This window comes from Oncorhynchus mykiss, chromosome 7, assembly GCF_057628025.1.
Source record: "Oncorhynchus mykiss isolate SJ-2025 chromosome 7, ASM5762802v1, whole genome shotgun sequence".
NCBI classification, from domain to species: Eukaryota; Metazoa; Chordata; class Actinopteri; order Salmoniformes; family Salmonidae; genus Oncorhynchus; species Oncorhynchus mykiss.
The window spans coordinates 64,428,660-64,500,748 of NC_143028.1; the positions used below are offsets into that span (position 1 = coordinate 64,428,660).

The window sequence follows — 72,089 nt, forward strand, 5'->3', positions numbered from 1 at the left end:
GATTGTAGATCAAACAAAGCCTGTGAAAATATTTGTACTCATGTTATCTTTTTAACAAGTCTACAATATGTCTCAATGGAATGATTGCTATTGACTGGAGGTACAAAAAGCACTTACTTCTAATAGCAGTCGGAGTATGTGCAAATTCGTTACACTGAGTTGTAGGCACAAAAGATAACCTTTTATTAAGCAAGGAGACATAGGCTACTGGACAACAACAATTCAGAGCTATATAATATTACTCAAAGGGTTGTCTTTAATGGAAGCTTCTCTAATGCCAAACATGTAAAGTGTGATGTACCGCAGGGCAGCTTTCTAGGCCCTCTACTCTTTTCTATTTTTACCAATGACCTGCTTTTGTTACATTACAGCCTTATTCTAAAATGGATTTAAAAAATCCTCATAAATCTACACACAATACCCCATAATGACAAAGCAAAAACAGTTTTTTTTAAAAACATTTTTGCACATTTAAAAAAACACAAACTGAAATAACTTATTTTCATAAGTATTCAGACCCTTTGCTATGAGACTCGAAATTAAACTTCATTGACCATCCTTGAGATGTTTCTACAACTTGTTTGGAGTCCACCTGTGTTAAATTCAAATGATTGGACATGATTTGGAAAGGCACACACCTGTCTATATAAGGTCCCACATTTGACAGTGCATGTAAAACAAAAACCAAGCCATTTAAAACAAAAACAAAAACCAAGTACAGTATATACTATACTCTATACCATCTACTGCATCTTGCATATGCCGTTCGGCCATCGCTCATTCATATATTTGTATGTACATATTCTTATTAATTCCTTTACACTTGTGTGTATAAGGTAGTTGTTGTGAAATTGTTAGGTTAGATTACTTGTTAGATATTACTGCATGGTCGGAACTAGAAGCACAAGCATTTTGCTACACTCGCATTAACATCTGCTAACCATGTGTATGTGACAAATAACATTTGATTTGATTTGAACTAAAATAATTTTGTTAAACTAAGTTCAATCACAAAGCCTGGTTGGATTTCATCTCCTCAGTCTCATTCAGTACAGCACAATTAACGTTACATTTTATCATGGGCATAGTGGGAATTCATGATGTTTAAATATCTTTCGACCAGAGTGAGAGAGTACATCACTTCCAGCAGATCTCCCTGGTTAGGGAAGCGTTGATCCTGCACTGCTTAATGTTACGCATTTACGCCTCATGTCTAAAACATAGAAAAAGGGGGCATAAAGTCAAAATGTCAATGCATCTACAAATTCAATGTTTTACACAATATTGTGTCATATTTGATCTGAACAGTCTGTCCGCAGGCTCGATTTACTGTAGTCTCCACAACTAGACATTCGGATCACACTGGCACAGGATGTCCATGCACCGGATGGTCTGAGGGATGTACTTCTGTTGGAAAACAAAGAGACATTTGGTCAGAGGTAGGTCTGTTTCAATGCTGTATCACCATCTTCATCTGGACTGAAAACGAATTGTTTTTCATAACACAAACCCACCTTAGACAATGTGACAAGTGGTCCCTCAACAATTAACGTAAACTCACATAAACTCGTACATCGCCTTGGTCCGTACAATTGCCCTTATTTTAGCGCCCCCAAAAAGTACTACTTCCAGATCAACTGTAACGTCAATACTATTGTAAAGCACAATTTCTCCCCTTTCCAACAGAATCAATTACATGACCTAAACGCTGCCCGTTTCTGCATAATTCAAGCAGGCAATGAGCCTGATTGAGCAATGAGGTCTTTTTAAAAATGACGGGTGGGGAAGCGAAACTAATGCGTGATAGTGAGAAGGAGAGATGTTGTGTAGGAATTTTTTTTTTTTTCACTCGATCTGTCCAACTTATCACCTTATCACCTCTAAAATTTTAATAAAACACTGTAAAGAGTTTATATAATGTATCATTACATACCTATTTGAAGGTTTGTGTCGAATTTGAATCGGGTTTTTGGGGCGGTGCTAAAGTGATCTTAGAAGTAAACAGCGGCTTTGAGAATGATGAATGAATGCAATGATGATGAAAAAAATGACTAGGTATCCCCCTTACCCCCGTCACTGTCCATTTCTTGTTTTTAAAGGATGATAGAAGTGCTACACCTGGTGGAGAGAGATTGTAAGACTGAAATAGTTGCTTTATGTGTGCTGTACGTTACGACATGACACGTCAAGATGTAACGGAGGGTCAGTTTTTTCAACTTTTCTCCAATACTATAGAGACATTATCATGTCGATCAACGCTTGAATAGAAACCTAGTTCACACCCCCGATTTTGACGTCAACACAGTCGCTACAGTCCCATTAGTTTTCTTTGTAGCCTCGTTTGAATGTTGTGCGTGTGCGCATTTGTACAGAATGGGGTGAGTTAGTTAGTCATGTACAACATATGCACTTATGGAACAAAGCTGTAATTGTATGGGGAAAACATTGAAGCCACAAGTTGTGAGCTAGCTAGCCAACTTCAGATAATTTAGTTAACTAGCCAAGCATGGTGCCTAAATAGCTAGCCCATAAGCCAATATTTAGATAGATAGCTAGTTAGTTAACATTAGCTCACCATTCGTGTATCCAGACTTTTCTAAGTGGTGACATGCTAGCTAACCAACTTTCCTTGCCATGGTGCCAGCCTAACGTTAGCTGGCAAATCTAACTACACGAATGGTGAGTTAATATTAACTAGCTAGGTAAATATCCCTTCCCTGGTGGGTTAATGCAAGCTAGCATGTCACCACGTGAAAAAGTACGAATGCACAACACGTAAGCTAATGTTAACTAGCTGGCTAGCTCACTAAAAACGTGTCAATAAGAAGGTCAAAACAGTCATTAAGCTAGCCTATGCTGGTTTTCTTTTTACTTGTAAGAAATGTATCATGCATTGTACACTTAACTAGAGTCATTGGTTATCTAGCTAATTTTCATAAGCCCCTAGCTTACCATACATCTTTGACTTAACCAAAATAGCTTGTTAGCAGCTAGCAAACAACGCTTACCCATCCAACTTGAAGGAGCTGGAGCCGTTTTGCCTGGAAGAATGGGCAAAATTCCCAGTGGCGAGATGTACCAAACTTATAGAGACTTACATCAAGAGACTTGAAGCTTTATTTGCTGCAAAGTATTGACTTTGGGAGTGGGGGGGGGGGGGGGGGGGGGATAGTTATGCACACTCAAGTTTTCTGTTTGTTTGGTCTTATTTCTTATTTGTTTTACAAGAAAAAATATTTTGCATCTTCAAAGTGGTAGTAGGCATGTTGTGTAAATCAAATGATACAAACCCCCCACAAATCTATTTTAATTCCAGGTTGAAAATAGGAAAAATGTCAAGGGTGTGAATACTTTTGCAAGCCACTGTATCACAAGCCACAATTGGCCCAAAATTGGCATGCGATAATGAGTACAGAATAGTATGCTGTGCTCGGCCCACTTTTGGCCCACATATCACTGGCCATAGCCGAGGCTGGGCCAGCAGTGCCAAATAGTTGTCATAAGTGGCTCAGAATCACCTGCAATATGGGTATAGTGTAGCGAACCATTTTGCCATCTAAACCACTGTGAAATATATTTTCAATAATCCAAAATATTGTGCTTTCAGCTGTTGGAAGCTGGTGTACAAAACCGAAAGTACAACACTCAAAAATTAAACTTAAGGAGGAGACGCACACACCACCCACTGCTTCCGAGTATATTACTCACTAATGTTCAGTCTTTAGATAACAAAGTTGATGAGCTTAGAGCAAGGATATCTTTCCAGAGAGACATCGGGGCCTGTAACATACTTTGTTTCACGGAAACATGGCTCTCTTGGGATACTTTATTGGAGTCGGTAAAGCCAGCAGAAATCTAAGTATATTGCGCTGACAGGAATACATATCTCTCCGGGAAGCAGAAGTGCGGAGGGTTGTGTTTCATGATTAACTGCTCATGGTGTAATTCTAGGAACATACAGGAATTCAAGTCCTTTTATTCACCTGATCTAGAATACCTCACAATTAAATGCCGACCATATTATCTCCTAAAATAATTTTCCTCCGCCATTGCCATGGCCATTTACATCCCACCTCAAGCCGATACCTCAACGGCCCTCAAAGAACTTCATTGGACTTTGTGCAAACTGGAAACCACATTTCCTGAGGCTGCATTTATTGTAGCTGGGGAGTTTTACAAAACAAATCTGAGGACTAGGCTGCCGAAGTTCTATCAACATATTGACTGTACTACTCGCGCTGCGAAGACTCTCGACCATTGCTATTCAAACTTCCGGAATGCTTACAAGGCCCTCCCCCGCCCTCCTTTCGGCAAATCTGACCATGACTCTATCTTGTTCCTCCCGTCCTATAGGCAGAAACTCAAACAGGAAGTACCCGTGCTTCAAACTATTCAATGCTGGTCTGACCAATTGGAATCCACGCTTCAGGAATGTTTTGTTAATGTTAACTGGGATATGTTTCAGGTAGCTTGCAAAAATAATCTAGACGCATACACAGATAAGGTGACTGAGTTTATAAGGAAGTGTATAGGAGATGTAGTACACACTGTGACTATAAAACCTACCCTAACCAGAAACCGTGGATAGATGGTGGCATTTGCGCAAAACTGGAAGCGCGAACCACTGCATTTAACCATGGCAGGGTGACTGGTAATATGGCAGAATATAAATAGTGTAGTTATTCACTCCACAAGGCAATCAAACAAGCTAAACGTCAGTTTAGAGATAAAGTGGAGTCGCAATTCAACAGCTCAGACACGAGACGTATGTGGCAGGGACTACAGACACTCACAGACTACAAAAGGAAAACCAGCCACATCGCCGCGACCGACGTCTTGCTTCCGGACACTCTAAATACATTCTTTGCATGCTTTTGAGGATAACACAGTGCCACCAACGTAGCCTGGACTTCCTGACAGGCCGCTCCCAGGTGGTGATCCTCAACACTGGGGGCCCCACAAGGGTGCGTGCTCAGCCCCCTCCTGTACTCCCTGTTCACCCATGACTGTGTGGCCAAGCATGCCTCCAACTCAATCATCAAGTTTGCAGACGACACAACAGTAGTAGACTTGATTACCAACGATGACAAGACCACCTACAGGGAGGAGGTGAGGGCTCTGGAAGTGTGGTGCCTGGAAAACAACCTCTCACTCAACGTCAACAAAACAAAGGAGATGATTTGTGGACTTAAGGAAACAGCAGAGGGTGCAGACCCTATCTACATCGACGAGAACGCAGTTGAGAAGGTGGAAAGCTTTAAGTTCCTTGGCATACACATCACTGACAAACTGAAATAGACAGTGTGGTGAAAACAGACAGTGTGGTCAAGAAGGCACAACAGAGCCTCTTCAACCTCAGGAGGATAAAGAAATGTAACTTGTCACCTAAAATCCTCACAAACGTTTGCAGATGCACAATTGAAGGCATCCTGTAAGGCTGTATCACAGCCTGGTACGGCAACTGCACCACCCGCAACCGCAAGGCTCTCCAGAGGGTGGTGCGGTCTGCCCAACGCATTTTCCATCAGCAAACTACCCACCCTCCAGGACACCTACAGTACCCAATGTCACAGGAAGGCCAAAAAGATTATCAAGGACATCAACCACCCAAGCTACTGCCTGTTCATCCCGCTATCATCCAGAAGGCGAGGTCAGTACAGGTGCATCAAAGCTGGGACTGAGGGACTGAAAAACAGCTTCTATCTCAAGGCCGTCAGACTGTTAAACAGCCATCACTCGAATATTAGAGGCTGCTATAGGCATAGACTAGAAATCACTGGCCACTTTAAGGAATCACTTTAATAATGTTTACATTTCTGGTACTACTCATCTCATATGTATATACTGAATTCTATACTATTCTATGATATCATAGTCACTTAATGTTAACAAATTTGGAATTACTCATCTCATTTGTATATACTGTTTTCTATACTATTCCACGGTATCTCATTCACTTAATAATGTTTACAAATCTTGCATTACTCATCTCATATGTATATACTGTATTCTATACTATTCTACTGTATCTTAGTCCATTCCTCTCTAACCATCTATCCATATGTATATAGTCTTAATTCATTCCTAGTTAGATTTCTGTGTATTCTGTATATGTTTTGTAATTTGTTAGATATTACTTGTTAGATATTACTGCACTGTCAGAGCTTCACTACAAGTGCAATAACATCTGCTAATCATGTGTATGTGACCCAAAAAATTGGATTTCAATAAAACAATGAATTTGTCCAATGTTTGCGGATTTGTGAACCATGCATTCACTGACAATGGAGCAGAGTGAGGCTTGCATCAAGCAGGCTGTCCCAGTTCTGCACTCCAAAGACAGAGATAGAATGAACTACAAGACTACAGGACCACAAATACAAATACAAATTCCATCTAGACACCGCTGACATAGAGCACACAAAAAAACAATGTATACCTTGGCCTAAATCATCACAAATGGTCCTTTTGTTCGATCATTTCCTTCGTTATATCCCCAAAATGTCCATTTATTTGGTGCTTTTGATTCCGAAAAACACCGGTTCCAACTCGCCCAATATGACTGCAAATGATCTAATAAGTTACCTGTAAACTTGGTCCAAACATTTCAAACTTTCCTAATCCAACTTTAGGTATCCTAAAACGTAAATAATCGATCAAATTTAAGACGGAATATACTGTGTTCAATAGCGGATAAAATCAAGGTGGAGCGAGCTCCAGGTCGCATGCCCCAAACAAATGAGTCCACTTGGCTCGAAAAAACTTGGAACTCAGAAAGGAAAGGGCTACTTCTTCATGACTCAAAAGAAAAACATCAACCAATTTCTAAAGACTTGTTAGCATCTAGTGGAAGCAATAGGAACTGCAACCAGGTGCCTCAGAAATCTAGATTCCCAGAAAACCAATTGAAAACACAGTGAACTCAAAAAAAAATAATTCCTCGATGGTTTGTCCTCGGGGTTTCACCTGCCAAATAAGTTCTGCCATACTCATAGACATTATTTTAACAGTTTTAGAAACGTTAGAGTGTTTCCTATCTAAATCAACTTATATGCATATCCTAGCTCTGGGCCTGAGTAGCAGGCAGTTTACTTTGGGCACGCTTTTCATCCGGATGTGAAAATACTGCCCCCTACCCATCACCTACAGAGAGATGAACCTGGAGAAGAGTCACCTAAGCAAGCTGGTCCTTTGACTATGTACAGATTCAGTGAGCATAGCCTTGCTATTGAGAAAGGCTGCTGTAGGCAGACTTGGCTCTCAAGAGAAGACAGGCTATGTGCACACTGCGCAGAAAATGAGGTGGAAACTGAGCTGCACTTCCTAACCTCCTGCCAAATGTATGACCATATTAGAGACACATATTTCCCTCAGATTACACAGATACACAAAGAATCCGAAAACAAACACAATTTTGAGAATCTCTCATATAATTTGATGAAATACCACAGTTGGCCATCACAGCAGCAATATTTGTGACCAGTTGCCACAAGAAAAGGGCAATCAAACAACATAGTAAATACAAACCATATTTATGTTTATGTCTTTTCCCTTTTGTAATTATTTGCACATAATATGACATTTGTAATGTCTTAATTATTTTGGAAATTTTGTGGGTACTGTAATTATTATTATTTATTTCACTTTTGTTTTATCTAGTTCACTTGTTTTTACAATGTTAACATATGTTTCCCATGCCAATAAAGCCCTTGAATTGAATTGAATTGAGAGCGAGAGGAGGAAGTGGAAGAGGAAGAGAGAAGAGAAAGAAAGAGGAGGGCAGAGGGTAAACTCCACAGAACTAGTTTCAATGTATTGAATCATTTGGGAGTCTCTGGATTTTGGGTTAACTTTTACTTTAAAGCCCCTATGCTGTCATTTTAATTTTATGTCATCGCTGTGCAGTATGTCTAATAAATTACTATGTGTTTATTTTATGAAAATAACTTCAAACATATTTGTAATAATTTATTTACCTGAGCCTCCTTTTGCCAATTAAATGGTCAGTCTGATCGTGTGTGTCACACCCTGATCTGTTTCACCTGTCTTTGTGATTGTCTCCACCCCCTCCAGTTGTTGCACATCTTCCCCATTATCCCCTGTGTATTTATACCTGTGTTCTCTGTTTGTCTGTTGCCAGTTAATTTTGTTCGGTCATACCTACCAGCGGGTTTCCCCTTGCTCCTGTCCTGTCGATAGTGCCTGTTTTCCCGGTTTTGACCTTTCTGCCTGCCCTGGCCCTGAGTCTGCCTATCGTCCCGTACCTTTGCCCCACTACTCTGGATTACTGACCTCTGCCCGCCCTGAGCCTGTCTGCCGTCCTGTACCTTTGCCCCGCTACTCTGGATTACCGACCTCTGCTTAACCTAACTCTGAACCTGCCTACCATCTTGTACCTTTGACTGCCTGTGTTCGATTTAATCAACTTTTGTTACTTCAACATTGTCTGCACCTGGGTCTTACCTTGAAACTTGATAGAGTGGGCGTATTGATACATATTTACATCCACAGCCCTGGTTGGCGGATAGGATCGTCTAGACTCAAGAGACTACCCTGCTTTCCCCTTCAAAGTATGCAAATCAATTATGATTTTTCCAATCAGATCAGTTCAGGATGTCATGATCTGGGCCAGAAACTCCATCCCACCTGAACAGGCTGTAATTCCAAGGCATTTTTTTTCAGACAGCGCACACAAAAAAAGTGCATTATCATAATTGTTATTATTTCAGAGTGTTATTTCAACCACATAGAGTGGATATATCAGTAAAACATTTTGACGACACTGCCCCTTTAAGTCAAGTTCCTCTGAGTTTGTGGTGGTTGGGTTGGTAAGGGATTAGTCAGGGGTGTTTTAGGAGTGTTGGAGCGTTTTAGGGGCTGATCGTGGAGAGAAGAACTGCTGTGCACAGTAGGTCCTACCCTGTCAGATATGGAGAGATTATTTGGCTCTTCTGTACATCAGCTACAAGGGCAGTCTTAATCTTAATTATCTACTGTCACTCTGCACCAAACACCTCAAACTGACATCCTCATTGCCAAATAACACCAGTGAAACATACCCCAGGACAATATCATGGTCAATTTAATGTGATGTGAAGTCAAATACTGTTATAGTTAAACCATCGATTATCATGTAAAAGAGGAGTCTGAATCACAGTGATCTTTGTTTCATGAATCTGGTAGAATATTTGGTTTCAAGTATGTGTTGGATGAAATACTTTTTGAAGAAGTCGTTGTATTGGCTTGTTTATTTGAAAATACTCAAATACAATGAAAAGACGATTTTCAAATACAAATACCTAAATACACATCTATTTCAGCCAACGTCTGCTCCAAAAAGGGTTCTTGATGTATTTGCTTTTTTAAATTTTTTTTTTTACTGAAGTCATCTTATACCTTGTTGACATTTTCATACGTCCAAGACATCAAAGCAATAACGAACTGAACAGAATCATCACAATAACAGGCAAAACCAGGGATTCATTCCAGTCCAATTTTATTGAGGATTCCTTTAATATATTGTTCTTTCTGCATTTAGACACTAAGGCTTCAAGCCGTTCACACGTACGGATATAGGATCTTAATATGAGCTAGTTTGCTACAGCAACAGGACATGTCAATTATAATGTGGATTAATATGTATGGACATTTTTGTAGGGGTTGATACATTTTTAAGGAAAAATCAAGTCTGACATTTCAAAGTGGAAATTACAAACTTCAGAAACCTTTTTAAACATCAAAACACCACACGTTTTAAATTATTCTACAACAGGGTGATCAAATTAAGTTCCTAAATCTAAAGACAATGCAGCTTTTAAGGCAATGTCCACACTTTTGCTGAGATTGCATTGACGGTAAACGCTGCATATGTCAGCTCAATCGGTTATTTCCTTTATGTCAAACGCACTATAACATGACTCTAACACCTTTTTGGATTGAATCGTGGCCTAAGCAAAGACCAATATGAACAGACAACACCTCAACTTCTATTTACTGCAATTGTACATAAGAGTCTAAATATTTAACAGTTCCATGTCAATCTTCATTATTATTTGTATTATTATTATTGTATACAGTATTAAAATAATACATACATGATCCTGGGGCTTAACATGATCTAATACATTGCATTGAATCAACACAATTGATCCAAAATACAGCATCATCCAAGGGTGACTCATATGAGTTAGCACTGTCAAGATGTTCATTTGCACTTATTACAGGGCACAAGTCATATTGAAACATTTCATAATTTAGGTAACAAACTGAAAATGGAATTGCAGTTTCTATTTAATTGTGTAGTGCTTGTTGAAGGTTCTAGGCACAGTCATCAATTAGCAGCACTTCAATTGCATTCTCTTACTTCCCAATTAAGCAATTGAAAGGGACAAAGGACCAACAACATGTTCAACTCACGCCACTTGACTATAACACAATCCTTTGTATATGGATATGATTCACTGTATGGGAATGGAGCGCTCTAATAGGTTTACACACTGCTGGAGATTGTCATACATTCTCATTGGTATCAGCACAACATGGCATGAGAAACAGGTCATAATTTGAAAGGGACAAAACAGAGTAATGTTAAAATGCTAATTAATCCAGTATGATGCATCATTGCATTTATGGAGTTCACTAAAAATGTTTTTTTTCTATTTAATTTATTTATCCCCAAAGATACATCCCTCTGTCAGCTTGAGGTAATGGCACCTGGTTTTACTTTGGCTCAAGAACCCAACTCCATTCAACAATGTCATGGGAGTGCTTCAGTCACACAGACTTTCTTAATTTTGATGTTGACTTAGGAGACACATCCAAACACAGATGCCGATGTAATAAAAAATGAGGTTCTTCCCCTCTTGAACTGTGCATTTCACTGTGAGGATCTATCAGTCACGATTGGAGATGTTTGATGGCAGGGCATTGAAAAAAGCATCAGAGTTAGGTGAAGTCGCTAACTCCTGCCGTGATGAAGAGTCTTTGGAGGATGGATTGGTCCACACTATTTCTGTTGTACATGACACCGTCCAAATAGTCTATGAGCGACAAATTCACTCAAACCTTTTAAACAAAAAAATAATGGAAGCAGGCCAATATTGTATAACTTTGATACCATAAGATTCTCTGTAAAAAAAAAATCCAGCAATATTTCAAGCAATAATAAACTTAATTTGTATAAAAATAGATTACTTTAGATATTCTTAGATATTTATATACAAAAGTGACACGAGTAAAATAGTTCAGCCAAATGTCCATGTCTTCCACTTATTCGACAAATTAGGTGGTTATTGGTCTCTTACTGGCAGTTGAAACCAATCCTAAAGAGAGAGAGAGAGAGAGAGACTAACTTCTTAGTCATTGTGTGAATGATATACTGAGAGAGAGAAAGAGAGAGACTAACTTCTTAGTCATTGTGTGAATGATATACTGAGAGAGAGAGAGAGAGAGAGAGAGAGAGAGACTAACTTCTTAGTCATTGTGTGAATGATATACTGAGAGAGAGAGAGAGAGAGAGAGAGACTAATTCTTAGTCATCCGTGAATGATATACTGAGAAAGAGAAAGAGAGGGAGACAGACTATCTTCTTAGTCATTTGTGAATGATATACTGAGAGAGAGAGAGAGAGAGAGAGAGAGGGAGCGAGAGAGACAGACTAACTTCTTAGTCATTGTGTGAATGATATACTGAGAGAGAGAGAGAGAGAGAGTGAGAGAGAGACTAACTTCCTAGTCATTGTGTGAATGATATATTGAGAGAGAGAGAGAGAGAGAGAGAGAGAGAGAGAGGGAGAGAGAGAGAGCGAGAGAGAGAGAGAGAGAGAGAGGGAGAGCGAAAGAGAGAGAGAGGGAGAGAACTGTTTCCCTCATATCTCAATAGGGGTGCATTAGTCCCAGCCAATTCCACATGTGGGGCATTGTAAAGAACATACCATTTGAGAAATGCTCAAAGCGAAACCAAACCCTGGCCATCTGAAGTGCTTGGATAGGAATGAAGGATGTTTTCTAATGACTCAATAAATCATTTAGCGTTCATTCTTGCTGAAGACGTGGAAAGGAATGTTAGTGGCTCTTACCAGATCTCTCAATCCTTGACTTTATAATACTGCAGCTCAATGTCCTTAATGTTGCGGCATGCCCTGTGGAACATGTTACAGTCCCTTCAGATATTATTCACACCCCTTTACTTTTTCAACATTTTGTTGTGTTACAGCCTGAATTTAAATGGATTACATTGAGATTTTGTGTCACTGGTCTACACAAAATACCCCATAATGTCAAAGTGAAATGATGTCTTTTACAAATGAATAAAAAATAAAAAGCTAAAATGTCTTTAGTCTATAAGTATGAAAGCCCTGTCACGCCCTGACCGTAGAGCGCTTTTTATGTCTCTATTTTTGGTTTGGTCAGGGTGTGATTTGGGTGGGCATTCTATTGTTCATGTTTCTATGTTTTCTATTTCTTTGTGTTTGGTCAGGTATGGTTCTCAATCAGGAACAGCTGTCTATCGTTGTCTCTGATTGGAAATCATGCTTAGGTAGCTTAGGTAGAGAAAACCGAGGATGGATCAACAACATTGTACTTACTCCACAAAACTAACCTAAATTACAAAGTGAAAAGAAGGAAACCTGTACAGAATATTGCCTTAATGCAAACAAGATGCATGTTTTTGAATATTTTAAGTACAACTGTAAAAACCGTGGCAAAGAAATAAACTTTATGTTCTGAATACAAAGTGATGTCCTGGAGTGAACAATTAAGGAATAGTGCTAAGCACAGGCAAAATCCTAGAAGAAAACCTGGTTCAGTCTGCTTTCCAACAGACACTGGGAGACAAATTCACCTTTCAGTAGAACATTAACCTAAAGCACAAAGCCAAATACACACTGGAGTTTATGTTAACAAGACTAGCAAGTCTTGTTAGCAAGACTTGAAACAACCAACTTGACAGAGCTTGAAGAATTTTTTCAAGAATAATGTGCAAATATTGTACAATCCAGGTGTGCAAAGCTCTTAGAGTCTTACCCAGAAAGACTCACAGCTGTAAGGGGATTCTAACTGTATTGACTACTTATGTAAATTTGATATTTTCTGTATTTCATTTTCCCAACATGTTCACTTTGTCTTTATGGGGTATTGTGACAAGATGGGTGAGAAAACAAATCTATTTAATCCATTTTTAATTCAGGCTGTAACACAACACAATGGGTTAGGTTTTAGTGAAAACTAGTCAATGGAATTGTGAGGGTGAGGTAGCATGTGATCATTGTGTAAATATAGGCTACTTAAGTTAAAACAGAACAGACAGTTGCTGCAGTTTTATATTAATAAATTAATCAACAATACATTTATTTAAATGAATGAATTCATCTGAACATGTGGAAAGACATCACATCACTAGGACTGAACGTACCAATAAACGTTAGCCAATTTATAGATTTTGATTTCCAGAGAACGTTTGAGTAAAAATCAATATGACACTGAGTTGGAGTTGAGTATAAGTTGCAGATGATCATCTTGAGCCAAAACCATAAGTTCATTGCCTGACGATTCATGTCACTGTTGACTGCACCATCGCCATGTCTGAATGTTTGTGTTGTGGTTGTTGCCTAGCAATAGTGCCACACTGATTAATGTAAAAAGCCTTCAAAGGACTACACTATCTTTTCAGTTTTCTGTTTTACCACCATGACATTTAAGGATCATATTAAATATCATTTTTTACCTCTGGTTTTCAATTATGTTGGCACTGTGGAGAAGGGCTCGGAGTCTCTGAGAAACGAAAAAAATATTCAATTAGACTTCTATGTAGGAATTAGAGTGGGATTGGTTAGCAGGGTTAATCCCCACATGTGGAGGCAGATGTAAACTAGTTGTCTCTGACAGCTTAGTTGGGCACTACAATTGTTTGTTCAGTGTGTGTTCCCTCTGACCTTCTTCTCGCTGAATAGTGTTGTGATGAGGAGAAATCCACCGCACATGGCTGCAATGATAAAGGCTGTCTGGTAGTAGGTGCTGGAATCGTAATGACCAGTTTTCCTATTCTGGAATTTCTTCTCTGCGCCTTCACTGGGCATTTCTGAAATAGGAGTGTCATCCACATCTGTCTTCTCTGACAGGATATCTGAGGGATGATGGCATGGTATTTAAGATTATTCTACATGGTGAAATGGTATTACACAGCAACATGCGTTACTTTATTGTTTCCTTAAAATTCATTAAAACATGCATCATTTGGTAGTACCACATACTTACGAATACTTTCTTTAAAGTATCAGGTAAATATCAGGTACATACCAGAGAAAACAGCCAAATCTCCATACAAGTGAATGTGTGTATTTTGAATCAGGAGGAGGACACATAAAGTAGTTCAAACAGGGTGTTATGCTACAGTATTTACCTGTGCTCAAGCCTTCCTCATAGTATGTCCTAGTATGTTTTGACTCAGTCTTCCTGATTTGGCCCAGGACCTTTGTAGTGGTGTGTAGTTTGTCTGGCTCCTCTTCTGTCATCTTCAAATGTGGAGATGCTTCAGTCGTAGTGCTCCCAATCGGATGGTTCCAGTCATGTGAATATCTCTCTGTGCTTGGGTATGTTTTTGTAGTCTCCTGTAGTTGAGGGGTCTCTGTTGAAACTCCATCCTGATATATTCCATAGTTCCTGGCGTCCAGTGACCTCTTGGCCAACACATAGGCAGTGCTCTCATCACTACTGAGGGTGATGAGAGCCTTGTACAAGAAAGGGACAGGTGTGACCAGCTTGACCCTAGGGACAGCAAAGAGATTGTGGGGTGAACCTGCTGCTCCTCTCCCTGCTGGTTTGTCTGCAGAAGCCTCCATCGCCCTTTCAGTCTGGGGGTAGTAAAAAGCCTTGTACTTGGAGCCAACAGTCTCCAGGAGAACTAGGCTGGGAGGGGAAGACACTAAAGGGTGGTCTGTAGCAGAAGGGGGGTTAGAGCCTGTTTTATAGAGTGCAGAGTCTGACTCAGTTCCAGTGGGTGGAGGAGGACGAGAGTCCCAGTGTAACTCCCCCTCCCTGCCCTCTCCAAGTGAATGTCCATCAGGGACAGTCACCTGCAGCTCCCTAAGGGAGGGGGGTCCTACGGTACCAGGACTCCCTAGGAACACCCCAGGGTCACCGCTGTGGGTACCCAAGGTTGGGTGAGGAGGCCTGGGTTGCATGGCTGAGGTGGGTTGGGAGAGGGTGGGCTGTGGGAGATTGCTCCATACACTGTGGGAGACCAGGGAGACATCAGGGGCCACCGGACCCACTGTTGGACATGCACACTGATGTTCCGGTTCAGGTTCAGCTAGGGGCAGATGAGAGGAAGATTTAAGGGGTTTGGTTTACATTCATTCTTTTGCAGGTTTTACTACATCATGTCTTCCATCCTAGCCAAATGTCCTGATGTGCTTGCATGCTCCTCCCCTATATCAAGGTGTTTGGTACTCCCTTTTGACCTATGCTTTTAAACACACTAACTATTAACATACCACAGGTCAGTATAGTCAACCAATCTAACTGTCTATCCTGCTCTCTATCCACCATTCATAGTGACAATAGTGGTAGGTGGATTGTTTGTCCAGATCTGAAATAGGCTAACTAGCAATCATACCACACATAAAAGCCTTCAAAGCTGCATATATTTTCTATATGAATCCACATGAACAAAAAGGAATAGCTGATAGGCAGCGGAGAGGCCAGGTGCATCACTGCGTATGAAAGAACAGTGAAGACATGAGACACGCAGCTCAAAAAGCTCCCCTATATACGTATCTTGTTTAGGGACAATACAATTATCGTACCTAGAGTAGCCTACAACACCACAATGCAATGAATAATTGCAATATTGTTTTCAAATGAGTACCAAAGTCTACTCTAGGCATGCAGTGAAATCATAATTTGAATAACAGCGCAGAAGCTGTGTGATTTGAATGTTTAATTCCATTTGAATTGGTTGTGAGTCTACTCTCCACAATTTATACAGTCTAGGAAGGCACAGTAGCAGGCCAGTCTGGCTGTATTTCTACTTCTGATAATGAGATGGGGTGTCTGTTGCAGATCATCATTCTCCCAAGTCATCCTATAACAGGGAAAGGGGGGATACCTAGTCAGTTGTACAACTGAATTCCTTCAACTGAAATGTGTCTTCTGCATTTAACCCAACCCCTCTGAATCAGAGAGGTGCAGGGGGGCTGCCTTAATCAAAATCCATGTCTTTGGCACCCAGGGGCAGAATGACAGATTTTTACCTTGTCAACTCTGGGATTCGATCCAGCAGCCTTTTGGTTACTGGCCCAACACTCCAACCACTAGGCTACCTGCTGTGGCCACATATGCTCCCCGCAGGCCCATTTTTTCAGGAAATCTTAGTGTACACTCTGCCTCCTCTCCAATCTGAGCAGCTCACACACCTAGAACCTAACACTTCAATATAGCCTAAATGTGTGTCACTTAACTTTTAAAATGTAAATAATTGCACTATAACAGTTACAAAAGGTGTCCATAAACTGTTAGCGCCTACATAAAGCTGTCCCAACAGCAGAGCTTTCTTTTCAGCACCATGAATCCTTACCACTGCTCCACCTGGCTGTCAGCAGAGCCTTGTCTGGCAGCGAAACAGTTCATTCAGCCTCATTTACTGCCTTTTTAAAAAACATAGTTGATATGACTGACTTGTTTAAACAAGTGTTGTTTCTACTGACATGTACAAACTATGGCGTATGGGAACGATGAGCTGATGAGAGGCAATCCATGATTTTTATTAAGACATTAATGAGCAAGCCAAGACAGACGTAGTCAATAAAACTATTTGTTCAGTACTTTTGAAATGTACAGCGACAGAGCTCAGAACATGGGCTATTCTTACAGTAATTTCCCTGTACACCAAGCCAGAACCGTAGGATAAATAAACAGGGCATGTAAACAGACAATGAAAGCTTTTACAATATTCAATGATGACATTTCTCTATACCAGGCTATGTGCACCACCAGCTCAGAACAGTAGGCTGAGTTATGAGAGGGAAAGCGACCAATTTATTAGGGTGAGGCACATGGGCTACTAACAGCTTACTACACAACATTGTTGTGTCTTTGGTATCATTAAACTGAAGACTGTTAGTTTATCCAATCAATTCTCTGTAATTATTATTACGTGACTAACTACTCAGGTAAATGTAATTAACTAGAACGTCTTGGCACCGTGGAAAATAGGTTATAATTTTCCTAATATAACTTTCAGATATTTTAATATCTGATCAATTAGTCTTCTAATTAATGAATTATTCTTTAACTCACGTTAGTCTCATTCCAAACGTCGTAAATTGTTGGTTATCTGCACAAATACAGTCTTCACTATGAATCCTTCATACATCAATTGTCTCAATCATTTATTTATTAAGTAACTAAATAATCACAGAAATGCACATACAAACAAACAAAGTAGATATGGTTACAAGGAAATGATAGGGGATGTGCCCTAGTGGGCTAAACCGGTATTACGGATTGGTGGACAAAAGGGAAGTGGGTGTAGACTGAGAAAGGCGGGAATTACGCAAATGAATCACTACACACTTGATGATCGTATTCATTGAAATGCTAAACGTTTGCACATGAACGCTCACTCATTCGGGAATAATTGCAATCAATACATATATTTATGCTCAGTGTGTCGTCGTGATCTCTGTTGGGATCGTTCGTCTTTCTGTTGGAGAGTTTGTCCGCCCTCTCTCTCTCTCTCTCGTGGTTAGAATGGATAGTTCAGAGTAACATTCAGCAATGTTGTTATAGAATAGATGTTTCGGCGGTTGTCGCCCTTCGCATTCAATGGTATAGAATTCCTAGCTGCAGACTAGTAATTAGTATCAAAGATTTGCTCTTATTCTGTTGGTATCGATAGTGTCGTTCATTCATTCGTGAGTTTCAACAACCATTACAACCTTAGTTTATACTCAGGTTTATGGTTTCTCCTCAAACCTTAGCCCTCTCGTGGTAATCGAGGTAAGCTGGTCTGAAGGGAATTCCTCCCTGTGGGGGTTATATTCGTAAAAGTAGAAAGGGGCTGTCCCATGATGTCAGATCAATGTCTGTGCTCATGGGGCGGGCCAATGATTTGAGTTAAAATTGAAAGGGAATTGGAATTTCCTTCATTAAACAGTTTAAAATCACATTACATAATTTCACAAATAGTTCCATCTTTACTCATTAATTTTACACAACAATTAGATGCAAGCCTCACAACTGAGACTCTTGTATAAACAGAGTTATGGTAATGTGGCTGTATTGTCTCTCATGAGTTTCAGAAAATTGTACAACACGGACCAGTTCGTAGCTGGATTCTTCCCTGACCCTGTACACCTCCAAAACAAGGAAATTGCTCAGTTCTCAAGTTCTGTGACGTGGAAGAGGTTCCTTTGTTCTCCTGTGAACCTTACTCCCTCTCTACTCTGGCCATGAGGAGAGAACTCCTCTAGGAATTTATGACCTGCCTAACAAAGCCTGGGTGTAGGGGGAAGAGAGAGAGGTGGTGAGAGAGAGGGGGAGATGGTGCAGAGAGGGCGGGATGGTGCTGGCTGTACCCAAAGAGGGCCACGTTATGACAACATACACTTAGTATTACTTTCTTTGCTACAATATACATATCTCCCTAAGACAATTTTGGTCTCACCATGAACAGGAAGGTGGCGAGGCAATCCTTCTTGTGGGCAAATTTTGTCATCAAACTTTGTCATCAAAGTCTGCCATTCTCTGGATTGATGGTGCTTTCAAGACAACTGGGAACTCCAAGAAGAAGAAAAAACAAGGTTGAATCATGACATCAGTGATCTTCATGTCAGAGCTTTAGAAAGAGGCCCGAGTTCCCGACTTGGAATTGTGAGTTCTTTGACCGTTCAAAACGCATTTTCCCAGTTGTTTTTTTCCAAGTTGTCTTGATCTCACTGAAGTCTGAGATTTCCCAGTTCTGAGTTACCAGATGTTTTGAAAACAGCAGAAGTCATGCTGGATTGACAGCATGGCCAATGTACTCAACCTTTTCTGGCCATGGAGTTGCATGTGAATGTTTTTCCTTTAAAGCTTGGAAAAGAGACCCTTAAACCAAGACTTGGACCACTCCACTGAATAGCAGGCTAGTGATTGCTTTGCAACGCTTGCAGTTAGCCACTGATTCCTTCCAAACCACTCACTGTTGAATTTGCGATTTCCGACTTGTGTAATGTTTATGTCCAGTGGCCGATGAGCACAGATACATTTTATCTATAATGTCTCTTCATATGACAAGGATTGAAAAGGATTTGCCAGTAGATTGTCGTCTTGATTCATGATGATGACTGCTTGTCTAGCTTGCTAGCTAAGATTTTGAAAGTATGATGTTGACATGATCAGTCCAATCAAAGCTACGATAGATATAACGTGATTTGACATCATTTTATCTGTGGCCAATGACCTTGAGCCTTCTTGGATCGACACTTCTAATATAAATCTCTGGCAGCACCCAAGGGACTTGAATTGTTTTGCTCTCCCTGTAGATTTTGCGGTGACGTACTGTCCCCATGATTGACAGAACACTGAGCCAATCACAGGGCAACTAGAGAACATTACCAACCCCTACGATCTGTATTTTTCCGCTGGCTGCACCACCACCACAGAAAGCACTGAGTTAGGCTGAAACACCTTCATTTTGGAGCTGCCTAACTCAAATAAGAAAAAAAAGAGACAATGTTTGTAGGTGGCTTTATTAACTCAATTTTAATTTTATTTATTACATTGTTTGCAAACTGATATGTCTAATAAAAAGCATGAGCTGGCGCACACCCAGAGACAATTATTTAGTGTAAAGGTACTGACTGACGGTGAATAAACTGTAAATTATAAAACAAAGAGAGTCGCACACTCCGAATGTATAACCTCCCAGTAATTTACTGGGTAAAAAACACCAATGTTTCGGCATCACTGTGCCTTCTTCAAGGTAATGCCATGAATGCTTGATCCAGGTTATGTAGACAAACAGTGCAATTAGTGCAACCAATGACAAAAGTGAGGGGTGTGTCGTAATTGCTAGGTTGATCCGAATGAATTGAGCTTAAAAAACAATATCCCATAGCATATTGGATATATTATGCCATTAACATTAGCATAACATTAGCATCAACATACATTATTATTTCATTTAATTTTACCTATATATTTCAATATTTTTGATTTCATTTAAAATATTGTTACATGTAATATTTTGGTTAAACCATAATAATAATAAGCATCATCAACAGTGGGAACATAGTAGGTGCACTCTGATAAGATGTAGAAAGAATACATTCATTTACAAGCCTAGTTCACAGAATATACAATTGGTCATAAGAAGGGCCTGAGATCAAAGTCAATATTCAGACCACTAGGGTCAAAGTTTTTAAATAGGATATCCAGTAAACCTCCCTCTGTAGTAGTAGAATCTCCATGTTACTTCCTCTCCTTGGTAGAGCAACATGCTCAATGCCTCTACATTTGAGGGAGGAGATGGGATGGTTAGTGTTGGATTTTGGGTAAACTTTGAACATTGCTAAACTACAGGACTGTTTTGCTATCACAGACTGGAACATGTTCCGGGATTCGGCATTGAGGAGTACACCACACCAGTCACTGGCTTTATCAATAAGTGCATTGAGGACGTCATCCCCATAGTGACTGTGCGTACATACCCCAACCAGAAGCCATAGATTACAGGCAACATTTGCACTGAGCTAAAGGGAAAAGCTGCCGCTTTCAAGGTGCGGGACTCTAACCCGGAAGCTTATAAGAAATCCTGCTATGCCCTCTGACGAACCATCAAACAGGCAAAGCGTCAATACAGGGTTAAGATTGAATCGTACTACACCGACTCCGACTGTCACACCCTGACCATAGTTTGCTTTGTATGTTTCTATGTTTTGTTTGGTCAGGGTGTGATCTGAGTGGGCGTTCTATGTTGGATGTCTTGTTTGTCTGTTTCTGTGTTTGGGCCTGATATGGTTCTCAATCAGAGGCAGATGTTAGTCATTGTCTCTGATTGGGAGCCATATTTTGGTAGCCTGTTTTGTGTTGGGTTTTGTGGGTAGTTGTCTCCTGTGTCAGTGTTTGTACCACACGGGACTGTATCGGGTTTTCACGTGTCTTGTTTTGTAGTTTATTCATGTATAGTTTCATTATTAAAAAACCATGAATTATAACCACGCTGCATTTTGGTCCGCCTCTCCTTCCCAGAAGGAATCCCATTACACCGACGCTCATTTTATGTGGCAGGGCTTGCAAACTATTACAGACTACAAAGGGAACCACAGCCATGAGCTGCCCAGTGACACAAGCTGATGAGCTAAATCACTTCTATGCTCGCTTCGAGGCAAGCAACACTGAGGCATCATGCATGAGAGCTTCAGCTGGTCCGGACGACTATGGGATCACCCTCTCCATAGCTGAAGTGAGTAAGACCTTTAAACAGGTCAACATTCACAAGGCTGCGGGGCCAGACGGATTACCAGGACGTGCGCTCTGGGCATATGCTGACCAACTGGCCGGTGTCTTCACTGACATTTTCAACATGTCCCTGATTGAGTCTGTAATACCAACATGTTACAAGCAGACCAACACAAAGGCAACCTGCCTAAATGACTACAGACCCGTAGCACTCACGTCAGTAGCCATGAAGTGCTTTCAAAGGCTGGTAATGCCTCACATCAACACCATTATCCCAGAAACCCTAGACACACTACAATTTGCATACCGCCCAGATCCACAGATGATGCAATCTCCATTGCACTCCACACTGCCCTTTCCCAGCTGGACAAAAGGAACACCTACGTGAGAATGCTGTTCATTGACTACAGCTCAGCGTTCGACACCATAGTACCCTCAAAGCTGATCACTAAGCTAAGGATCCTGTAACTAAACACCTCCCTCTGCAGCTAGATCCTGGATTTCCTGACGGGCCGTCCCCAGGTGGTGAGGGTAGGTAGCAACACATCTGCAACGCTGATCCTCAACACTGGAGCCCCTCAGGGGTGCGTGCTCAGTCCCCTCCTGTACTCCATTTTCATCAACGGGGCTGTAGTGGAGCAGGTTGAGAGCTTCAAGTTCCTTGGTGTCTATGTCACCAACAAACTAGAATGGTGCAAACACACCAAGACAGTTGTGAATATGGCACGACAAAGCCTATTCCCCCTCAGGAAACTGAAAAGATTTTGCATGGGTCCTCAGATCCTCAAAAGGTTCTACAGCTGCAACATTGAGAGCATCCTGGTTGCATCACTGCCTGGAATGGCAACTGCTTGGCCTCCGACCGCAAGGCACTACAGAGGGTAGTGTGTACGGCCCAGTACATCACTGGGGCTAAACTGCCTGCCATCCAGGACCTCTACACCAGGCGGTTTAAGAGGAAGGCCCTAAAAATTGTCAAAGACCCCAGCCTCCCCAGTCATAGACTGTTCTCTCTACTACCACATGGCAAGTGGTACTGGAGTACCAAGTCTAGGACAAAAAGGCTTCTCAACAGTTTTTACCCCCAAGCCATAAGACTCCTGAACAGGTAATCAAAAACCTAGACTTTTTGCATTGTGCCCCCTCCCAACCAACCCTTCTTTTACATTGCTGCTACTCTCTGTTTATCATATATGCATAGTCACATTAATTATCCATTCATGTACATACTACCTCAATTAGCCCGACTGACCAGTGCCCCTGCACATTGGCTACCCGGACTATCTGCATTGTGTCCCGCCACCCACCAGCCGCCAAACCCTCTTTTACGCTACTGCTACTCTCTGTTTATCAATAGTCACTTTAACCATACCTACATACATACTACCTCAGTCAGCCTGACTAACCGGTGCCTGTATATAGCCTCACTACTGTTACTGCACCGTTACTGTTATTTTTCTTTTTTACTGTTTTTATTTATTTACGTAACTATTGTTCACCTAATAGCCTTTTTTAAACATACATCGCACTGTTGTGTCACGTTCTGACCATAGTTCTGTTATTTTATTATTTGTTTTAGTATGGTCAGGGTGTGAGTTGGGGTGGGCAGTCTATGTTTGTTTTTCTATGTTGGTTTTTGTGTTCGGCCTAGTATGGTTCTCAATCAGAGGCAGCTGTCAATTGTTGTCCCTGATTGAGAATCATACTTAGGTAGCCTGGGTTTCACTTTTGGTTTGTGGGTGTTTGTTTCCGTGTGAGTGTTTGGGCCACACGGTACTGTTTCGGTTTTCGTTTTGTTCACATCATTTATTGTTTTGTATTTCAGTGTTCAGTTAGTTTTGAATAAATCATCATGAACACTTACCACGCTGTGCTTTGGTCCGATCCTTCTTCCACCTCTGAATGCCGTTACAGTTGGTTAAAGCCTGTAAGTAAGCATTTCACTGTAAGGTCTACACCTGTTGTATTCGGCGCACGTGACAAATTTGATTTGAACATTTCTATACTAATGACATGATAGATCAGAAGTAATACTATAGTATCAGGGATGATAGAGAATTGTTGTTACATCAGAAGTTAATGGTTATCTGTAGGAGCCAGATGGCTTTGGAATGTGTAGGGGAGACGGGGGGAGATCTTAGAAACTAACAATGTCACTGAGGGAGAGAGGGTAATGTTTACATTATGTCAGGATATGTTTTTGTTAGTCATCAGGGATCCGCTGGGAGGAGGAGACTGTCATGGTCATTAAAACCAGACTGCCTTGAGTTGGTGAGGAGTGAGCACTTTGGTGTAGAGGTCAGGTAAGTGAGGTGAGGAAGAACAGATATCACTAAGTTTCTCTCTAGCAACAGGGATGCATTGACTGTTCAGTTGTGGAGAATGAGACTCTGACTAGGAGAAAGGGTTAAATATCAGTACTTTTGTGAAATGTTTGTCTGAATGCAGCTGTATCAACACTTAAGAATTACACTTGGTTAAGCTTCTCTAATGTCCGTGAGTTATTTACTCTGAAAATTAGAACTTAATATTAGCTTCAACAAAGTGAGCTGTAACTGTATAGTCTGTATTCTTACACCTGATTGCGCTGCGGTGTTCAGCTATGCGTTGTTTTAATTGTCTTTTTGTTTGTCCCATGTAGGCTTTCCCACATGTAAAGGATATGAGAGAGATTACTCCCTTTTTTCTTGCATGAGCTGTTACCCCTAACATGGAGTTTTACGAACTGTATGTGGGTGTCTGAAGAAGGATGTTTTTATAGTGCTATTGCACTGTGCGCATGATCAACTTTTGTAGTTCCCATTTGGAATAGGTATCAAGAGTCTAGGAGTGGGCTCAGGGGGCAGGTGTTCATGCTACTCTGTGTTTTTCCATCATGAGAAAGTCCCATGGCCCTGACACTTTTAACAATGTTTCAAGTCAGCTATGTTGCATAACACATACATACATCCACACAAGCCAACAGCAGATAATATTCAATCATATATATATATATATATATATATATATATATATATATATATATATATATAATATATATATATATATATTACATAGTATAGCAACACACAGTACTATATATACATAGTAATGGCTATAATGTAAAACAAGGATCCAACACAGGTCAGATCTCACCAAGTTAACCCCAATATTGCGACCCCAGCTTATAGACCACCAGTGGGGGCTCCTTGAAGAGGTGTGCAATTTTTTTGTCTGATTGCAGAATATGCCAGTGCTTTTTCAGGATTGCTTTCATGTTCTCCGAACTCTTGGTGGAAAACACTGTTGTGTTTTCTTTGGTTTAGTTTTTAGCAATTCCTCTTGGTTTTTGAGATTTTCATCGCAGCATTAAGAGTTTTGTCCTTGTAGCCTCTCATTTTTAATTTCTGTCCTTTTCTATTATTGCTATCAACATCTGACTGGTGGGCACAGATCTGTTTAACCCAGCATAACTGGTTATGTGGTAGACCATCCCTGAGGGGAAGGGGATGCATACTATCTGCATGTAGCAGGGTATTGCGGTCTGTGGGCTTTGTATATAAGTCTGTATGTAATGCATCATTCTCTTTGATGATCCATAAATCCAGGTAATTACATTTTCTCTCATCAGTCTGAGTTTGAAGGTAGGCCTTGAAATACATCCACAGGTACACCTCCAATTGACTCGAATGATGTCAATTAGCCTATCAGAAGCTTCTAAAGCCACAACATCATTTTCTGGAATTTTCCAAGCTGTTTCAAGGCACAGACAACTTAGTGGATGTAAACTTCTGACCCACTGGAATTGTGATACAGTGAATTAATCTGTAAACAATTGTTGGAAAAATTACTTGTGTCATGCACAAAGTAGATGTCCTAACCGACTTGACAAAACTATAGTTTGTTAACAAGAAATTTGTGGAGTGGCTGAAAAACCATTTTTAATGACTCCAACCTAAGTATATGTCAACTTCCGACTTCAACTGAATGTGTTATTTCATAGTTTTGATGTCTTCACTATCATTCTACAATGTAGAAAATGGTAAAAATAAAGAAAAACCCTGCAATGAGTAGGCATGCCCAAACTTTTGACTGATATTATATATACATCCCCACTTGTTTAGCAAAATGTGTATATATGTCCCACTTGCCCTGAATGACGGGTTGCCTTTTTATTTTTTGGGAATGCATGGATCACCAATGCGGTTGAATGCAGCATTGCTGTATGGCCACTCAAAATGTCTTGTAGTTGAGTAGCCAGCCGAGGCTACTGCACAAATGTTTCTGTGCTTCTTTATCTGCATTGCTTGCTGTTTGGGGTTTTAGGCTGGGTTTCTGTATAGCACTTTGTGACATCTGCTGATGTAAAAAGGGCTTTATAAATACATTTGATTGTAATAGGTCTACATGTTTTTCCTTTGCATGGTGTTGTAGGTCTTGTTTTTTGGTTGTTTTGAAGTCATGCTTGAAAAAACAAAAGGAGGGAAACGTTTTTGCCTGCTATCGGTCCAATTTTTCAGGGAGTGTTGCAGCACCCTTAGCACCCCTTGGTGGAGGGGGTTGTGTGTGTGTGTTGCAATTCCATTTGGCGTGCAGCACGTTGGCAGCACTTGCTGTGACTTGGAGTGCAGCGCATCGTGGGCTGAATGGAAGCGTGCCTAATTGAATTGACAACCCAAATCATTGGGCGGCCAGATAGAGATGTCATGGGCCGGATTTGGCCCACAGGCCTTGTGTTTGACACATGTGATCTAAAGAATAAGCTATAGACTATCCAAAACAAGATTGTAAGAATTGGGATTAAACTCCCCTCATACTCCTCTGGAGGTTGAGCATGTACTTTATCCATATACTGTCTTTTTACTGACAAATAAAATTAATCAATCAATGCAAACTTGGCGGCAGACATTTGTTGAATGGAAAGAGACATCTGTACCAAAAAGCTTAACGACATTTGGAGATTGCCAAGCCTTTAATACTGGATAGACCTTCAAGGTAGGTAAGGATGTATTTTCTGTTTGTCGAGCTTGACATTGTCTATTTACTGTGATGTTGAAAATGCAAACCGTGATATTGAAGTGATCAAAGTCGGTATTCTTTGTTTATTGGTTGTGTATTTTCACATTTGAACATGTTGGTCTAAAATTTGTTGCATATATTTTATACATTAGTAAATATGGCATCAAAATTGTGTGAACCTAATTTCCTCCCAACTCGTCATTGTCTGCAGCCGGCTTGTAATGTAGGCCTAAAGAAACAAACAGGGAGCATGAGCTCGTCCGTGGTGATCGGTGAACCCTCAACTTTCTGGCCTGTAGCTCTGCTTGGCATCGACTGTGCCACAAAAGTGGCAAAGTCGATATCCACGTTTATAAACGCATGGTCGCTTTAGTTATTGTTATTTGTGGTGGTAAACATTATTTAGAGTTAATTCTATGAGGGGGGGGCGGTGTGCAATTTTATTTACAGTACAAGGGGAAGGTCATGTGAAAATATTTTTTATGTTGGAGGGGGGTGCATTTTTTTGGGTGGACACCTTGAACTGTCTAACATGGTCATGATAAGTAGGTCTAAGAGAATAGTCTGAAAACAGCTTGGAGTAATCATGTGTGGCAAGAAATGTTTGGTTCTTAAACAGCAAAGTAAACACGTACACAATCTCTAAAACATTGCTGGGACTTTTGCTGGCTTTTGAAAATCAAGCATTGTTTAGATGCGTGTTTCCCAGATTTTCTGTTGATACTTTAGGCCTTGACTGGTTTTTAAATGGGCTATAATGTTATATTTTCCTCAACTTTTAAGCCTGCCATTCCAAATGAAAGATGATCCTTTAAGCCTACGCTCATGAAATGTTCCACTACGGGGGACAAACAGCAAAAACAATCAAAAAATATGTGGTAGTTATGGGAGACGGTAAACAATTCACAATGACTTCAACTGTCTCTTAGAATAGATATTAATGGATAGTATAATTAATCTCACTCTACCTTTGGTTTGGGTGGGGAGGACAGTGGCGGATTCTGAGTAATCCTCAGCGTACTCTTCCTCACAGTTCCAGTCAACAGGCCCGTTGCTCTTGGTCATCAGGGTCATGTACATCTCAATGACCCCACGGGCTTTCCTCAGAGCCTCTCTGGGTGAGGTGCTGTGCACCCTCACAAACTTCACTGGGTTGTCCTGTGACAGAGACAAGAGGAGAGAGGGAGAGTGGTGACGGGATGGGTCACATTCTCTACAAACAATTCAAAACATCCTGAAATACTTTCAAGTTGTTTTTATTGGCACTCAGTTAATGCCTCATACCTAATGAATGTTTCATCAACTAACTATGAAAACTCCGATCCTATGAAGGAAGTTACAAGAGGAGCAGGCTATTCTAGATAATTATTAGAAACAAAATGAAAGTGTCTATTTCCAATGCCACTTCATTGGCTATTGGCCACCTTGGCTTAAGTCTTCAGTATTTCATAGTTTAAAAGGGTTTTGTGAAGCACTCTAAAACAAATTACTTGAAAGTAAAAGTATTTCAAAATAGTACAATTGTTTATTTTATTGAAAGAAATCAACAGAAATTATACAATCAATCACTCTGATTGGGTCCAGTAATTTGTTTTGAAAAGGAGTTAATTTAATATTTGATACTGGATAAGACTACAGACACATTTAGCCAGCCCGAACTTCAGTGTAGATGTTGGACAAGCATTCCCTTAAGAGACAGGAGTCACCTGAAGAGGGACCATTGTCTGATACCATCATCACAGGGTACCCAGAGACATACCGGGGCACCAGTCTCATGTCTGACCTTAATCTAACACTAATCTAATATAGACAAGATGATTTGCCCAGACTTACTGGCATTCTGAAGTGTGCATGCTTATGCTGTCTTCTGGGCCCTGCTACCTCCCCAAGCCAACTTAAAAGAGATCACATTTTTTTTCCATGCTGTTAAACATATTCTGTTAACCCTGCCATATCAGGGGTCACAATCTCATTGAAGAAAGAATTCGATGCTAAATTGAATATTGGTGACTGTTCCTCTGTACTCTGTAAATTGAATTGATTTGAGGTCTGAGGAAGCTGGATTGATTGATTGTATTTTATCCCTACTTTCTTATCCCTACTTCATCTATCTAACAACCATGATCACTGAGCAGCTTAAAATGTCTAGAGAAAATAATATATATCTAAGGAGCCATATTGTAATAAAGCAATGTGTTTAGAGTTACCATGTCCTATTGGAATTTAAGAAACATTAACATCACTGCATACTACTATGCCTTTTCAAATAGTCCAATTTAATAAGGCTGAACTTCATGCACCAACCACCCAAGCACTGTTTCACTTTGTTTACTTCTAAGAAGTAATTATGCTGCCATCAATAAAAGTTGAAGTCTGACACAATCCAACGGACCTTTGGAAGAGATTTAGCTACGCCTATTCCCAGACTAGAGTAGCAATGCTCATAAGTAAGTAGCACGCACCTCAATCTCCTCGTTGATTTCGGGTATGCAGTTGTGGGAGTAAAGGTTGTATATGACCTTCTTCAGGGATTTGACATAGCGCCCGTTGTCCGACTTCATGACATAATTGAAGTTTGTGTTCAGAAGCTCCAGGATTTGTGGAAATGTTGCTTTCACATAACAGACTTCACTCTGTGGTTCAAAGGAGAAAGAAACCTATCGTCACTGCATTTGTTTAACACCGATTTCCATTGAGGTTTGAACCTCCTTTCCAAAGCAGACCTGGAAGTCACTCATGACTCAACATTCATTTCCACTTAGCCACAGTGACTTTGCTTCCTGTATCACTAGACTTAATTGGAGGTGCAGGAAAAGTTAGCTACATACCAACAGGTCATTGTGGTTGTTTTTGGCACAACCTTTTAAACAGACCTTCACCATTTCAGAGACCTTGATAGCCCTTTCCTGCAGTCAAATGACCTAGTGGCCGCATGGGTGGAATGTTATCAAAATAATAAGCCTTAGAAAGACCGGCATTTACATTTTTTTTTAAATGTCAAACAGTTTAGTTATATTTCAGTCTTCTTTCATGTATAATATTGGGATGCAAACTCAAAATACATTCAAACTCTATCTGACATGGTACAGGGGTCTTTTTTGAAGCCCGTAACCAGAAACACTCTGTGTGACCCTGATTTAGCCCACTGCAGTAAACAGTTAACCTGTAACTCCGTACTGCCACACAGCTCTCTCTATCTACTGTAACTTGGCACAGTTCAGAGGTATTTTCAAAACATTTCCCTTCCAGGGGATGAACAACCTGGTTCGTTCATGGCATTATACTTTTCTAAATATAATTCAATTTTTGCCGTAAAGGCTGGATGGAGCAAGAGATGTTATGAACTTAGACCTGTAATGTCAGAAGTGAGCATTAGTTTGAATCTGTATGCCAGCCTGGCACATCTTGAAAGAACAAGACTACCTTGACAGTGACTGGTTGTGATGTTTATCTATGGTATAATATCCTTTAGGTGCACGCATCAAACTCATTTTGTTGTGAAAGTTGTAATTACAGTGTAGTAGGAAGGAAATACTCACCAAACTCTGGAGCTCAGTAAATACATAGGTTATTGAACAGCCATTCTCCAACTGATTGTCAATCTGCATGGTAAACAAAGATCCAAACAGTGAAGTGTGGAACTCAGTCATGCAGCCATACAGAATTCACGGCTGCCACATTTTGTGTGTGGATCACAAAGGAAAAATCCTACATTTAGATAATACATTAACTAACTTGGGAGGAAACCTTTCATCATCAACATCAATATGTTCAGGCTTGTGTTATGACAGTTTGAGTGATTGAAAGCAACTATCTCAAGTTTATTTTTTTTGTTTGAAGTCTAACATTGCATGATGTAGTGTGGTATGAGGTGTCCTCACCAGGCGATTGAGGTTGAGGAGGTGACCCTTTGTCACAGAGTGCCGACATGGACCAGGGACGCCAGCCCACGCCAAAGGGAAGCAGAAGAGGACGACAAAGCACAAATGCCTAGCCTGAAATGAACAGAGCAGTATTATTACACTACTACATAGTACTACATAGTACTACAACAACTTATATTTCCACTACAACTACTGCTTAGGGATCTACAAGTCAAAGTTTAGTTCACACTGAACCATATGTTCCCATAAAGAAGAGCAAAGATCTACATCGGGTTCAATATTGTTAATTAATGAGTTGCAAAATGTTAGGCACAACAGTGCCTTTTATCCACATGTGATAACTAAATTACATATTAAGTATATACAATTCTAGGTCACATGGGGTATGACACATTTTTGGATATGTCTTCAAATTTGATAGTCAATAAAATCATGCTAGTTTCATTTAAAATCATATTGTATCTTGTTTATTTGGGAACACAATAGTTTTTGATTACACAACTTGTAAGGGTCATACTGAAAGGGATTGTAAAGCACTGCAGTGTCTCTGCTGCCAATTCCCATACTCTTGCAGATCACTGGTTATAAACATCTGGAAAGGTGAACAGCTAACAGAATATCCTATCACATCAAAAAAGAGTGAGAGAATACAAATTATTTGGTTCTACCTGATTGAAGACACTTGTTTCAAGAAAATGTTGTCATTTTTACAACTTGTAATTTAAATTAGTATTACTCTTTTTTACAAGGACGTAAAGATGTCATCTTTAACAAATACATGCGCACACACACACATGCACACACACGTACACGATACAATTATCATTAGGGCTTATCAAGTCTGAAATGTTCAAGTGGAAATTACAAACTTTAGAAGCCTTTTTAAAACAGTACAAGTTCATAGCTTCCGGGGGGGGGGGGGGGGGGGGGTGATGCAGCACCACTTGCAAAATCATAAGGAGTACATTTAAATCTTTAAAGTAGTGCACTGGGCCTTTACTCCAACATAGCTGTCTATAACGCAGCCAAACATTCCCCAGCTCCCCTGCCCCCACCACACACACACACATCCTGTGGCTATACAAGTTTGCGTTTCCTACAACAACAGGAGGATCAAATTACGATACGGCATTTGTATTTTATGGTTACTCTCCCCAAAATCATGACCAGATGGAACCTGTGGGCTTATTTATTTTCCTTTCTTTCACAGCAAAAGCGGCATATGTAATTGATAGATTGATATGTTTCGCAACAGTATAAAATGTTATATGGATTAATGCCATAATAATAAAAAAAATTATAATATTGAAATAACATCAGAAGATGTTCATTAGAAGATGTTGCCTCCATAGATTCTGTCTTGGCCCTAACCGTACACCAGAGAACACTTCATTTCAAGACATATACAGACATCAGCCACTGGTCACATTCATCCCATCTTTGAAACAGAACAGAAAAAAATCATGTGAATAAAATCTTAATGTACACATTGGCTAGCACCGTGGAGGCCAAAAACAACAGTTATTGATGGGTGGGTGTTCTAATGAAACCCTCCAACAGCACTCAAGTATTTTTATTTCAATTAACTCAACTCATGTAAACACCCTGCTTCCAATATCCCAACAATATGAGCACAGTAGTTATTTGTTTAATTTGAAGACCGTTTGTGACCCACTGTATAAAAGAGGACTTTTGTTGAAAAAAAAGTACATATAGAGATTTTTGTTAGAATGACGGCTTTCAAATGAATGAATTATGTATTTTCATTAAAAAATCAAATGCAATGATAATCTAACAATAAAATAATCTTATTACTACATCTTGAAGCTGTTTCCTGTAGAGAGGAATTCCAAGACTTGCCTTTCTGAGAGAACAGAATATCAAACAATTATAGAAACAATTCTATTAGTAGCGTCCGTTAATGTGGAAGAAATGTTTAGCTTTTAAATGTAATCCCTCTCAAAATCATACACAGAGAAATGGATCCAATGAATGACCATACATGATGTCACCACTATAGTTAAGTACATGTTTTGAGGCTATACAGTTTGTTTACATGTATTTTGTTTACAAACAAGATTATATTTTGGGTTCTGATGGGGTACAACAGTTAAACTAAGTTCATGTGGCATTTATTATTTACAGTGCCTTCAGAAAGTATGCATACCCCTTGACCTATTCCACATGTTGAGTGTAACAGCCTGAATTCAAAATGTATTCACTTCATTGGGATAGGGGGCAGCATTTCACTTTTGGATGAAAAGCGTGCCCAGAGTAAACTGCCTGCTACTCAGTCCCAGATGCTAATATATGCATATTATTAGTAGCGCTGGATAGAAAACACTCAAGTTTCTAAAACTGTTTGAATGATGTATGTGATTATAACAGAACTCATATGGCAGGCAAAAACCTGAGAAAATCCAACCAGGAAGTGGGAAATTTGATGTTTGTAGTTTTTCAACTCAGCCCCTATTGAAGATAGGTGGGATATTGGTCATGTTGCACTTCCTAAGGCTTCCACTAGATGTCAACAGTCATTGGAAAGTTATTGCAGGCTCTACTGTGAAAGGGGTGAGAGGGGAATGAGTCAGAGGTCTGCCACGAGCTCGTGACGCACAGTCATGTGAAAGTCATGTGAAAGTTACCTCGCATTCCATTGCTTTTCTACAGACAAAGGAATTCTCCGCTTGAGACATTGAAGATTTATGTCAATAACATCCTGAAGATTGATTCTATACTTCGTTTGATATGTTTCTATGACCAGTAATATAACTTTTTAGACCTTTCATCTGACCTTTCCGCTGGACTTGCACGCGCGTTTGGATTTCTTTACCAAACTCCCTAACAAAAGGAGGTATATGGACATAAATGATTAACTTTATCGAACAAATCAAACATTTATTGTGGAACTGGGATTCCTGGGAGTGCATTCTGATGAAGATCATCAAAGGTAAATTAATATTTATAATGCTATTTCTGACTAATGTTGACTACACAACATGGCGGATATTTCTTTGGCTGGTTTGGGCTCTGAGCGCCGTACTCAGATTATTGCATGCAATGCTTTATCCGTAAAGTTTTTTTTAAATCTGACATGGCTGTTGCATTAAGGAGAAGTTTATCTAAAGTTCCATGTATAATAGTTGTATCTATTATCAATGTTTATGATGATTATTTCTGAGAAACGATGTGGCTCTCTGCAAAATCACTGCATGTTTTGGAACTACTGAACATAACACGCCAATGTAAAATTAGATTTTTGGATATGAATATGCACTTTATCAAACAAAACATACATGTATTGTGTAACATGAAGTCCTATGAGTGTCATCTGAAGATCAAAGGTTAGTGATAAATAATCTTCTGCTTTTTGTGACTCCTCTCTTTGGCTGGAAAAATGGCTGTGTTTTTCTGTGACTTGGTGGTGACCTAACATAATCGTTTGTGGAGCTTTCACTATAAAGCCTTTTTGAAATCAGACACTGTTGCTGGATTAACAAGATTTTTTTGTCTTTAAAATGGTGCCTAATACTTGTATGTTTGAGAAATTTGATTTGAGATTTCTGTTTGAATTTGGCGCCCTGCAATTTCACTGGCTGTTGACGAGGGGTATTTTTTGCTCACCCATCTACACAAAATACCCCATATTGACAAAATGGAAACGTATTGAAAGTGAAATACAGAAATATCTCATTTACATAAGTATTCAAACCCCTGAGTCAATACATGTTAGAATCACCTTTTGCATTGAAAACAGCTGTGAGTCTTTCTGGTTCAGTCTCTAAGAGCTTTGTACACCTGGATTGTACAGTATTTGCACATTATAGTTAAACATTCAAGTTCTGTCAAGTTGGTTGTTGACCATTTTCAAGTCTTGCTACAGATTTTCAAACCAATTTTTAAGTAAAACTGTAACTAGGCCACTCAAGAACATTCAATATCGTCTTGGTATGCAACTCTAGTGTATACTTGGCCTTGTGTTTTAGGATATTGTACTGCTGAAAGGTGAATTTGTCTCTTAGTGTTTGTTGGAAAGCAGACTGAACTAGGTTTTCATCTAGGAATTTACCTGTGCTTAGCTCTATTTTGTTTATTTTTATCCTGAACAATACTCCCTAGTCCTTTGCCCCAAACATGATGTGATTTTCTGTCATAGTTGAAGTGTACCTATGTTGAACATTACAGGCCTCATCTTTTTAAGTGGGAGAACTTGCACAATTGGTGGCTGACTAAATACTTTTTTGCCCCACTGTACATAGACATATAACTAGTCACTTTAATGTTTATGTACTGCTTTACTCATTTCATATGTATATACTAAATTATATTATACTGTATTTTAGTCAATGCCACTCTGACATTGCACATCCAAATATTTCTATATTTTTAAATTCCATTATTTTACGTTTAAATTTGTGTGTATTGTTGCGAATTGTTAGATATTACTGCACTGTTGGGGCTAGGAACACAAGCATTTCGCTACACCCACAATAACATCTACTAAATATGTGTATGTGAAAAAAACAATTTCATTTGATTTGAAACTCAACTGTTTTAAAGTCGACATTTGCCTCATGGTGAAATCCCTGAACGGTTTCCTTCCTCTTCGGCAACTTAGTTAGGAAGGACGCATATTCCCCCTCGGGAAACTAAAAAGATGTGGCATGGGTCCTGAGATCCTCAAAAGGTTCTACAGCTGCAACATCGAGAGCATCCTGACCGGTTGCATCACTGCCTGGTAAGGGAATTGCTCGGCCTCCGACCGCAAGGCACTTCAGAAGGTAGTGCGTACGGCCCAGTACATTACTGCCATCCAGGACCTCTACTCCAGGCAGTGTCAGAGGAAGGCCCTAAAAATGACCAAAGACCCCAGCCACCCTAGTCCTAGACTGTTCTCTCTACTACCACATGGTAAGTGGTACTGGAGTGCCAAGTCTAGGACAAAAAGGCTTCTCAACAGTTTTTACCCCCAAGCCATAAGACTCCCGAACAGGTAATCAAATGGCTACCTAGACTATTTTCATTGTGGCCCCCCCCAACCCCTCTTTTACGCTGCTCCTACTCTCTGTTTATCATATATGCATAGTCACTTTAACTACACATTCATGTACATACTACCTCAATTTGCCCAACCAACCAGTGCTCCCGCACAGTGGCTAACCGGGCTATCTGCATTATGTCCCACCACCCGCCAACACCTCTTTTTACGCTACTGCTACACTCTGTTCATCATATATGCATAGTCACTTTAACCGTACCTACATGTTCATACTACCTCAATAAGCCTGACTAACCGGTGTCTGTATATAACCTTGCTACTGTTATTTTCAAATGTCTTTTTACTGTTTTTCTTTAGTTACTTACCCCCCCCCCCCCCCCACACACACACACACACCTTTTATTGCACTATTGGTTTGAGCCTGTAAGTAAGCATTTCACTGTAAGTTCTACAGCTGTTGTATTCGGCGCATGTGACTAATAAACTTTGATTTGACTGGGTGTATTGATACAACAACCAAAGTGTAATTAATAACTCCAGCATGCTCAAAGGTATATTCAATGTCTACCAATAGGTGCCCTTTGCGAGGCAATGGAAAATCTCCCTGGTCTTTGTAGTTGAATCTGTGCTTGAAATTCACTGCTCGACTGAGGGACCTTACAATTATCTGTATGTGTGGGGTACAGAGGTGATGTAGTCATTTAAAAATTACTTAAACACTATTGCGCACAGAGTGAGTCCGTATTTAAACTTGCCATAAGGTTGAATGCTTACTGACTCAATACATTACATGTTTTACTAATTCGTAAACATTTCCAGAAGCAGAATTCCACTGGAATTATAGAATATTGTTTGAAGGCCAGTGACACAATCTAAAGGTAATCCATTTCAAATTCAGGCTGTAACAAGTCAAGGGGTGTGAATAATTTCCGAAGACACTGTATATTCTTCAGGAATCAATAGGTGTATAATATCATTAATTTATGAGTAGAAAAATGTATGTAGCAACTGCTGATTTCCCTTAAGGTTTGGGTGCATTTTCTGACATTTGCGACAAATGCACTGTTTGACGGAGAGCATCATATTTTGAACACAGAATATTTAGAATCATAGGATAGCACCTATGTATCATCCAAGCCCACTTTAATCCATCTTACAAAAAAAGGACGATACAATCATTAATTTCTTCAATTTGCTATCGTACCCAGAATCTAACAGAATAGTTGCAAAATGTTGCATTCGAAAATGTGATCGTCTCAGCTCCGTACATGACACCCTTCTATTGGGGTTAACGCTGTTGCATGTTTCAGAATACCCTGTGTCTGAGCAGTTTGAGCCAGGTTCCATACCACAGCGCCAGGGAATTCCACCCAATAGTACAGGAAGGGAAAGAAGGAAAATAAATAAAGGAGGAGATTATTCAGTCTATCATAATGCTTATCAATCATCTTCTCTGTGAAAACGCTAGCAAAAAATGCTTTACTTTTAAGGATTCAGACATAATTCACATCTTCAGTCATAGTAACAGACACCAGATTGTGGCAAATTGTTGAACTTTTCATGCGAATCATTGATCCCATAGATGTAGACATGCCATTGGAATGATCATATTCGTGTCTGGTATCTGAAATAGGTCAAAATTAGACATTCATCCATTTTCTCAAATGTAACATTTCAAAGTTATTGCAAAAGTGGTTAAGTTGAGGCATTCAAATCTCAAAAACAACTTTCTATCACTGGGATGGAACTTGAAACCTCTATATTTTCCACTTCACAGTAACAGCAGACATTTGACGAACTGACTTGTTGGAAAGGTGTCATCTGTGATGGTGCCACGTTGAAGTTACTGAGCTTTTCAATAAGGCCATTCTACTGCTAATGTTTGTCTATGGAGTTCGCATGGCTGTGTGCTTGATTTTATACACCTGTCAGCAATGGGTGTGGCTGAAATAGCCAAATCAACTTATTTTAAGGGATGTCCACATACTTTTGTGTGTGTGTGTGTGTGTGTATGTATGTAATGTATGTAATGTATGTATGTATTTAACCCCTCATTGTTGTCACTAAACAGTCTCCATATCTACACTGAACAAAAATCTAAACGCAACATTTAAAGTGTTTGTCCCATGTTTCAAGAGCTGAAAAAAAATATCCCATATATATTTCCGTACACTTTATATGTTCCATACACATAACAGTTTATATCTCTCAAATTGTGTCCACAAATTTGTTTACATCCCTGTTAGTGAGCATTTCTTATTTGCCAAGATAATACATAGACCTGACAGATGTGGCATATCAAGAAGCTGATTAAACAGCATGATCATTACACAGGTGCATTTTGCCAATAAAAGACCACTCTAAAATGTTCAGTTTTGTCACACAATACAATGCCACAGATGTCTCAAGTTTTGAGAGTGTGCAATTGGCATACTGGCTGCAGGAATGTCTACCAAAGCTGTTGCCAGAGAATTGGCAGTACGTCCAACCGGCCTCACAACTGCAGACAACGTGTGGCATTGGGTGAGCAAGTGGTTTGCTGATGTTGTGAACAGAGTGCCCCATTGTGGCGGTGGGGTTATGGTATAGGCAGGCATAAGCTATGAACAACAAACACATTAGCATTTTATCAATGGATCCCTCTGCAACTGGATCCTGGACTTCCTGTCGGGCCGCCCCCAGGTGGTGAGGGTAGGTAACAACACATATGCCAAGCTGATCCTCAACACTGGAATCCCTCAGGGGTGCGTGCTCAGTGCCTTCCTGTACTCCCTGTTCACCCACGACTGCATGGCCAGGCACGACTCCAACACCTTCATTAAGTTTGCAGCCAACACAACAATGATCACTGACAACCTGATCACTGACAATGACGAAACAGCTTATAGGGAGGACGTCAGAGACCTAGCCAGGTTGAGAGCTTCACGTTCCTTGGTGTCCAGATCACCAACGAACTAGAATGGTCCAAACACACCAAGACTGTTGTGAAGAGGACACAACAAAGCCTATTCCACTACAGGAAACAAAAAATATTTGGCATGGGTCCTCAGATCTTCAAAAGGTTCTACAGCTGCAACATCGAGAGCAACATGACTGGTTGCATCGCTGCCTGGTACGGCAACTGCTCAGCCTCAGACCGCAAGGCACTACAGAGGGTACGGCCAAGTACATCACTGGGGCTAAACTGCCTGCCATCCAGGACCTCTATACCAGGCGGTGTCAGAGGAAGGCCCTAAAAATGATCAAAGACTCCAGCCACCCCAGTCATAGACTGTTCTCTCTACTACCCCATGGCAAGCGGTACCAGAGCGTCAAGTCTAGGTCCAAAATGCTTCTCAACAGTTCTTACCCCCAAGCCATAACACTCAGCTAATCTTATGGCTACCCCCCCCCCCCCCCCCCCCCCCCCCCCACCCCCGACCCCTCCACCCTCCCGACTAACCGATGCACCCGCACATTGACTCTGTACCGCTACCACCTGTGTATAGCCTCGCTACTGTTCTTTTTGACAGTTTTTATTTTTATTTTTTATATCTTGACTTATTTATTGTTTACCTAATCCTTTTTTTTTTTTTTTTTACTTAACTGCACTGTTGGTTAGGGCTTGTAAGTAAGCATTTCACTGTAAGGTCTACCTACACCTGTTGTGTTCGGCGCAAGTGACAAATACGTTTTGATTTTATTTTATTTGAATGCATAGAGATACTGTGATGTGATCCTGAGGCACACTGTGAAGCCAATTTCTTTTAAGGTATCTGTGACCAACAGATTCATATCCGTATTTCCAGTAATAGGAAATCCACAGATTAGGGCCTAAGGAATTCATGTAAATTGACTGATTTCCTTTTATGAAATGTAACTAAATAACATCTTGAAATTGTTGCATGTTGAGTTTATTTTTTATCAGTATACTTCCATGAATTTTTCAACTGGTACCTGGGGACCTTCAGGCGAGTCTTGTGAGGCCTGTGAGCATTCTAGAACAAAACAACCGACATCTACGTGTTCATGAGAGACTCGTCTGTCTTTTGTAGGCCAAACCGTTCGATAGACTAGTTTGTGAGAAGACCAATTTTAAGGATGTCCCATGGTCTGACAAACACTGCTCTAGCTCTGTCACCCTTCAACACAGATGTGAGACATAGCCGGATGTGGTGGATTGAGACGCATCTCATGCAAAACAGCAGATATCTCTAACTTGAACTGATATATTTATTTTTATGCTAATTACATTTCCACGGGGGCACGAAAATTGACCTTATTAAGGGGTTTAAACTTGTGAAGTCTTTGTGCAGGAAATTGACTAATTCCTTTGTGGCTTTTTGTCTGCTTCAATTACTCCTCTTTTCACAACCCATCTCCCCATCCATCCCATTCACTACGGTCATATACATGTATGATACACCAAGAGCCTGCCTGTCGCAGAAAACGCAGCACCCCCACCCCCAAACTACTTCCTGCGGCTATGAATACACCTACAGGATTGCCTTTCAGGCATTACAATGGTTACACAAACTAGAAGCTCAAGGAACCAACAAGAACCACAGGAGAGAGAGATATCTGCTGAGCTCAGCAAATAAGTTCAAGAAGAGACATTTAAAAAAAAGACAGTGTTCTTATGTCATCCTAGATGTTAACTTTTCAGTGTGGTACTGTGTGTTTTAGCTGGGCCACAGAAGTTGTTTCATAAACCTGTGACGCATCCCAAGCTCATTTCATAAGCAACAAAATAATGCTTCCAATATTTCTTCTCGCTCCCTAAGATCCATTGGCTACACTGGGTGTGTTTCACAGTACAGACTGGAACCATCAATCTTCTTCACAGTAACAGTAACCATTCTCTGTGCATTGCCTAGGCTACTACAGTAAATGCAGTTAATTACAACTCAATAACTGTCTTGTCAAATTCACACAAAGTATGTGGCTTAATAAAATAAACTTGCCTTTAATCAAGTCAAAGCATCACTCTCTGTGTGAATTGCAAACTTAGACCTTATACTCTAAACAAAATCCACAGCCATGATGAATACGTCATTTAAAACAAATAAATACATGTCATTAATGTCGATAACAAATGTTGATAGCAAAATATCTAGCATTCAGCTCACAATTTCCAGCCCATAATTTTTGCCCTCAACAAAGAAAGCTTGGAATGATACAAGTTGACATCAGAATAAGATGCCCAAAATGCTAAGGTTCCAGAGTGGGGGACCTACCTTGGCTTTGTGGGCTGGTTTGTGTGTGTTCATCTGGCTGACCTAGGCAAGTAGAAAAGAGTAGAGTCCACTTTTAGAGTCATTGGAGAAAAGTTCCTTTCTCTGGTGGTGATTCAATTATTTCCCACTTGAAGTGCATAACGATGAGGAGAAAAGAGAAGGAAAGAAGTGACACCAAATGAGGGAAAGATGAATGTCCGGACGTTGACTGACAAGAAGTTCAGCTCTGCTTAGCCATATCTGTCTTCACTGACTGAATGCCTGAGCGAGTCTGAGTGTGGATTGGGTTGTGGGTGTGGGTGTGTGTGTGACCGCCTCTCCTCACTGGTACCTCATTAAAACATTTTTTTTTTGAGAGGCAGTATTAAAACCCCTCCTATTTCTCTCTGTCTTTGTCCATCCCCCAGCCACACTCTCTATCTTGTTCCTCTCACTTGCTCTCTCATTCTCAATCTCCTCTCTTTGCAACTTGCTGTCAAAATCTACTGTATCAATCTCTCTTTCTCAAGTCATACTTTCCTTGACACATGGAGCGGTGCCCCTGTTGAGCACCCATGAAACCCAATGCAGTAAGAGTCCTATCAGATGTCTATCTTAGTCCAACTCTTTGGCACAGTATGACCACTTGTTATTTGTCTTGTACGACCTTTGTAACTTGCCCATAATATCTTCAAGACTCTGTATGTGAAGACACATTGAGCAGCTCTGTGAACATGAAGGGTATTGTCTAATTAAACTCTACAAACAAGACAGCTTTTGTGTTTCAATAATGTCTCATTTAAATATAACATGATCAGGCTGAATCCTTATAGCAATAGTTTACCATTCTGAACATTGGCCGTATGTTCACAATGGTAAACTATTGCAAAAAGGATTCAGTTTGATCATGTGATCTTTAATGAGTTGAATTAGAAAATACCCTTTGTGTAGAAAATCCTTGAATTCAGTGCATTTTTACAATGAGTGAAATTAAAAATAGCAAAATGTTTGTAATTAGATTAAATTGACATCATATTGTTCAATCTATGTGTCTCCCTTTCGTACACATACGTTATTGGTTGCATTCAAGAGGAGATCATTTTTTTAATTGTTTTCAGTTTGTCAATATCAAAGTAGCCTGTCATTTTTGTCTTTTTGTGGTATAAAAAAATATTATGCTAATTTCTCCAATCTGTAAAATTAGGATTTTTTTTTGTTGTAAAAGGACAACATTTCCCGGACAGCCTAAAATAATTTACCCCTGGACCTCGAGTGTGTGCTCTGTACAGAAGGTAATTTTTGCAAATAGTTGTTGAGTTCAATAACCTGCAGTGACTAGGCTACTGGTACCAAATCTGGACATATTCCTAGTCATCACATTAGGAATAGTATTTTACTGTTTGTCTGCAAATGCGATGATAGATGCATATGCTTTATCATCCAGATTATCTATTTATTTATTATTAAGGTGAATTCTTCAGTTCTGGTCAAAGGTTTCAACCAAAGCCTGGGAAGATAGTTTGACCCTTAACCTTGACCCTTCCTGTGACTATGGTGGAAACTCAAGACTAGATAACTGGTCAAATTTATTTTTTTTATTACATACTGACATTCAAAATGTCAATATATGACCACTAAATCATGAGACCAGGCTGTCAGACTCAGTACATTATATAATGATGAGCCAGCTCCAGTCCATTGGGTCATGGGGGAAAGTCAGGATGCTGAGATTTCACTTTCAGATTGGTGTCTGACCCAGAGTCAAGCCAATCACTGCTATATGACACTTGGCAGACTGGACATCACTGATCACATTAGCCTTCTGGCCTACTCAAAGCCACAGTACCAGACAATAATGCTCCAAATAACTGCGATCCTCTATCTTCTATCTAATAAGCTGTATCGCCATTGAACATCCCATCTGTCTTTATGGTCCCCAGGCCCTATTGGCTATGTATACAGTGCCCTCAGAAAGTATTCACACCCCTTGACTATTTCCACATTTTGTTGTTACTGGCTTTGTTGTTACTGGCTTACACACAACACCCCATAATGTCAAAGTGGAAATATGTTTTTTGACATTTTTACAAATGAATTCAAATGAAATGCTGAAATGTCTTGAGGCAAGATATTGAGTACTCACAATGAAGGGCACAAATTGGTAGACTGGTAAAATAAAAGCAAACATTGAATATACCTTTGAGCACGGTTAAGTTTTTAATTACACTTAATTACACTTTTTTAACACACCCAGTCACATTTCTTAACTCAGTTGCCGGAGAGGAAGGAAACCGCTCAAAGATATTACCATGAGGCCAAATGTGACTTTAAAACAGTTAGAGTTTAACGTCTGTGATAGGAGAAAACTGAGGATGGATTAACAACATTGTAGTTACTCCACAATAATAACCTTGTCACATCCTGATCTGTTTCACATGTCTTTGTGCTTGTCTCCACCCCCCTCCAGGTGTCGCCCATCTTCCCCATTTTCCCCGGTGCATTTATACCTGTGTTCTCTGTTTGTCTGTAACCAGTTCCTCTTGTCTTGTCAGGTCTTACCAGCATACTTTCCCGTCTTCCTGTTTCTCAAGTTCTGTATCCTAGTTTTCTCAGTTCTGACTATTCTGCCTGCCCTGACCCCGAGCCTGCCTGTCGTCCTGTACCTGCCTGACTCTGACCTGATCACGAACCCCTGCCTGCCCTCAACCTGCCCTTTGCCATGACAGACCCAGCAGACTCAGACCAGATCCACAATGTTATCTCCCATCAAAGAGCCACCATTGGAAGACACAAGGAGTTATCGCCACCAGCGATGGTTCTTCCCAGCCTACCCCTGTCCCGAGAACACCACTTACTTCCTCCGGAGCACTACACTGGAGATTCTGGGACCTGCAGGGCCTTTCTCTCCCAGTGCTCTCTCATCTTTGAGCTGCAGCCTTCTTCTTTCCCCTCGGACCGCTCGTAACCTCATAATGCTGTTGTCCGGGAGGGCACTTGCCTGGGCTACAGAGGTGTGGGAGCAACAGTCCGCCATCTGCCTCATTCTGAAGGAGTTCATGGCAGAAGTACGGAAGGTGTTCGATCCAGCCACGCCAAGACTCCCGTAGTGTGGCAGACAACAAGGTGGATTTTTGCACGTTGGCAGCTGAGAGTGCCTGGAACCCATAAGCATTGTTCGACATGTTCCTTCACAGATTATTGGAGGTGATCAAAGATGAACTCGCAGCCTGGGAGCTGCCAATGGACCTTGACTCCCCCGATCGATGGGAGGCTACGAGAACATAGGAAGGAGAGGGAATCTGTACCCTTTTGCCCTCGCTTGCCCTCGATTCCCACCTCGCCTCCAAGGAATACCAGAGAGCCCCGAAGTCTACATATCCGAGTGAACCCGATGTCACCAGAGTTCACTCGGGAAAGACTGAGGGCTGCCGACTCACCTCATTCGGATCCCATGCAACTGGGCAGGGCTAGATTGTCTCCGGCTGAGCACGTATGCAAACCTAACACTCAGAGCTGTCTATTTTGTGGAGCTACGGGACATTTCTTAGCAATCTGCGCATTAAAAACCGAGGCTCATGAAGCAGCTATGAGTACGCTGCTGAGTCGTATGGGGAGTTTCCTATCCTCCATTGCTCATACCTCTCTCCATGCTACCCCAAATCTCTCCGGGTGCTCATTGACTCATGGGCCGACGAGAGCTTTATGGACGATACCCTAGTCTCGGAGCTGGGAATCCCCACAACCCCTCTCCATTCACATGGATGTCAGAGTGTTAGATGGGAGCTCTATTGGCAGAGTCAACAACACTATGTTTCCCATTAACCTGAGAGTGTCGGGCAATCACAGTGAGAGTATGGAGTTCCTGTCAATTGAATTCCCTCATGAACCTGTGGTTTTGGGGTTCTCCTGGCTCCAGAGGAACAATCCTCTGATCAGCTGGGCAACTGGTTATATCCTGCGTTGGAGCCCGTTTTGCCATGTACATTGCCTGAAGTCGGCACTGCCTGCCCTGGGACATCTTTCTGCGGGCTTGGGAGAAGCCACGAACTTCTCCGTTGTTCCTGCGGAATACCAGGACCTCCGGGAGGTTTTCAGCAAGGCCTGTGACACCTCGGTTCCTCCGCATCGGCCCTAAGCCTGTGCCATCTACCTTCTCCCGGGCACTACACCTCCTCTGGGGTGACTTTATTCCCTGTCAGGTCCGGAGACCGAAACGATGGAAGGGTATATTGAGGACACTCTCACTGCTTGGTTTATGTGTCTCTCTTCCTCCCCGCCTGCATCCATGTATCGACTACCGGGGTCTCAATGACATTACGGTTAAAAACCGTTTCGCGTTACGACTCATCTCCTCAGCTTTCGACACTCTCCAGGGAGCAACCATCTTTTCCAAATTGGACCTTCGGAACACCTACCATCCGGTTCGGATAAGGGGCAGATGCAGAGCCTCGTTCTGAAGCCATTATAAGGTAATTTACCACCTTCACAAGCCCAGTCTCAGTGCTATGATGGGTTCTAAAACCAGCCTGAAGCGTTTCGTATACATTCTGTGTCTTCAGGAAGGCAAACCGTTCTCTAAAATGTTTGAGAGGAATGGGAGATTCGATATAGCCGATCGTTTATTATATTTTCTGGGTCAAGGTGTTGCTTTTTCAAGAGAGGCTTTATTACTGCCGCTTTTAGTGAGTTTGGTACACATCCGGTGGATAGAGAGCCATTTATTATGTTCAACATAGGAGGGTCAAGCACAAGAAGCAGCTCTTACAGTAGTTTAGTTGGAATAGGGTCCAGTATGAAGCTTGAAGGTTTAGAGGCCATGATTATTTTCATCATTGTGTCAAGAGATATAATACTAAAACACTTCTGTCTCCCTTGATCCTAGGTCCTGGCAGAGTTGTGCAGACTCAGGACAAAAGAGCTTTGGAGGAATACGCAGATTTGAAGAGGAGTCCGCAAATTTCCTTTCGAATGATCATGATCTTTTCCTCAAAGAAGTTAATGAATTTATCACTGCTGAAGTAAAAGCCATCCTCTCATGGGGAATGCTGCTTTTTAGTTAGCTTTGCGACAGTGTCAAAAAGGCATTTTGGATTATTCTTATTTTCCTTAATTAAGTTGGAAAACTAGGATGATCGAGCAGCAGTGAGGGCTCTTCGATACGGCACAGTATGGTCGTTTTGTTCGATAATGTCCTTCTTTATATCCCCAAAAGTCTGTTTAGTAGGCGTCATTAAGTTCAGTAATGCACGCGTTCAACAGGCAGACAAAAGTCCCAAAAGTTACTGGTAAAGTTTGTCCAAACAAGTCAAATGACATTTCTAATTAATCCTCAGGTAGTCTAATATCTAAATAAATTATAATATTTCATACAGAGAATGTTCAATAAGGAAGTAAAATAACGAAGAGCGCTCCCTCGATTACGCGCTCAAAGAGACTATGTTTGCCTTAGTGCTCCACATATTAAAAAAAAAAGATTCTGGATTGATTGTCCTCGGGTTTTCACTTGCCATATCAGTTCTGTTATACTCAGACATTATTTTAACAGTTTTAGAAACATCAGAGTGATTTCTATCCAATGCTATCAATTATATTGGGCACATCAGTCATCTGAAATTCCAAACAAAAACCAGTCTACAAACAGGTTAACAAACTATAGTTTTGGCAAGTTGGTTAGGACATCTACTTTGTGAATGACACAAGTCATTTTTCCAACAACTGTTTACAGACAGATTATTTCACTTCTAATTCCTTGTATCACAATTCCAATGGGTCAGAAGTTTACATCCACTAAGTTGACTGTGCCTTTTGAACAGCTTGGAAAATTCCAGAAAATAAAGTCATGGCTTTAGGAGCTTCTGATAGGCTAATTGACATAATTTGAGTCAAGTGGAGGTGTACCAGTGGAGGTATTTCAAGGCCTACCTTCAAATTTAGTGCCTCTGTTCTTGACATCAAGGGAAAATCTAAATTAATCCGCCAAGACCTCAGAAAAAAAGTTGTAGATGTTCACAAGTCTGGTTCATCCTTGGTACCACGTTCATCTGTACATACAGTGCCTTGCGAAAGTATTCGGCCCGCTTGAACTTTGCGACCTTTTGCCACATTTCAGGCTTCAAACATAAAGATATAAAACTGTATTTTTTTGTGAAGAATCAACAACAAGTGGGACACAATCATGAAGTGGAACGACATTTATTGGATATTTCAAACTTTTCTAACAAATCAAAAACTGAAAAATTGGGCGTGCAAAATTATTCAGCCCCCTTAAGTTAATACTTTGTAGCGCCACCTTTTGCTGCGATTACAGCTCTAAGTCGCTTGGGGTATGTCTCTATCAGTTTTGCACATCGAGAGACTGAAATTTTTTCCCATTCCTCCTTGCAAAACAGCTCGAGCTCAGTGAGGTTGGATGGAGAGCATTTGTGAAAAGCAGTTTTCAGTTCTTTCCACAGATTCTCGATTGGATTCAGGTCTGGACTTTGACTTGGCCATTCTAACACCTGGATATGTTTATTGTTGAACCATTCCATTGCAGATTTTGCTTTATGTTTTGGATCATTGTCTTTTTGTAAGACAAATCTCCGTCCCAGTCTCAGGTCTTTTGCAGACTCCATCAGGTTTTCTTCCAGAATGGTCCTGTATTTGGCTCCATCCATCTTCCCATCAATTTTAACCATCTTCCCTGTTCCTGCTGAAGAAAAGCAGGCCCAAACCATGATGCTGACACCACCATGTTTGACAGTGGGGATGGTGTGTTCAGTGTGATGAGCTGTGTTGCTTTTACGCCAAACATAACGTTTTGCATTGTTGCCAAAAAGTTCAATTTTGGTTTCATCTGACCAGAGCACCTTCTTCCACATGTTTGGTGTGTCTCCCAGGTGGCTTGTGGCAAACTTTAAACAACACTTTTTATGGATATCTTTAAGAAATGGCTTTCTTCTTGCCACTCTTCCATAAAGGCCAGATTTGTGCAATATACGACTGATTGTTGTCCTATGGACAGAGTCTCCCACCTCAGCTGTAGATCTCTGCAGTTCATCCAGAGTGATCATGGGCCTCTTGGCTGCATCTCTGATCAGTCTTCTCCTTGTATGAGCTGAAAGTTTAGATGGACGGCCAGGTCTTGGTAGATTTGCAGTGGTCTGATACTCCTTCCATTTCAATATTATCGCTTGCACAGTCCTCCTTGGGATGTTTAAAGCTTGGGAAATCTTTTTGTATCCAAATCCGGATTTAAACTTCTTCACAACAGTATTTCGTACCTGCCTGGTGTGTTCCTTGTTCTTCATGATGCTCTCTGCGCTTTTAACGGACCTCTGAGACTATCACAGTGCAGGTGCATTTATACGGAGACTTGATTACACACAGGTGGATTGTATTTATGATCATTAGTCATTTAGGTCAACATTGGATCATTCAGAGATCCTCACTGAACTTCTGGAGAGAGTTTGCTGCACTGAAAGTAAAGGGGCTGAATAATTTTACACGCCCAATTTTTCAGTTTTTGATTTGTTAAAAAAGTTTGAAATATCCAATAAATGTTGTTCCACTTCATGATTGTGTCCCACTTGTTGTTGATTCTTCACAAAAAAATACAGTTTTATATCTTTATGTTTGAAACCTGAAATGTGGCAAAAGGTCGCAAAGTTCAAGGGGGCCGAATACTTTCGAAAGGCACTGTACAGTAGTACGCAAGTATGAACACCATGGGACCATGCATGCGTCATACTGCTCAGGAAGGAGTTGCGTTCTGTCTCCGAGAGATGAACGTACTTTGGTGCAAAAAGTGCAAATCAATCCCAGAACAGTAAAGGACCTTGTGAAGATGCTGGAGGAAACAGGTACACAAGTATCTATATCCACAGTAAAATGAGTCCAATATCAACATAACCTGAAAGGCCGCACAGTAAGGAAGAAGCCACTGATCCAAAACCGCCATAAAAAAATACAGACTATGCTTTGCAACTGCAAATGGGGACAAAGATCGTAATTTTTGGAGAAATGTCCTCTGTTCTGATGAAACAAAAATAGAGGGGGGGGGGGGGGGCAGCATCATGTTGTGGGGGTGCTTTGCTGCGGGAGGGACTGGTGCATTTCACAAAATAGATGGTATCTTGTGGAAGGACAATTCGGTGAATATATTGAAGCAACATCTCAAGACATCAGTCATGAAGTTAAAGCTTTATCACAAATGAGTCTGGCCCCAAGCATACTTCCAAAGTTGTGGCAAAATGGCTTAAGGGCCACAAAGTCAAGGTATTGGAGTGGCCATCACAAAGCCCTGACCTCAATCCTATAGAACATTTGTGGGCAGAACTGAAAAAGCATGTGTGAGCAAGGAGGCCTACAAACCTGCTTCAGTTACACCTGCTCTGTCAGGAGGAATGGGCCAAAATTCACCCAACTTATTGTGAGGAGCATGTGGAAGGCTACCCGAAATGTTTCAGCAAAGTTGAACAATTTAAAGGCAATGCTCCCAAATACTAATTGAGTGTATGTAAACTTGAGTGTATGTAAACATTCCCACTGGGAATGTGATGAAATAAATAAATGCTAAAATAAATAATTCTCTCTACTATTATTCTGACATTTCACATTCTTAAAATAAAGTGGTGTTCCTAACTGACTTTAGACAGGGCATTTTTACTTGGATTAAATGTCACGAATCGTGAAAAACTGAGTTTTATGTATTTGGCTAAGGTGTATGTAAACTTCCGACTTCAACTGTAATTACTATGCATGCAAGTTTCTCCTGTCTAAAAGTTGAGGAGAGACTGACTGCAAAACGTTAATGTGTTAAATCCCAAATGATTTGCATAGTTAACTTACACACAGCTCTGACCCACACACTTATCCTTCCAGACATGCCACCAGGGGTCTTTTCACAGTTCCCAAATCAACAACAAATTCTAGAAAGTGTACATTATTATATAGAGTCATTATTATATAGAGCCATTATGGAACGTTGTTCCTTCTCATGTTGCTCAAATGAACAGCAAGCCTGGTTTCAAAAAACAGATAAAGCAACACCTCACCACACAACGTCTCTCCCCTATTTGACCTAGATCATTTGTGAGTATGAATTGATATATAGGCTACGTGTGCCTTTTTTGGAAATGTATGTAGATCTGTCCTTGAGCTGTTCTTGTCTATTAATGTTCTGTATTTTGTAATGTTTCGTGTTTTGTGTGGACCCCAGGAAGATTTTCCTTTAAATGCCAAATTCCTTTTAAATTCCAAATGCAGCTGTGTTTATATCAATATCAAATCATTTCTGAGTAACAATTAAGTACTTTAAGTACCTTACTAGATTTCAATTCAAATGGGCAATAATAGCCTCTGTATTTTCAACCAGCAAATATCAGGATATAACACTGCTAAAAAAAAAACGATTTTAGTGTTAGTTTTATCAGCTGTTTCAACTGCAATGGGCCCTTAATTAACAATGCAGGCAAAGTGTATGGAAATAATATAAAAAAGTTCAATGCTGACAACTCATTAAATGGACTGCCACAAGGATAGTTTGGCAATTAGATGGATAGGAAGTTACCTGTATATCACTAGATATAACTGACATTCCATTCACTGTTATAAGACTATTAAAACCAGATCAGCATGGACAGTATCGTGCAGTGCAACTGCAGTCACATGAACAGTGGTCCTGCTGCCACGAGAGATCTGTTTCCAAGAGACAAGTCAAATTTCCTAGAAGCGGAAGAGTGAGATGCCCCTGAAAAATCCATATTTGGTCTTGAGTTTGACAGAGCCAGCTAGCCGTTTGGATGGAACTCAATCTATCTTAAAGCGATAGATATCAGACTTGAATAAGGTAACTGTCAAAACAAAGATATTGATTTTGGCACTACGTAACAACAGCTGTGGTGGTGAAATTGAGTGTAGCAGGTTAGTTAGATGAAATATGTCTGTGTGGACAGAGATGGACAGTGCCTTGGACAGCAGGGGGCTGAAACCCAATAACCTTTCCACAGCACCTATTCACTATTGTGTCCTTCAAGGGTCGAATCTGGGCCCCACTATTTTTTCCCTTGTACATTCCCTGTACATGGGAAACCTTGGTGACATCATCCGCGATCATGACATTCAGATTCACCTCTGTGAGGATGACATGCAGCGTTTTACCAATCAGTCCCAGTGACCAAGCTAGTGTAGCTACCCTTCACAAGTTTCTTGCTGACATCAAATGTTGAATGTCTGACAATTTTCTCCAGCTCATTGATAAGAAACAGAAGGTTGTTTTATTTGGCCCGCACCTTGCTAGAACCCAAACTGTAAATAATCTTGGTAATTTGTTCACCTACGTAAATGTCACGTTCTGACCTTAGTTCCTTTGTTTTTGTCTTTGTTTTAGTATGGTCAGGGCGTTGAGTTGGGTGGCTTGTCTATGTTAGTTATTCTATGATTTTCTGTGATTGGCCTGGTATGGTTCTCAATCAGAGGCAGCTGTCAATCGTTGTCCCTGATTGAGAACCATATTAAGGTAGCCTATTTTCTATTGTGTTTTGTGGGTGATTGTTTTCTGTCTTTGTGTGTCTGCACCAGACAGAACTGTTTTGGTTGTTTCTTTGTTGTTTTGTTATTCAGTGTTCAGTTTGGATTATTATTAAAAATCATGAGCACTTACCACGCTGCGCTTTGGTCCGATCCTTACTCCTCCTCAGACGAAGAGGAGAAATCCGTTACAGTAAAGCCCACAGCCAGAAACCTTGCTGTCTTCTTGGACCATGACCTAAACCTCAAACTGAATGTAAAGAACGTTGTCCAGTCCTGCTTTTACCATCTAAGTAATATCGCAAAAAAAAATTCAGTCACTGATCTGGAGAGAGTTATACATAATGTTATTAATCACATTTAAGGTTAGGCTTGGTTTAGCCCAATCCTATATCTCTGATATTGTATCTCCATAGTCAGGACTCAGCTTGAGATCCTCTGGTAGGGCACTGTTGACCATTCCAAAGTCTAGGTTGAGTTTTTGTAGAATATCTTATACAATGGGTTAAAGCTATGTATAGTATCCCTTGGTGTAAAAAAGAAAATAATGGTTATTTCTCAAAAAGTATTAAACTGTTAAGAGGAGTAAAACAAGGTTGTCCACTATCGGCATTTCTTTTAAAATCAGATCAAACACTAATATCAATATCAATAATATAAATTTTGGATTACCCAAACTCAGTAACGTAATCTGATTGCATTCAGTTACTTTTAGATTGCTTTCCCCTTAAGAGGCACCAATTGAACGACATCTATTGCAGGATAGATCAATGTTTAAAGTTTATATAGCTGGCCAAATATGGATGTTAAATGTTACTTTATGTGTTGGTTATGTAGGCTTCTTCTAACCCATTGCTTTCTACTAAATATAATAATATGATTAAATTATATCTTTACAATAAAAACCAAAGTCTATCAGAATTCCAGTTTTCCAATAAATGTTATACCCCTTGATCTTCAAGAATAGGACTGAAAATATGGAAGCATAGATTAGCCAAATTGTTTTACCTGAGCATGACCCCAAAACTAGGAACTTATTAGCCAGCCCTACTCTGTTGTTTATGATTTTGTTGTCATGGAGGACGGATTGGGCTCATTGATTTGTGTTGAACAATAAATGCTGCCCTCATGGAATGCCATGCTTTGAACACTACTGAAAAGTTATATTTACATGTGAAAAATGAATGCCATATGCTGCATTACTATAGGCCTATACTTTACCTTTTTGTTTGATATTTTGATATCTTGATAATATGCAGCTGTTTTAAAGGGCAAATCCACAGAAGAAACAATAGCAACACGTCGGCCCCGCCTTTGTTTTGGTAAAAAGCTGAGGGATAACCACTCTCAGATTAATAGACAGAGCTATGGATGCAAGGACTGACCATCCACGATATTCAAATTATTGTTTTAAACATGTAATGAGGCTATACAGTGTGTGTTTACGTTTACAATGTTTAAAAACATTGAAGAAAAACAAGCTAATATTTTGGGTTCTCATGGACAGCTGAACTAACCTCATGAGAGATTTGTAAGTTATATTCTTTAAGAAACAATGGATATATACAGTACCAGTCAAACGTTTGGACACAGCTACTCATCCAATGGTTTTTCTTTATTCTGACTACTTTCTACATTGTAGAATAATAGTGAAGACATCAAAACTATGAAATAACACGTGAAATCATGTAGTAACCAAAAAAGTGTTAAACAAATCGAAATATATTTTAGATTTTAGATTCTTTAAAGTAGCCACCCTTTGCCTTGAGGACAGCTTTGCACAATCTTGGCATTCTCTCAACCAGTTTCACCTGAAATGCCTTTCCATCAGTTTTGAAGGAGTTCCTACATATATGACCCGTTTCAGGAAACTAGGCATATGTCACTGGTCACTACTTCACAGGAGAGCCATTTGAAGAAACGTTACCCTTTCACATGTACCATCACATGGGTGTGATCGTTCTACAGTGGTCCCTGAAGCGTACGATCACACCCGCTTATTTAGAATGGCTAGTTTCGAATGACGCAACAATCAGCAATTGAGCTTGCCACACTTTTTTTAGCCATGCTTTTTTTCCTCACAGAAACCAAAGATAATAAGAGAAGACAAGATGAGTTTGGTCTGTTTATAGTATGCATGTTGAAGGGGTGTGTCGTCTCCCATCGTTCACATTCCACCATTCACTTCCTGAAGTTCTCAAAAAATTAGTGAACCCTTACTCACCTCATTTTGTTATAACATCTTTGGTCCGACAGACAATTCAGAGAAACCCAGAATGCATTATATGTCAACAAACATGGCCCCACACATAGCTGGAATTTCCTTAGCTCATCATAATCAGTACAACCTTCAAAACATTATTTTACACACGTACTATGTTCCCATTACAATCTATGCAAAAATCAGAATGCTTGATTTATCATCGGTAATTAAAAAATGTGAATAAAAGAGTAAATATATCAATAATTACCACACAACATTTTCTGATAGTGATTTATTGATACAAATGGCGCATGCAGGCAGTCAATCATGTAACCTCTCACTCCCACTGAGCCATTCAGTGTTGTTGTTTATGTATGTAGCTAGTGAGCTAAGCTGTAGCATTAGCAATGTCTTTCAAAAGGAGACAACTCACAAATGCGGACATTCTGGAGATGTAAAAAAATTCTGACAATGAGTCTTAAAAGTCAGGAATCAGATTCTGAGTGACAGTGAGGAGCTGCCCCCCAGTCATTGAGAACCCTGAATCTGAGGACCCCTTGTCCACTGACAAAGTCCTAGTTCCCTTTGAAGATGCTGGTGGTGATGGAGGCAGACTGAAAGTGGATGAAGAACAGGAGTTCTGTGGTAGCTGGAAGGCTGTCCGCCATTTCACCCCTCCTGGCCCTGCTGTTTGCTTTGATGAGTCCCAGTCTGGAGTGCAACACCCCTTGCAACACCCCTTGCCATCTGAGGCAGGGAGACGTAGCAGAGACCAATCGCTATGCTTTGGAGCCACAGGAGAAGAGAGAGCCAGGAGTGGGGAGGAAAACCACAATTATTGAAATGTAAACCTTCCTGGTGCCAGTCCTTCTCATGGGGATAGTAAAGAACTCCCTAAGAGAATACTGGAGCACAGATCCTATGTTTGCAACTCCCTTCTTTGCCACCCTCTTTTCCCAAGACTGATTCCTAGTTCTGCTGCTATGACTGCATTTCATCAACAATGCTACTGACATACGAAATGACCCGTTATACAAAATAAGAAATGTCAACAGCTGGCAGTAAAGTGTCATGACAAATGAGACATCCATGTCCTCTCCACTGTCCATACAGCAAACATGTCAGCCACAGAGAAGGTGGACCACCTGACGGGAGAGAGAAAATACTTATTTTCCACCATAATTTGCAAATAAATTCATAAAAAATCCTACAATGTGATTTTCTGGATTTTTTTTCATCTCACTTTGTCTGTCATAGTTGAAGTGTACCTATGATAAATTACAGGCCTCTCTCTTCTTTTTAAGTGGGAGAACTTGCACAATTGGTGGCTGACTAAATAATTTTTTGTCCCACTGTATATGGGGCACCTCAAAATGGGGCAGTGGATAAGGCGGACATGATGAACAGCTTTGTGGAATGCACTCAGAAAACGACCAAGTGGTATAAGTGGTATTTTTCCAGGGTAGCTTCAAAATACAACAAGCCAACACTTCTGACGCAACTCGCATTGTTTTACACAGGTAATAGAAGAATGTAGCTAGCTACATAAGCACGATTGAATATAACACCATAAAGGCTATAAAATGAGTAACGTAGGCTCGCTCGCATGTCCGCGGTTATTAGGAATTACACAAATATATTTTGCTCCATACACAGTGAGCTAAAAAATTTATTGGTCCGCAAAAGTAAAAATGACTACTTTTATGTGAATGAGGTGGAACACACCTCAATTCAAACTGTTATTAGAAAATAAAAAACTTGTTAGAAAATTATTTGAAATTGACAAGTTGAAAACAACCTATAAATAAAAACAGACTGTGTGCTTTGGTTCGAGGGCAGCGTGGATTAAGTGTACTGTTGCGTAAGAATCACATTCTGGAATGGAGAGAACATTCTGACATCACGTGCATAAAAAAACTCACGCTGGGGCGAACGTTAGAGATATTTGGAACTCACACATGAAAGGGTTAAAAAAATATTTTAAAAAATACATTTCTTGAACATGTGAACTTTAAAATGCCTTAATAGCAAACTTGTATGCCATCTGTAAATACTAATACAATTGTTAAATTGCGATCCTAGTTGGTTAAGCCACAGGAAAAGTCAGCAACCTTCCCACTACCCATGATTGGCTGAGATTTTTTATTTATTTTTTATTTTACCTTTATTTTACTAGGCAAGTCAGTTAAGAACAAATTCTTATTTTCAATGACGGCCTAGGAACAGTGGGTTAACTGCCTGTTCAAGGACCGAACGACAGATTTTGTACCTTGTCAGCTCGGGGATTTGAACTTGCAACCTTTCGGTTACTAGTCCAATGCTCTAACCACTAGGCTATAATAAGTGGGCTGGACAGGCCAAGAGATGAGTTTGGATTGGTCTGCCCTATACTGTAGGAGGCTTCTGTCTATTTGAGCTGGTCAGTTTGTGTAGGTAATCCTGTCTAACGTGGCTTTTTTTATGTATCGTGTTGTGAAAATTTAAAAAAGACTCAACTATGCAAGTATCCATTTCAATAGAACATCACTGCAACAACTGTTTCACAGTGCTCTCGTCTGAGTGTGTGTAAGAGCGTAGAATAACTGATGAATTTATGAACGCTCAACACCGGTTGATATGACCGGTGTCAGAAAACGGCGGCAAAAAAGCATAATTAAATTGTTTCCAGGAGCACAGTTAGTCAACAATGCTCTGGATAACATGAAAACAGCCTAACCGGCTCTGCTAGGGCGAGTAAAATTGTCAGAGTTTGGGTGGGGGTTAAAGCTTAAGATGATTCTTATGGCATTGCACACGGTCAGTGTGAACCAGAGAGACTTGACACAACAACGGGCCAAGCAAGCTGTACAAACAAAATGAAAAAGACACAGAACGTCTTCTTTAATGAAACAGGTTGCAGTCTGCCGTGAAGTTTTCTTCCGTGTATGCAGGTAAGAGGCTAGCTACAGTTTCAGATATTATACATTTCAAATTTTGTCAGAAAGTTGTTTTCACAGCTAGCTAGCTAGCTGATGTTAGACGTCACTCGACAGGTAGCCTAGTGGTTAGTGTTGGACTAGTAACCGAAAGGTTGCGAGATCAAATCCCCAAACTGATGAGGTAAAAATATGCAGTTCTGCCCCTGAACAAGGCAGTTAACCCACTGTTCCTAGGCCATCATTAAAAATAAGAATTTGTTCTAAACTGACTTGCCTAGATTTTTTTTTTAAAAGGCTAGATTACATTCATAATCTGTGTGTAGTAATGTTATCTCAGAATTCCATTTTTGCATTGCTAGTTATAGCCTAATGTTACCTAGCTAACATTGAAGCTATTTGGTTAACTTCTCTACGACAATCAGTTTGTATTGCTAGTACTCTATGGAGTTGTATTATGGTTCATTTTTTAGCTAGCTAGATACATGTCTAAACAAAAGACACCAAGTTAAAGCTTACTGTTAGCTAGCTAGCTGATATTAGATGGCTGGCTCACTAGCTAACATTACGTTTACGATCTGTGTGTAGTAATGTTATCTCAGAATGCCATTTCGCATGGCTAGTTATAGCCTAATGTAAGCTAGCTAACTAGTTAACATTGAAACTATTTGGTTAACTTTAGCTAGCTATGGAAATCAAATTGTGTTGCCTAGTACTCTATGGATTAGGATTACGGGTTCATTGTTTACCTAGCATGTCTAATCAAAAGACTCCACTTCGCCAGATGAGTACATGACCCATCAAGTTAGCCGTAATCAACGTCAGGCACACATGGCTATCTATTGTATAATAATGCCAAAATATTTGTATCTGGAATTTGTCTTTCAGCATCCGTAGAACACGCCTGTCCACCAGTCACACAAGGAGAATGGTGTAATGCATCCCATCAAAAAGAGAGCTGGACCAAGCAACCACAGGTTACACCTGAAGCATGAGGACTTGCAGCGAGTGTTGAACTTCATCAACAACTACGCAGAGGATAATGCAATAGTATTACCAGGACGCCACCCAGGACACAAACACATACAACTGTAAGTGGAAAGCTGCTACCATTCAATGTGACAAAAGCAGTCCTGTGGCGTCTACGAGGAATCGACGACAACACTTAGTACGTAAAGCATAAACAACACATTTTGATGATTGAATTGACCTCTAACATGATTGGCACTACTTTTATTGATCTCACATTATTTCTGAATTTTCCAGAGGTACGTGTAGTTGGACTGTGTGTTATCATTTATACTTTCAGTTTCCAAGATGATGTTTCTGTATGCAGTGCTGCTGCTTTGCACATTTGTAGGTAAAGTAAACTTACCTGATAATGATGCATACATTTTCTTTTCATTAACTTATCTTAATGTTATTTTGATGTTTGCAGGTGCACTATCCTTCTGACCCTATGCAGCCAGGTACCATCTATTTTTTAACACCTCGCAAGCAGGGCTTGTTTGGTGTAGGCTATGAAGGAATGCCCCAACAAGTCAACGACTTGATTGATGAAGGCATGTCATCCAGCAAAGGCAGCAGCGCAGTCATCAACTACATGCACCATTTATTCAGCAACTACGAAGTTGGGGAAACAAGTGTGGAACCTAATTGTGATAACTGCAGTGGCCAAAACATGAACAAATTTGTGCTCTGGTATTGTGCCTGGCGGACCATGCACAACCTCCACAACAGTCTGGACCTTCACTTCCTGATCACAGGCCACACCAAGTTTTCCCCCGACTGGTGCTTAGGCCTCATCAAGCAGCGCTTCAGAAAGACCAGAGTGAACACTTTGTCTGAGATTGTGACATCCCACAGCTGGTTGTACTGTCAAGTGTGCCTTGAATTCCTAATAAATCACCAACAATGTCACCATCAAAGCACCCCCCACACCATCAAACCTCCTCCTCCATGCTTGACGGTGGAACTACACATGTGGAGATCATCCATTCACCTACTATGCGTCTCACAAAGACATGGCGGTTGGAACCAAAAATCTCAAAAATCAGACCAAAGAACAGATTTCCACCGGTCTAAAGTTCATTGCTCATGTTTCTTGACCCAAGCAAGTATCTTATTCTTATTGGTGTCCTTTAGTAGTGGTTTCTCTGAACAGTTGATGTTGAGATGTGTCTGTTACATGAACTCTGTGAAGAATTTATTTGGATTGCAGTCAGAGGAGCAGTTAACTTGAATGAACTTATCCTCTGCAGCAGAGGTAACTCTGGGTCTTCCTTTCCTATAGCGGTCCTCATGAGAGCCAGTTTCATCATAGCGCTGGATGGTTTTTGCGACTGCACTTGAAGAAACTTTCAGAGTTCTTGATATTTTCCGGATTGGCTGACCTTCATGTCTTAAAGTAATGATGGACTGTCATTTCTCTTTGCTTATTTGAGCTGTTTTTGCCATAATATGAACTTGGTCTTTTACCAAATAGGGCTATCTTCTGTATACCAACCCTACCTTGTCACAACACAACCGATTTGCTTAAACCCATTAAGAAGGAAAGAAATTCCACAAATGAACTTTTAACAAGGTACACCTGTTAATTGAAATGTATTCCAGGTGAGTACCTCATGAAGGTGGTTGAGAGAATGCCAAGAGTGTGCAAAGCTGTCAAAAGGGTGGCTACTATGAAGAATCTCAAATGTATTTTCATTTGTTTAACACTTTTTTGGTTACTATATGATTCATGTTATTTCATAGTTTTGATGAATTCACTATCATTCTACAATGTAGAAAATAGTAAAAAATAAAGAAAAACCCTGGAATGAGTACTGTAGGTGTGTACACACTTTTGACTGGTACTGTATATTAAAACAAACATGTTAGCAACCCAAAATTGTTAATCAACCAGGTTGTCAACAAAATACTTATAATATAATAGTAGTCTTACTTTTTAATTTTTTTTTATTAATGCAAATGCTGTTTTCTATGCTTGTTTTCCCTTAATACTTTGGGATACCGGTGCTATGTCGGATTTTATGAGGGTTGCCAGATTAGAATAAAAAGCTTTATTTATCTATTGTTTTTGTGGTATCGATGAAGGTATTTGAAAGGGGAATGGAGATACATTTTCATTATGGGAAATGAATTAATCAATAAATGTGGAGAAACAGAAGACCTGCCAAAAAATATGTTTGGTTTGATTTCCCTTGTACAACTGCATGGTATTTGCAACTATAATGACTCTGGACTACGATTAATTTAGCCATATCAATGAATTTAAACAGGCTACTGTAAAAAATAAAAAATAATGAACAATGTTGGCTTACACTTATGGCACTTACTGTACAAGGCCATTTCATGATGATCATTGTTATGTTATATACTTAGGCTATTGTAACAAGGTATATGCCAGCATTGTAGACCTACTGCCTCTGTCTTGAGGCCTACTACACTTTCATGGCAATGGCTGTTAGAGCTTACTTTGCCACGTAAGAGCCCTGGTTAGAGTCACTGTTGCATTTTCACTTCCTTCGCTTTATTGGTGGCAACATTGGGATCACATCACATCTAGTGGTGGGAAGCATTCTGTTTTTCAACATTGTATTGGGTGTAACTACATTGATATATCTAGTGAACAATGGATAAGCAACAATGGGCGTGACGGATAGAAATAGTCACTACAGTTCTGATCAAGCTACTGTAAGTGCAAAACACAGCTATCCTTTTATTATGATGCAAACCAGTAATGTGAATCACTTTTGATCCATCCTGTTCTGATCTAATGAGATGGATGTAGGATTTTATACAGCCTAGAATGAAGGCCTTTCCCAGTCATGAAGGACGAAGCTATGCCCCTCTTGGTTCTCACTGGCAAAGACTGAACTCAAGTTAGGGGTTATATGTCAGACCTTCCTATACCACTTGCCCAAAATGTTATACCCCATAGGTTGTAAACCCCTTTTAAGGTGATATAACTTGTATCAATATTATAGGGTTGTGAAACCCATAGCCGAATGGTTTCAGACTGAGCATTTCTCACTGGAAACTGCTGCTGACATTGAACATAGCTCAATAAGGATCCGCCCCTTTTTTTTCAATTTCCACCTAAAATTACATACCCAAATCTAACTACCTGTAGCTCAGGCCCTGAAGCAATGATATGCATATTCTTCGTTCCATTTGAAAAGAAACACTTTTAAGTTTGTGGAAATGTGAAAGTAATGTAGAAGAAAATAACACAATAGATCTGGTAAAAGATAATACAAAGAAAAAACCAACCCAGATGCAATTTAGATTTTGGGCACTAGATAGCAACAGTGTATGTGCAAGGTTCTAGACTGCTCCAAAGAACCATTGCATTTCTGTTCAACATTTTGTATCAAGACTGCCCAAATGTGCCTAATTTGTTTTTTAATAATGTTTCATGTTCAAAATTGTGCTCTCTCCTCAAACAATAGCATGGTATTCTTTCACTGTAATAGCTACTGTAAATTGGACAGTGAACTTAAATTCTTGTTAATATAACTGTTCTGCCAATATCAGATATGTCTATGTCCTGGGAAATTTCCCTTGTTACTTACAACCTCATGCTAATCGCATTAGCCTACGTTAGCTCAACCGTTCCTTGGAAGGGACACGATCCCAAAAAAGTTTTAAGGTTAGGGTATTTAATTGATTTCAGACTCTCCTATACCACTATTCCCAACATCTTCTACCCCATAGGTTGTAAATAAACCCCTTTTAAAGTGATATAACCTCTATCATTATTATAGAGCTGTGAAACCCATAGCAGAATGGCTTCAGACTGAGCATTTCTCACCACTTATTTACAGAGAGCAATTTCCATTATATTTACAGTGGTGTGTTGATTAATTATTGCTTTCTTCAGTGGAAATACAGAATGTGTGGATTCATAGCAAAAGCTAAATCAAGCAGAGATTTACGACTATTAACCATGTTAATCATTACTGACTAAACATTTAACCTGTTAAAGATGATGAATCCAAGACAACTAGATACAAACAGTTCACACAAAAGTCATCAGTTGGCTATATCTGTGTAAGTGTTCGTGTGTATTATGGTGTGTATTATCATTTCCCATCCACATCAAAATGTATCACCATTCCCTAATCAAATACCTTCGTCGATACCAAAAATAAATACAAATAATCTGTCAATTTTCTCCAATCTGGCAACCCTCGTAAAATTCAACAAGCCTTGCATAAAATGCATTATGAAAGAAATGATGTAACGTAAACAAAAAGTGGAGTGTTGTATTGAATGTATTATGAAGAAAATTGTGTAATGTAGGCGCCACAAATTATTAACTGCATTATGAAGAAAATCTTGTCAGGCCTACGGTTGCCTTCATGATAAAAGAGCCTTTCTGACTATAAGTGCACCAGTATCCCAAAGTATTAAGCTAAAACAAGCATAGAAAACAGTATTGGCTTAATAATAAAATAAAAACAACGTAAAGCTTCTATTGTATTATAATTATTTCGGTGACAACCTGGTTGATTAACAATATTGGGTTGTTAACAGGTTTTTTTTAAATATAAATAAATGTGGGACACAAAAAAAGGCAGTTGCCCATCATGCATTGTTCTAATAACTTTCAAAATATTGTTCTGAAGTTTTCCCCAAAAAAATCTATTTTCCTATGAATGAAGTCCTACAGAAATGTGTCTTTTCACATGAATTAAGCCACACAAAAATGCACAAAATCTGTTTTTTTTATATTTGTGTACATATTTACACAAATTGAGTGTGAGATTGTGTTGTTGTGTCACACTCTCCCCTTCTTGTTGCAACATTTAAAATTATACTCAGGACATATTATCTTCACACATATTTTAGAAACTTTTCACTGACAGCCACAACTCAATCAGCTAGACATATTGCCACGTGAGTTCCCGAATTGCGGGATTCCCAAATAGGCATAGGCCTACATACTTGTGATTTGAAACAATCCACAGCTAATTTTTTTTAAAATAAGCTAATGATCTTCTGTGGCTAAGTCAAGCTCTCTGAAGTATTTTGAATGTTTTTACTTAGACAGGAGTGATTATATAATTTTGGTAAAACATTCATTTACTTTAGGGGAAGCCAGCATCCTAACAGTGCACTGTGTAACTGCCAACTTTCCGTTCCACTTCGCAAGAGGCTGAAACCAGAGGTCTCTATATATAATGACGAGATGCTCATGTGTCCACCCTTACAATTAGAGTCGTGGTCCCAAATGTGGTAAGGCAGGGGACAAGCTTATGTCTGAATATTTTACACATAGTGTAGAAATGCATTGGGCTTATTCTGGACCGATTTTGGCAAAAGTTAGCCCCCTCGCTTCACTTCTTCCTCTCTGCTGAATTCTCTCACTGGAGAAAGCATCCGAGTGTGCGAAACAGTGCCCCTCTGTCTTACTATAACATATGTAGCCCATTCATCTGATGCAGTCTGGCCAGAAATACTGTAGTATGACATGCTCTTTTGGTCCAGACAGCATCTACACATAATGAGTCATAGAGACGCTGTTTCACTAGCTCGGATGCTTTATCTGAGATTGAGGCAGCTTTCTGTTGGCGTGAGTCTTAGTAAATTAAATGATCAATATTTCAACATTTTATTTGGATGGGCAAGGAGGTGTGGTAGGGCGGGCCAGGCCCCCTAAGGCCCAACCATAACGCCGCCCTGATATTCATTATCTACACATTTACATTTCATGGTAAAGTAACTACCATTCACTGACATTACACCAACATTAACCCACTAGAATTTACAACAGTTACTTATTCCAATGGAGGCACACTAATGATGTAACAATATTGTTTTATTTTTTGTTGTGATGTAATTGTTTTAATCCTGTTTGGACCCCAGGAAGAGTAGTGGGAATTCTAATAAATACTAAACACTTGTGAACAATCCGGCAGCACCACACTTTCTTCTTCTTGTGATGGCATGTAACGAAAGCACTCAATCATTTGAGGTGTCAGAACCCTGGATTGCATCCAAGCGTCCTGATTGTTTGGAATTTGCGGGTGATTGACAGGCCTGAAGGCCAGTCAGATTGAGAGGGCCAGCTTGTTTTACACCGAGTAACAAAACATGTACGCTTGCATGATCAGCATGGTGGAACGAGGCTAGCCTGTGTGTCCACTGTTTCAAACCACTCGTCTCCTAACTACCCCTCCATTCCCAGCAGCCCACAAAATCCAATTAAATAAAATGCAGTAACAAGACTGTCATTGATTCTTCGGTCTGTAAAAGAACAACAAATGAAGAAACAATTGGACACACTAGAAGGCAGAATAGCTACAAAACTGAATTTGAATAATATTGGATTTGGAAGAAAGAGTCGCAAAACAATTGCAGACAAAAAAATAACTGTATACATACAGTTGAAGTCAGAAGTTTATATACACCTTTGCCAAATACATTTTAAATCAGTTTTTCACAATTTCTGACATTTAATCCTAGTAACAATTCCCTGTTTTAGGTCAGTTAGGATCACCACATTATTTTAAGAATGTGAGATGTCAGATTAATAGTAAAGAGAATGATTGATTCATTTCAGCTTTTATTTCTTTCATCATATTCCCAGTGGGTCAGAAGTTTACATACACTCAATTAGTATTTGGTAGCGTTGCCTGCAAATCGTTTATCTTGGGTCAAACGTGTCGGGGAGCTTTCCACAAGCTTTCCACAATAAGTTGGGTGAATTTTCCTACCTCATGATACCATCTATTTTGTGAAGTGCACCAGTCCCTCCTGCAGCAAAGCACCCCCACAACATGATGCTGCCACCCCCATGCTTCACGGTTGGGATGGTGTTCTTTGGCTTGCAAGCCTCCCTCTTTTTCCTGCAAACATAATGATGGTCATTATGGCCAAACAGTTCTATTTTTGTTTCATCAGAACAGAGGACATTTCTCCAAAAAGTAGTTTTGAATCAGTGGCTTCTTCCTTGCTGAGCGGCCTTTCGGGTTATGTCGATATATGACTCGTTTTACTGTGGTTATACATACTTTTGTACCTGTTTCCTCCAGCATCTTCACAAGGTACTTTACTGTTGCTCTGGGATTGATTTGCACTTTTCGCCCCAAAGTACGTTCATCTCTAGGAGACAGAACGCGTCTCCTTCCTGAGTGGTATGACGGCTGTGTGGTCCCATGGTGTTTATACTTGTGTACTATTGTTTGTACAGATGAACGTGCTACCTTCAGGCATTTGGAAATCGCTCCCAAGGATGAACCAGACTTGTGGAGGTCTACAATTGTTTTTCTGAGGTCTTGGCTGATTTCTTTTGATTTTCCCATGATGTCAACCACAGAGGCACCGAGTTTGAAGGTGGGCCTTGAAATACATCCACAGGTACACCTCCAATTGACTCAGGCTAATTGACATCATTTATCAGAAGCTTCTAAAGCCATGACATAATTAAACTTCTGACCCACTGTAATTGTGATACAGTGAATTATAAGTGAAATAATATGTCTGTAAACAGTTGTTGGAAAAACTACTTGTTTCATGCACAAAGTAGATGTCCTAACCGACTTGCCAAAACTATAGTTTGGGAGTGTTTGAAAAACACGTTTTAATGACTCCAACCAGAGTGTATGTAAACATCCGACTTCAACTGTAGATGTTTTGCTCTGGTACTGACATTGAACGTGTTAGAATGCTCTGAGCTATGCACCAATGTGTTCATGATTTAGTCAGAATGAAACAAACTATGAAGTCTGCTGGCAAATCTGAAAAACTAAAAGAATGAGAGAGAGAGAGACTCCCCATGGTGTGTGTCAGTGGCTTTCGAGTCGAGACCTTCAAACTATTATGATTACAGTGTAATTCACACCAACATCAAACTTTCCCATACACTTTCATCCCTTAAATGTGTTACAAAGCTAAGTTTGCGTTCCATTCAATCTCCACATCCCACAGCATCTCTTCTTTAGATTGTGTTATATATGCATACTCCTGTTATATGTCAATCACTCAGTAGGCCCACACAATGTTAGGGCCCACTTAGGGCTCTGCATCTTCCCGTCCAAAATTTTACTTCCAGAAATATTTCCAACAATTTATGTTTTTGTTCAACATAACTTTAAACAAACAACTGGGAAAACAATGGAAATGATCAGGGGTCTAAAACCATTCAGGAGCAACTACATTGTAAATGACCTATTGCATGCTTGTCTTGCTGGCATTACAAAATATTGACTTGACTTAAAAAATGCTTCAGTTGTAAAAACACTTTACGTTATTACTTCCCTAAGGGGGAAATTGGTTTTGTTCCTGGCAACAGAATCCTTTATACAAATAGACAAATAGACAAGATATGGAAAGCATTTCACTGACAAATAAACTTTGATTTGATTTGGAAGACAATACATAGATATGACAGAGTATTGCATTGCACAAGGTTGTGTGATCTACTGAAGAGTAAGGTTGAGGGTTAGGTGTAATTATAAGTCTTAAGGTGAAATGTGTATGGACAGCAGTGACGGACAATGCGTTCATCAAATAAGTATATTACATAAACAATTATTTTTTTAAGGTAAATGTTCTGCTAATGTGTTGGATGGTTGGAGATACAGTACATGGCATAGGGTAGAAGAGCAGATGGTTAAGGAGGTCTCCTGAATTGTACATTTTGCATTTCAGTCATTTAGCAGACGCTCTTATCCAGAGTGACTTACTGTAAATAGGAAGTGTATACTTGTTTTGTGCTGTTCCCCAGTGGGAAACAAACCCACAACCCTGGCGTTGCAAGCACCATGCTCTACCAACTGAGCCAAAGACAACTCTGCACTCTCCAAGACCACTTTTTTTTTAGCCCTGCAGCCATGGCCTTGGTCTAAACCTGTCTAGTGACTGTTCAACCCTGAAATGTTTTTAAAAACGTGTTAAGATTTATACTGAAGACATGTCGAACTGGACAGCTTACGTCCTAAAGACACTTCATGGTTCCATGGTGTGCCAATCTGACGATGAGAGGCCTACTGTACACGCCAATAAAGCAAAGTGCCACACCACTCCCACCAAAATAGCAAGCTTACCAAAAAATGATTGAGGTCGAAACTTAAGAGTTCACTTTAAACATATATACAATTACATCCCTCTCCTTCATATTGTTTTTGCGTTATTTTTGCTGAACAAAAATATGAACGCAACAAAGAAAAATGTTGATCCCATGTTTCATGAGATCCCAGAAATGTTCCATAAGCACAAAAAGCTTTTTTCTCTCAAATATTGTGCACATATTAGTTTACATCCCTGTTAGTGAGCATTTCTCCTTTGGAAAGATAATCCATCCACTTAACAGGTGTGTGTCACGTTCTGACCTCTATTTCTGTTGTTTTGTATTTATTTAGTATGGTCAGGGCGTGAGTTGGGTGGGCAGTCTATGTTTGTTTTTCTATGTTTTGGGGCATTTCTATGTTTTCGGCCTAGTATGGTTCTCAATCAGAGGCAGGTGTCATTAGTTGTCTCTGATTGAGAATCATACTTAGGTAGCCTGGGTTTCACTGTGTGTTTGTGGGTGATTGTTCCTGTCACTGTGTTTGTTGTCACAGGATAGGACTGTTTTGCGTTTTCACATTTCTTGTTTTTGTTAGTTTGTTCATGTGTAGTGATATCTGGTGAGGACCTGCCTTACAACAGGCCTACAAGACCTCAGTCCAGCCTCTCTCAGCCTATTACAGTCTGAGCACTGATGGAGGGATTGTACATTCCTGGTGTAACTCGGGCAGTTGTTGTTGCCATCCTGTACCTGTCCCGCAGGTGTGATGTTCGGATGTACCGATCCTGTGCAGGTTTTGTTGCACGTGGTCTGCAACTATGAGGACTATCAGCTGTCAGTCATGTCTCCCTGTAGCGCTGTCTTAGGCGTCTCACAGTACAGACATTGCAATTTATTGCCCTGGCCACATCTGCAGTCCTCATGCCTCCTTGCAGCATGCCTAAAGCACGTTCTCGCAGATGAGCAGTGACCCTGGTCATCTTTCTTTTGGGGTTTTTCAGAGCCTGTAGAAATGCCTCTCTAGTGTCCTAAGTTTTCATAACTGTGACCTTAATTACCTACTGTCTTTAAGTTGTTAGTGTCTTAATGACCGTTCCACAGGTGGCTGTTCATTAATTGTTCATGGTTCGTTGAACAAGCATGGGAAACAGTGTTTAATCCCTTTACAATGAAGATCTGTGGATTTATTTGTTATTTGGATTTTTATGAATTATCTTTGCAAGACACGGTCCTGAAAAAGTTTATTACCACCACCTTACTAAGGAAGTGAGAGGAGTAGGTGCTGAGAAGTACTCCAGCTGGGAAAACACTGGACAGTTTCCCAATGAGGATATTCTGGAAAGCATCTCCAGCCCCTTCTCCCTGATCAATCATTGAGCTCTACCCTCTTTCCTCAAGTAAGGATGTATTTCGGGTGAAGCTGTGTCATGCCAGCAGCATACCACACTGCATCCCACTACTGTCTTGCCTCAGAAGTTATGTAGGGTTTGTCCTGGTCAGTCCCTGGATGGGAGACCAGATGCTGCTGGAAAATATCCCAATGCCCCAGGGCAGTGATTGGATGGGATGTTAGACTCTCTGTGGTCACTAAATATCCCTTGTCACTTATCATAAGAGTAGGGGTGTTAACCCTGGTGTCCTGGCTAAATTCCCAATCTGGCCCTCATACCACCATGGCCACCTAATCATCCCTATCTTCCAATTGGCTCATTCCTCTCCCCTGTAACTTTTCCACAGGTCGGGTGCATCTTTATCAGTCTAGAACAGTTAGGAACCATCATTTCTTTCCATCAGCTTTCTTCCTCTGATGGAAATAAATGATGGTTCCTAACTGTTCTTGTCTTTGGGCTTCTGACTGCACCACAGGCAAAAGAATACAAAATAATACTGAGTTTATCTCCCAACCTTTTCCTTGATCGTCTGCTCTCCCAGGCTCACATCCCACTAGGAGCCCTGGGGGCTTCCAAAGGTGCCAGGGAGAAACCAACACACATTCCACTGGAGAGCTGGCAGGAGCTGGAGTTTAGCAATAGGTTATAAAAATAATAGACAACGTTTATGAAGCACTTTTCATTACATCTTTATAGCACTTTTACATCAAGTCAAGTAATTCACCCCATCCACCTACAATGTCTACCAGAAATCTGTACATTGAGGTTAACTGTACAAACAGAATTGCCATGGAAACTCAAAACACATACACATTTGAATTAAGATTGGGAAAATCATCCGGACAGAAGATTGAAGGCCAGGACTTGACAAATCTGTTGGGTCTATGTAGGAACAAGACCCTCCAGAAAAATAAAGAAAGAAGGTTGCACAGGAAATATGCTCCTAACATTTCACCAGCCCCTGCGGCTTCTCAGTGATGGATTCAAGGAAAGCAAAGTAATACCAAAGTCACATGAAGTGTAATATCATTTGTTTATGACCCTGTACAACTATTAGAGGCTTTATATAGTGGACATGAAGTCTTCATACGCACTACTTGAATGCTTCACAAATCCTCCATAAGCGTGTTATGTCACCCTTTATACAGCCTTGATAGAGTATGACATACGCTTAAATATGATTTTTGAAGCATATAAAGCCTTTATATGCTATACTTTGTTTAAAGTGGGACCATACTGCTCAATACACTGTAGACAAACAATGGACTTGTCTACAGTCTATTGTAGTCTATCAAAATGCTATTTTTGTATCCATCATGACGCAGTGCCATTGTAATCATGTGTATTTTTGTTTGTATGTCTAGATTGTTATCGTGTATATTGAATTATGTTTTTGTTTGTGCGTTAAATTGCTCATAGAAAAATGTCCTGGAGCCGAGGTATGGATGTTCGCACACTTACACACACACACTGGGTTATCTGGGTTGGTTGAAGGGCGCAGATCAATGGGGCCATAGAGATACAGTGAGTTCATGCAAAAACCCCAGGGTACAGTCACATAACTCAGCAGTCATCATATGGTTTAAGGTGTCTGTGGGTGTATGGATATGACGCCCATCAATCCATTTAATGTAATAATGTGAAGTAGAGGTTGGTAAATGACATAACTCTGTGTTATAAAATCAGGTATGTAGACTCGTATGTAACATAACATATCACATAAGTTGTCATTTACAATGTGTAATAGCATTTGATATTAACAGTTGACATTAGAGCATATGACAACAGGAAGAACAGTCATCTATAAAACTCATAACTCATTTCATAATATCTTATGCTGCTAATTATAACTATATACAACTACTCATGACAGCTTTTGACAAATGTTATAATGTGTTTTATGAAGGGCCTTCAGAAAGTTCTCACACCCTTGGACTTCACATGTTGTTGTGTTACAGCCTGAATTAAAAAAATAGACTAAATTGAGATGTTGTCACTGATCTACACACAATAACCCATAATGTCAAAGTGGAATTGTGTTTGTCAATTCTTTTTTAAATTAATAACTAATTCAATGCTGAAATGTTTTGAGTCAATTAGTTTTCAACCCCTTTTGTTATGGCAAGAATGAACTATTTCAGGAGTAGAAATGTGCTTAACAAATGTTATAATAAGTTGCATGGACTCATTCCTTGTTCAATAATAGTGGTTAACATTTTTTAATGACTACCTCATCTCTGTACCCCGTACATACAATTATCCGTAAGGTCCGTCAATTGAGTAGTGCATTTCAAGCACAGATTCAACCACAAAGAACAGGGAGGTTTTTCAATGCCTCGTAAAGAAAGGCAACGATTGGTAGATGTGTAAAAATTGAAAAAGCAGAGACTGAATATCCCTTTTGAGCATGGTGAAGTTATTAATTACACTTTGGATGGTGTACTGTATTTAATACACTCTGTCACTGCTAACATACAGATTTCCTTCCTAATTCAGTTGCCGAAGAGGAAGGAAAATCCTCATGGATTTCAATATAAGGCCAATGATTTTAAAACAGAGTTTAATGGTTGTGATAGGCAAAAACTCAGGATGGATCAACAACATTGAAGATACAGTGCCTTGCGAAAGTATTCTGCCCCCTTGAACTTTGCAACCTTTTGCCACATTTCAGGCTTCAAACATAAAGATATAAAACTGTATTTTTTTGTGAAGAATCAACAACAAGTGGGACACAATCATGAAGTGGAACGACATTTATTGGATATTTCAAACTTTTTTAACAAATCAAAAACTGAAAAATTGGGCGTGCAAAATTATTCAGCCCCTTTACTTTCAGTGCAGCAAACTCTCTCCAGAAGTTCAGTGAGGATCTCTGAATGATCCAATGTTGACCTAAATGACTAATGATGATAAATACAATCCACCTGTGTGTAATCAAGTCTCCGTATAAATGCACCTGCACTGGAATTCCCAACAGACACTGGAAGACGAAATCACCTTTCAGCAGGACAATAACCTAAAACACAAGGCGACTTTGAAAGTTCCTGAGTTACAGTTTTAACTTAAATCGTCTTGAATGTCTATAGCAAGACTTGAAAATGGCTGTCTAGCAATGATCAACAATCAATTTGACAGAGTTTGAAGAAAGTTTTTATATAGTAATGTGAAAATATTGTACAATCCAGGTGTGCAAAGCTCTTAGACTTACCCAATAAGACTCACAGCTGTAATCGCTGCCAAGGGCTTCTACAAATGACTCGGGTGTGAACACTAAAAACATGTTTCACTTTGTCATTATGGGATATCGTGTGTAGATGGGTGAGATCATTTTTATCCATTTTGAACTCAGGCTGTAGTACAAACATGTGGATTAAGTCAAAGGGTATGAATACTTTCTGAAGGCACTGTAGCTGTTATGAATGCATTCATTCATAAGGACACCGACAGTAAATTGTTACCAACATTTTATCTAAAGGAATGCATTTATTCAATTCATAACCATTTTGTAATTGCCAGAGAGGAGTCTGATTTCCAAGTTAGAGCGACACACTTTTTTTGCTACAGCAAGGCCAATTTCAGTTAAATTTTATGACAATTATTTTTAATGTTTACCTTCTCAAAATTACCCAGAGTTCCATAAAAACTGTCTGACATTTTTATTTAATTAAATAATGCAAGCTAATGTTAGTCTATTTCTGTAACGGTTTTCCTCGTCTTTTGAGGAGGAGTAGGAAAGATCGGACCAATGCGCAGCGTGGTAAGAGTCCATATTTTAATGAAATAACCGAACACAGAATACAAAAGAACAAGAGAAATGAATGAAAACCGAAACAGTTCTGTATGGTAAAACACAGACACAGAAAACAACTACCCAAAAACCATAGGAGGAAAACAGGCTGCCTAAGTATGGTTCTCAATCAGAGACAATGATCGACAGCTGCCTCTGATTGGGAACCATACCAGGCCAAACACAGAAATACAAAACCTAGAATACACAACATAGAATGCCCACCCCAACTCACACCCTGACCAAACTAAAACAGAGACATAAAAAAGGAATTAAGGTCAGGACGTGACAATTTCCAAAGTCGAATGAATATCAATTTTAAAACATTGTAGCTAGCCAAGGACTGATGTGAAAAATTCACATCTGTCCACACTAAATGTGAAAATGACAGCCCTTTTTAAAAGTAAATGAAATTCACTTGCAAACTTTCTCATTGTTAGTCCTGTGTTCAAAATGTATCCAATGTTGATATGTGTTTGATTAGGCTCTCTGAAGCTCACTTTGTTGTAATGCATAGAAAGTCATGTGTGTTTTGGTTTTGTGTACTGATATCATACGTAACTAGGGTGGTTGGAATTATTTCATAACCATGGGTATATCATGTTTTTCTGCCTGAATATTTGAAAATAATCAACGGCCTAGTGATAAATTTTGAATCAAGTATTCAGCCTAGCTGTGGTATAATATGTATAGAGAGAGGCAGTTACATTGATGAATGTTACAATGTTCATTACCTGTATATTTATA

General features: G+C 39.9%; 1 protein-coding gene across 2 annotated transcripts; it reads right to left on the bottom strand.

Annotated features, from left to right (window-relative positions):
• Positions 1–11,191: 11,191 nt before the first annotated feature.
• On the bottom strand, positions 11,192–40,814 carry csf1a (colony stimulating factor 1a (macrophage)). 2 transcript variants are annotated; one of them, XM_090242329.1, is made up of 11 exons: positions 40,541–40,813; positions 30,323–30,436; positions 29,981–30,043; positions 28,904–29,074; positions 27,410–27,599; positions 23,308–23,368; positions 14,401–15,309; positions 13,934–14,124; positions 13,726–13,772; positions 12,077–12,139; positions 11,192–11,321 (listed from the first exon to the last, which is right to left on the bottom strand). In XM_090242329.1, the coding sequence occupies exons 7-10, from the start codon at positions 15,179–15,181 to the stop codon at positions 12,085–12,087; spliced, it is 1,074 nt and encodes a 357-aa protein (XP_090098455.1). In that variant the 5' UTR covers positions 15,182–15,309; positions 23,308–23,368; positions 27,410–27,599; positions 28,904–29,074; positions 29,981–30,043; positions 30,323–30,436; positions 40,541–40,813; the 3' UTR covers positions 11,192–11,321; positions 12,077–12,084. The 2 variants fall into 2 exon arrangements, with proteins under 2 accessions (XP_090098455.1, XP_021466059.3); XM_021610384.3 differs by lacking the exon at positions 23,308–23,368 and having other exon boundaries at positions 40,541–40,814.
• Between the last annotated feature and the right edge of the window lie 31,275 nt (positions 40,815–72,089).

Coding starts and splice junctions, on each gene's coding strand:
- csf1a (XM_021610384.3), bottom strand. CDS start 40,573: ATGAACACACACAAACCAGCCCACAAAGCCAAG. Junction 29,075..29,980: donor TTACTGAGCTCCAGAGTTTG/GTGAGTATTTCC, acceptor TTTGAACCACAG/AGTGAAGTCTGTTATGTGAA. Junction 15,310..27,409: donor CCTCCCCACCCAAACCAAAG/GTAGAGTGAGAT, acceptor ATCTGCCCCTAG/CTGAACCTGAACCGGAACAT.